General features: G+C 38.1%; 3 protein-coding genes across 9 annotated transcripts in view; 1 reads left to right on the forward strand and 2 right to left on the reverse strand.

Annotated features, from left to right (window-relative positions):
* Window positions 1-3427: 3427 nt before the first annotated feature.
* On the reverse strand, window positions 3428-21007 carry mphosph8 (M-phase phosphoprotein 8). 2 transcript variants are annotated; one of them, XM_079821748.1, is made up of 14 exons: window positions 20785-21007; window positions 12604-12753; window positions 11432-12469; window positions 10742-10832; window positions 10178-10648; window positions 9172-9294; window positions 8950-9038; window positions 8478-8618; window positions 8206-8292; window positions 6415-6569; window positions 6108-6265; window positions 5894-6018; window positions 5707-5790; window positions 3428-4712 (listed from the first exon to the last, which is right to left on the reverse strand). In XM_079821748.1, exons 1-14 carry the CDS (start codon window positions 20881-20883, stop codon window positions 4671-4673), a joined length of 2853 nt encoding a protein of 950 aa, XP_079677874.1. In that variant the 5' UTR covers window positions 20884-21007; the 3' UTR covers window positions 3428-4670. The 2 variants fall into 2 exon arrangements, with proteins under 2 accessions (XP_079677874.1, XP_079677873.1); XM_079821747.1 differs by having other exon boundaries at window positions 11432-12472.
* Window positions 21008-21944: 937 nt separating this feature from the next.
* aff3 (AF4/FMR2 family, member 3) lies at window positions 21945-47190 on the reverse strand. The gene is made up of 18 exons (XM_079821508.1): window positions 47012-47190; window positions 38368-38445; window positions 37835-37868; window positions 36212-36269; window positions 35603-35654; window positions 34374-34411; window positions 33820-34012; window positions 29886-31946; window positions 29636-29751; window positions 29150-29309; window positions 28580-28713; window positions 28398-28461; window positions 26317-26453; window positions 23724-23795; window positions 23543-23636; window positions 23403-23449; window positions 23104-23297; window positions 21945-22916 (listed from the first exon to the last, which is right to left on the reverse strand). Exons 1-18 carry the CDS (start codon window positions 47078-47080, stop codon window positions 22795-22797), a joined length of 3723 nt encoding a protein of 1240 aa, XP_079677634.1. The 5' UTR covers window positions 47081-47190; the 3' UTR covers window positions 21945-22794.
* A 3489-nt stretch (window positions 47191-50679) lies between these two features.
* The window catches only part of arhgef7a (Rho guanine nucleotide exchange factor (GEF) 7a), a 38837-nt gene continuing 17427 nt past the window's right edge, over window positions 50680-72089 (forward strand). For 2 of the 6 annotated variants that reach the window (XR_013816932.1, XM_079822388.1), the window contains exons 1-7: window positions 50797-51202; window positions 58845-58928; window positions 67431-67515; window positions 68359-68492; window positions 69951-70152; window positions 70252-70340; window positions 70510-70604. Coding sequence is in view for 4 of the 6 variants with exons in the window: in XM_079822388.1 (XP_079678514.1) it covers window positions 51038-51202; window positions 58845-58928; window positions 67431-67515; window positions 68359-68492; window positions 69951-70152; window positions 70252-70340; window positions 70510-70604 (854 nt within the window). In the remaining 2 variants the exon portion in view is untranslated. Of the gene's footprint in view, window positions 51203-58725; window positions 58929-67430; window positions 67516-68358; window positions 68508-69950; window positions 70153-70251; window positions 70341-70509; window positions 70605-72089 lie in introns of those variants that run through there. The other 4 variants (XM_079822390.1, XM_079822387.1, XR_013816931.1 and 1 more) reach the window with 3 other exon arrangements.

Below are 72089 nucleotides of genomic sequence, written 5' to 3' on the forward strand. Positions count from 1 at the left end.
GAATGAGGAAGCGAATCGAGTGACCCAGTTTGTCGTTGTAAAACAATTACTGTCTGTGACTACACACTCAGTACTATTGGTCAAAATGTAAAACATATAGAGTTACCTATGTGCTTTACAGCCGGCATTATACTAGGGCTAGGGTACAGACATTTATCTTGACAAAGTACAGAGAGGCCCAATCTTTTACATATATTGTCTGTAAGGGGTGATAGGCAGCAGTTAAACATTATCATACATATTTGTTTAACAGGTACAAACAAGCACACAAATGTAGTTTTTTTTATGTTTTTAAATATATTTGAGCAGCTAGATGAATCCTTCAGTGCTGCTTAAAGCTTCAAAAACTTTTGATTTGGTCAGCAGTCACTGATGTTCTCTGTTTTGGCTTTTTAAAAACCCACTTTAAAGTCACTTCTAGGCCACTGAAAATATACCCACGTGGCCACAGCAAAAATAAGGTTATGGTGTTCATATTATTGTGCATGTGACAAAGAAAGATAGTACACCAATGCATGTATACAAAATTATGTTTAAACAGAATAACCCTGCTCATCTTAGTCAGAGGTGTAGTGGTAAAAAAAGAGGTGGGTAAACTATAAATTCTGGGTGACCGCATCGTGGTCACGGTAAGGTGGGCCACTGCCTACCGGTGTATAACGTATCCTGATGATAGCTATTGTTCTCAGAGAGAACAAAAATATTTAAGAGAGATAGAGAGGGGAGGCTTATATCCAGGGGTTCCAATGCAATGCACTTGTACATAATGATTAGATTTGGGATTATTTTCATAGTCGATTAATCTGTTGAATATTTTCTCAAGTAATCGATTAGTTGTTTGGTCTATAATATGTCCGAAAAAATGTGGATCAGTGTTTCCCAAAAGCCCAGGATGACTCGTTTTGTCCACAACTCAGTTTACTGTCACATATGAGAGAACACACTAGAACATATTCACATTAAACAAGCTGGAATCAAAGAATTTTACTTTTGTCTTAAAAAAATACTCAAGCCGACAAATCGATTATCAAAATAGTTGTCGATTACAGTTTTTGCCCATTGCTAATGAGGCAGGTGCAGATTAACGACAGAAGGATGAATTTGGTGAAGAAGAGCGAGAGCTTTGTGTTGATGATGACAGGGTGCAGACAGCGATCGCTTGCGATTGCATTTAGAATGTAAACTTTTGATGAATTTATGAGAAATCTACAGACGCAAACAGGAAGTAAAACTCCCATTGATTTTTCTCCATAAGGATTTAGATTATCAGCCATAATGTCTAAAACATCTGAGGTAGACTGACCACGAGTTGTGAAACGAAAGTTTCTGCTTCTGTAGCTAGAGGTCTGTAAGAAAAACTACACTACCCACAGCCCTAGCTTAACAGCGACGCCTCTGATTGGTCCAACTCGCTGTTATTACCATAGAAACGTTTACTGTACCCGCTAACGGCTGTAGCGATTACAATAACTAGCTAGCTGACTAGCAAAGGGAGCTTGTTGTCACAAACTATCAGTGACACTTTCAGTTCCAGAGAATGCATATAATTACATCCAGTTATTTATCTGATAATAATGTATCCTGAATTTTACTTGTAGGCCTACATTGGTTAATGGGAAAAGGAAGAGGTGACTTGTTGAGTCAGTGGCATGAATCTAACCGTGAACCAAATTAACCCCAAAAACATAAAGTTTAGTACTGTTTTCCCGAGCTCACTCACTTTGGGCTTGTAGCCGAGCCCGTTTGCTGGCATTAGGAGGAGGGCTGCTGTCTTGACGGCGCTAAAAAAATTGCCGGATATCTATGTTTGAATCTTGGTTGCGTGTCGTTCATGAATGATTCGTTCATTTTGAACGAATCTTTAATATGACTCGGGACTACCGAGTTGTCTCAGAGAGTGATTCGTTATTTTGTGTTGACCGCGTGTGCGCATTACGCAACATATGGGTTTTGATCATAGACCGTAAAAAAATAAAATTCTGATTCTGAATCGACAGGTGAGATCCGAGTCTTTTGTTCTTCATGTCCGTCCCATAGACGGAAAGAGAAAAGATTAGTTCATTTTGCTGAACGAGACTCAAAGATCCGAGTCAGTAAAATGATCCGAACTTCCCACTACTCACACTGACAGTTGCAGCGCAATATGAAAGACTTCGTCTAATTGTACAACAAACAACCAATGAAAATGAACAATATGAAACTAAAACGACATAAGCTTAATTTAAAATGGCTTAGGAACTGTAGGCTATTTAGAGGTGGATAAACTCAATTTAGAGGTGGATAAACGCACTTTGGAGGTGGGTAAACGCTATTTCCGAATTTTGAGAGGTGCGTAAACGGCGTTTACGTGCGTTTAGCCTCCACTACATCCCTGATCTTAGTGTTATAACGAGCTGTTTTTTTATATTTCCCATATAACTGTCATTCATGGAATGAACTGGGGACTATACCATGAAGTAGTGGTCGAACAATGTATTATCAAGGTTGATATATCGGCCAATATTTGGCATTTTTTAAATATCTGCATGGGCCAATACGTTTTTCTGTTTGGCCGATGTGTCGGAATTGGGCCTTATTCTAATTTTGACAGCGAAATTTTAATATTTAATATGAACCATTTGATTTCAATAAATATATACAGATAAGATTTATAATCAATAGATAAAGCTTAATAAAAATAACTACATGTGCGTTTACATGTTCAAGTCTCTCTATACCTATATAAACTAACTTCACATCTTTCAATAATATAGCTAGATGTTTTCTCTTAGTTGTCCTTTTTCATGGACAATTATTTTCTTCTTGCTGTGTAAATGTTTAAATCCTTCATATTTTTCCATCTCTTAATCTTCAGCAGAAGAGAAATCGCAGTTTCTATAGGCGTGTTTGACTTAAAGCGGCACAGCGCAGCCCGATCGGTGTACGGCATCAAAGTACCGTAAGAGCAATTCAAAAGCATACATAGCCATCAGCTCTCACGGTACTTCATGTCATACACTGATCGGTCTGAGCAGCGCCGCTTCAAGTTGAACACACCCAATATGTTTCAAGGCATGTGATTGGATGTTAGCTAGTGATGTAACATTTTTATGCACACACGCGCCATAGTTATTTGACAGATAAGGTTTAAGGTACCTACAAAGCCTTATTGGATTTGTTTGGTTTTGTCAACTTCAAACTGACCCTGTAACCCTTTTTCAACTACCATCATGGTACAGACCTCTGAACATATTCCCATGTTTTTTTTGCTGCCCTTGTAGAATATATAGTGTAGACATTTCGATCACTACCAATCTCTAGTGTGTATGTTGGCTAAGGACCATCTTTCCCATCTGAACACATTCTAACATGCATTTGTTCAGAAATACAGTCTTCCTTGTTAGAATGAATGTGTAAATTAAATTAAACTACAGGGATGAAAATCTCTAATGCTGCACCAGTTAAGAGAACCAATGTTTATTCCTTTTGAACTATATTGAAGAGGAGTGAAGATAAAATATTGATTGTTATGGAAATATATGTACAGTTTATTTACTGTAGTCAAAAGAGAAAGTGAATCAATGAGCAGTCTTTCACTTACTAATAGTACAATGACGGGACAAAGAGAGGTAGGCCATGAACAACAGAATAAAATAACTCTTCACTGCACTTCTAAAACTCGTTCAGGATGAGCCCATCTGCAAATTCACAATCTGACTCTTAGTTCAGTCATAAACGATTTTATGTATGATCAGTATAAGATGATGACCTGAACTCATGTGCTGCCATTTTAACAGTTATATAACTAAAGTCAAATGCAAAATCTAATAAGAAATTAAACTTAGCTGATGTACATCCTGCCTGACGACACATAGGTACACATAAAAAAGGTCACGTTCCCTACTAATCAGCATTAAAAAGAACCTGTTCTACTGATCACTCCTACTTGGATGACTTCAACCTGTGTGGATCCTCCTCTCAATGCAAACACAAATTAGCCCTTAAAATACCTCACTAACCAAACGTATACATTCATACATTTCTTCAACTATAAATGGCATCCGTTTGTCCAATTTAGGATTCACGCCATTAGTTCATGCATTTTAAAAAGCATCACATTCTCAGGAAACAAAAAGCACCCACTCTGGTGTTCAAAGTCACACTTGGGTCCAGTCTTGTCTCAGTCCCACGAGCACAAAGCAACAGGGAGACAAGAACTGCTCGTTCATTCCGTCATTCACTCTACAGAAGCAATGCAGACAGAAACGCATTAGACTAGTGTGTAGTCGGGTTAAACACACAGAACATAAAACAGGGGGTGAATCTGAAGTGATAAATTATTCTATTTAAAAGGAAAAAAAATAAAAGGAACACTTTACAAACAAGATTTACAAATGACAAAATATAAGCCCAATGTGTCACACTTCATGCTGCCCTCATGTGTGATGCAGTTGCTATTCAAAAACCAGATCTCTGGAAACTTGTTACAACACTTAACCAAGCATGAAGTCACACTGAGATTTGTGACTGTTGTTTTTGACCTGTTAGTACTTCAGTCTCTCCCCGAAATAAAACAAAACCATTTATAAACTGTCTCCTGCGCAGCACGTGTCATGTGTAGGAAAAGTCTCAGTTCTTGGAGAGGCCGAGCTCCTGCAGTGTCCTTTGCCCTGGAAGAGAGGACTGCGGCATCACTGTAGCTGTACTCTGTATGCACAAATGAGGAGTTTAACCTGTGGAAAGAGAGAAACACATATTCCCTGATTAATACATTTAAATTATCATAAAGCTTGCTTAGCCCAGAATTTTTCCATGATAAGGATTTTTAAAAATCAAATGAAAGAAATCATTCAGACTGTGATTTGTGAATTGATTCAAATTAATTACAATCAATAAAACAAAATCTGCACAGAAGTATTCTATGAAAAACCAGAAGCTATTTTTATTAAATATTTTGGTCACACTTTAGTTTAGGGTCAAATTCTCACTATTAACTACGACTTTTGCCTAATAAACTTTTTTGATGAAGATTTAAATATTTTCTGTAAAAAATAGTACTGGAAATGTTTTAATAGTTTTGCTTAATTCTTATTTTATGCTCTCAAAAAAATATGCTCACACACTCGCATAAAAATGCTCCTCTTCACATTATTTAATAAGCCTAGATGTTAGTAATTAATATGAGAATACTGTCAGCAGCAAGTCAGTATGAGTGTAATCAATCAGAATGTAGAATGCTGTGGAGCACATGCATGTCTCAGCTTGAGTATTTTTAACATAATCTGCCAGGTATAAATGCATGTGTATTTTTCTGGTCATGGAGTTGCTCTGCTGTGTCTGAAGTGACTTCCGGCTGACCACTAATGAACCTTTTTACTGAAAAGATTAACTTGGGAGTGGTGTCTTAATGCTGAGCAGATAAGGAAGCACTAAAGTATCTAGCACACACATTGGAAGTGGTAATGCAGTGATAGAACTTCTTGGATGGGGCAATTCAAATTGTTGTTTTTTTTAAATATGCACAGATGATTCGTTTACAATAATTTTAATACTATGCATTAAAAAAACGACTTTAACATTCCCTGATCTTTCCAAAGAACCATGGGAACCAAGTTTGATAATTTTACAGATGCCGTATCCCAAGTATTTCTTTGGTGCATGTTCAGAAACTTATACAGTAGCATCTAAACTCTCATATAAATATTAATGTGTAACAGTCCCAATTACCTTAGCTGTGGGGGACTCTGCCAGACGAATGAACAATTTGTTGGGTCCTTGAACAGGACTGAAAGAGTATATGAAATGGCTGTCCTGCAGGGGGAGTAGCATGTAGATTGTGAGAGACTGCAGACATTCAACAGAATAAAGAGATTATACAGTTGAATAAGGATCAATCGTGACATCAGCGTCTTACCAAGAAGATGGGCAGCTGAAACTTGTCATTCAGGACGACAGCATGGACACTACAGGGTCCGCAAAGTCTAGCTGTGATCTCATTAAGGAAGTTTGCATGGAAGATGAAAAGCAGGATGCCAGATCCTGAGACAGAAAACACAATAATGACACACTAATTTGGTAAATAAAATGGCAGTTACTGAGAACAGAAGAATTTGAAGCAAGTATCTCACCTTCTCCGGGGGTGTGTTGAGGGGGTTTGTAGTGGAACTCCAGTGAAAAGTCTGGTCCCTCGCACAATCTGTGGCAAGCAAGAGGAAATACAGGTTCCAGCAGGGCCAGCCGCGTTTCAAAATAAGCTCTGATTGTCTCCTCCGCCACTGTTGATAACCTGTGAGATAAGATAAAATATACACATATGTATTTATACATTCATTCATTCATATATATATATATATAAATACACACACACACATACACACACACACACACACACACACACACACACACACGTGTATAATGCAGCGATAAAACACTCACGTCTGTATGTGGTCTTTGATTAGATCATATACAATCACATTGTTGCTAACTTTGGCACAGTGCAAGGCATTGTTCTTGTGTTTAGACAGTATGTTGCAGTCAGCCCCATATTCCAGTAGGAGGCGAACCACATCTGCATTGCCCCTCTTACAAGCCTTAGAAAGAAAAATACAACAATCCGGACTTAGAATATAAAAGTTATTACTTAAAAGGGGAAAATGTCTAACAGTTAAAGCACAAATTAAATAATACAATTTTAAAACAAACAACAGTACAAAGTATATATTTTTATTTTTAAGAAATTAATTCTTATTAAGGATAGGATATATTAAATTGATCAAAAGTCAGTAATGGCATTTACATTGCTACAAAATTAAAAAAAAAAAAAATCCTGTTCTGTTGAACTTTCTATTCATTAAAAAATAAACATCTAAATATTTATTAAATAAATTATATGACTGTAGTATTATGACTGAGCACCAGGACTCTCACACACAGACACACACAATCACTGCGCGCGAAACCACCCAAATGATACCTTTGGAGGGCACTGAAGGGTTTATCATAAATCAACATTTATTAATTAAAAATCTCTCTATAAAGAAGATCTAAATGACATTTATTTTTGAGCCCTACAAAAAACTCTAAAGAGTAAAGATTAAAAGAATAGGACAATCATTTCTGAATGGAACACATCCCCTCTCTCTCCTCAGAATTGTCTCTCATCCCTCACAGTCACAAGTACAGAGCATACATCCATTTTATTCTAAATAACTTAGCGATACAGTCTTTGTTAGCTGTGGCTTGAATGGTTTCTATGCCGATTTAAACAGTGGCGTAGGATATAAAAAAATGATATATATATATAAAATAAATAAATATATAAACACGCAGATTCTCTACCGAAAAATATTTTGGTATGCTGTTTGAAAGTCTCCTCATATCCTGATAGCAATCACTATGTTAAGCGGTCGAAATGTATTTTTATAAATGTATGTTGTCTATGGAAAGCGTAGGACCATAAAATGATAACGTGTTCCCAGTCAGTCAATGTGTGTTTGCATACCACTGCAGCTTGTTCACACAGACATCATACATCATCGGCATGTTTCGTTTTCAAACTTTCGTTATTGTAGTACTGTTACTCACTGAACTGTAAAGTTCATGTAATCCAAAAAAGTTGTCTCTGATCGTCTCACTTCTGGTCTGTGTGTGTTCATGTGTTTTGGTTGTCTGGCTATCACCAGACCAAGCTCAATTTAAGATTGAACATTGGTTTGGGGAGTCTGCTATGTATTTTCTACTGCACAAGAGGCGTGATAAACGAGCATAATTCAAATGATTCTGTACGCAATTGGATAGTCCTTCAACCAATCAGACCACAAGAGGCATGATCAACGGGCAACGACCCATCGCTTCTCTATCCGTCATCGTGTTAAACCCGCCAATAGCGCGCCAGGTGGATAAGCCAGTCTGTGATTGGTTCCTGCAAAAGTGTAACAGAAGCAGTAGAAACGAATGTACAGGTTTCCAGACTGAGTTGCAGGGTGAAATCAAATCGCCGGCAGATCAGGCTGGGTTTACCCAGTCTAGTGTTTTGGAGGAGGCGTGGCTTTGGACAGCGATTTGGACGGTGGGATTGTATGCTAGCAGGCTAAAGTTAGCATTTCCCAGATGACCTATTGCACCTTTAATCTAATGGGAATGGTGAGGGTGGGGGCTGTGTTGGTTTAACAGAGGGGATGCTTTTTGTCCTTTTTTTTCGAGCCCTGAATATAACAACCTTCTTACCTTCATGAGAGCCGTTTCTACACCCTGAGTTTGGGCATTTACAGATGCTCCTGCCTCCAGAAGAATGGCCACTGTCGTCAAGAAGTTCTGCACCAAACAAGATGACTTATAAAACAGACAGTTGAGGGCACTCACCAACAAAATCAAGTAGAAAATGTATGCTTAACTATACTAAGACAAACATAACAATACTAGACAAAATATGCTAATATGCTCTTGTATTTAGTGGTTGAAGTGTAAGGGTTCCTGAATAGAGCAGTGTTGTTCTGCACCTTTTCAGCAGCATGCATCAGGGCAGTGGTGCCATTCTTCTGTCTGGCGTTGACCTTTACTCCTTTCTTAATAAGCAGCCGGAGGACATCATCCTGACCACCTGCAGCAGCCAGCAGCGTTAAGGACATTCCGCTAGAGTCCTGCAGGTGGCAGCACAAACAAAAAATTAAAAAAATGTTTGCACGATATCATCTCAAATAAAGTTTACTTTTCAGGACCCAAAAAGCATCTTTCTTTGCTGATTCAATTCCAATTAAATTCATAATATTACAATATAGTAGATGCTCTAACAGATGAGCGGGAATGTTTGCACAACTCTCTGCAGGTATTATAGACATGCATGTTAATTTGAGTGTAACGCCTGTTTCTGCTCAGTGAGTGATGGTCAGCCCAGGGACTGAATGATGAACTGTAACATGACAGAGATAGAAAAATAAGAGAGGAAGAGAGAAAGAGAAACAAGTAGCATACCTCCTGATCCAGATTGTAGTCTTCTTTGGAACTAAGTGCACGTTTTACTGCCAGGTAATTCCCATTTTTCACTGCTTCTCGCAGCTCAGCTGAGTTAGATGGAAAATAAAGAGCAAGGGAGAAAAGGAGAGGAAAAACGTGTGAAGAAAAACATGAGACTTAAAACTGAATGTTACAATAAATAAAAGATGGTCCTATTGTTTTTCTGTGTATATCACTCACTGGGAGTTAAGGCTAGTGGAGAGAGATTCTCATCCTCTCCATTCAAGTGTTTCTGAAAGTCATCCAGTGTCATCCAGTCCAGCTTGAGCTCAAGCCCAAGATTAAGAGATGGCAGTCCTCTGTCTGTCACACAGAGAGACATGGTTACTGTTGTCCAGGGGTGACCTGGGACTCAAAAACTGCTTGGGTTTCCCACTATATTAGCAATCACATGAAAAGCCTATAATACATAGAAAATAGGCAAATGCCTATGGATCACACAATGGGCTGGTCAGCTCAAAAACAGCGAAGTGAAGTCCATATTAGGGCTGCACGATTAAAAAAATAAATTAAAAAAAATTTGTATTGCATTTTATCTGAAAAAAGCTTGATTGTGATTTTTAAAAAGCACCTGGTTTAATGTAATTCTTTACAGATTTGAACAATTTGTTCAAAAAAATCATTATACATCAATATCACTAAAATACAAACAATAATTATTATTATTATTTGAATTATGATGATTATTAATCCTAAAAAATATTATACAAAACAAGAAATAGTACTATTGGAATATTTTATTTGTAAAATAAAAAAGTATTTAATAAAAAATACAAAATGTATTTACAGTACAAGTTTAAGATTACAATAATAAAAGCTTTTTCTTTTCATGGTTTCATTTTCAAACAAACCATAAAGCTTTTATTTTGAAACATGTTGCTTTTTCAAATGCATGTTATAAGCAACCCAAACTCAACAGATGCAGAGATGAGTTTGTGTGGATCATTAACTGCGAACCAAGCCGCTCTGAGACACTGAAAAACACCGGATTATGAGCTGCACTCATGTAAAAGAACACATTGGCGCATCTCACTCGATTTGATAATCACACATATTGTAATTTCAATTACATATTGCGATTACATATAGCGATTTCGGTTTCATTTCGATTAATCATGCAGCCCTAGTGCAAATGAACAGCATCTCAAGACATGTTTTTAAAAGTTGAACCTCTTCAAGTACAAACCAGGAGTTTTGTCTGAGCGCTCCATGGTCTCCTGAGAGTCCTGATTGTCATCGCAGGTGGTGAAGACCCTCGATTCACTTCTCCTCCTTTTGTCTTTCCATCTGGAGTCTTCTGTAGAGTCTGGGGACGCTATTGGCTCCGTCATGGACTTCCTTTCCAGCCTCTCTTGCCGGGCTTCTTCTGCCAGTCTCTGTGCCTCCTCCATGCGTGCTTTTCTCTCCCGTTGGGCTTCCTCGATTCTTTCTTTCTTCTTTCTCTCCTCTTCTTCAATCCTTTCTTTCCTCCTCCTCTCCTCTTCTTCCATCTTTTCTTTCCTCTTCCTTTGCTCTTCCTCTCTTTGCTCCCTTTGTAATTCCTCCTTGGACTTTGGGGCTGGCTCATCTGATTTATCACTTTTCTCCATCTCGGATGCTCCCTTCTCCTGTTTCTCGTCTATCTCCATGGAGACAGGACTCTGACCTGATCGTGACACTGTTAGGAGAAGAATGTATTTGTTAATATCAGGTGATCAAACAAAAAGCACAAAACCATTTAAAATTAAAGTCCGCTACAAATGTATTTTACCATCTTTTGCCTTCTCTGTCTTATCTGAATCAGGTTTCCGCGCAGGAGACTGCTTTGACAATTTTGTTTTCTTGTCATTTTTCCCTGTACCCTGTAGAATAAGTTTTTTTAAAAAACAGTTAAATCACAAACATAAGACAAGATTTTGTACATTTTCTGAAAACATTTCCAAGCATTCTTGGTGGTTGCCAGTAGGTAAAATAAAATAAAAAAAATAACTAATACTTACACTACCCCTGAAAAGTTTGTAGTCAGGAACTTGTTTTTTTTAAAGAAATTAATTCTTCTATTCAGCCACAATGTATTAAATTGATCAAAAGTGAAAGTAAAAACCATTACATAGTTACAAAGGATTTCTATTTCAGAAATAAATGCTGTTCTTTTGAATTTTTTAATAACGGTTTCCGTAGTACAAAAATATTAAACAGGACAACTTCTTCAACTTGTTCAATATTGAAAATGTTAAGAAATGTTTATTGTGCACAAAATCAGCATATTAGAACTATTTCTGAAGAATCCTCTTTTACTGTATTTTTTATTTAAAAATACAGTAAAAGTACAGAGAGAGAGAGAGAGAGAGGGAGAGAGAGAGAGAGAGAGAGAGAGAGAGAGAATTTTTGCCTTGTGACAAAAATGCCAAAATAAGGAAAGGAAGAAAATGGGTTCCATCAGAGCTTTATAGACCTGTACCTTTGGAGTTGCATTCTTGTTCTGGTCCGCTTGTCTCCTAGGTACACGATCTTTTGCCTCACAGTTCAGCAGGAACTTCTCAAACAGGTTAGAGGCACCACCCTTCTCACCACCTTCTTCTTTCGGCTCTTCCTCTTTGGGCTTGATTGGGGCTGTTGATGCTGTGGAGGATGAGGAGGAGGATGATGCAGATGAGAGCCGCTGAGAAGTAAGGGCTGCTTCTTGCCCTTTGCTTTTAACCTTTGACTTAGGTGCGGGCGTGGCTGCCCCCGTGTCACTGGAATCGGGCTCCTCCTCACTGCGAGAAGACTTGCTAGTGCTCTTGCTACTAGTAAGGTTCTTGAGCTTGTTTGAACCACTTTCTTTGAGCACAGCCGTTGAAACCTCTACTTTTTTAGGCTTCTTCTCTTGAATCAGGTCTTTGAAACCTTGCAGTTTCAGGTCAGACTTGGCCTTCTTCTGCTTGGCCTGCTTGAGGTCGCCTCCACTCTCATTTCTCACAGATTTGTCTGTGGATTTTGCTGTCGTAGTTTTGTTGGATTCATTTATTTCTGTGTTTGTCGTATCATCTGTTTGGGTCTCAGACGGCACGTCGCTCTTATCATCCTCTTCGTCAGAGGAATCAATCTCTCTTTTTGACTTGATTTTCTTTTTCTTGCGGTCTTCTCCACTCTCTTTCTTCTGTTTTCCACCATCTTTAGGCTTGTCAAGCCTCTTTTGTTTCTTAGGAGTAACTGGGGCTTCATCATCATCTGATTCAATGAGCCTCTTCTTCGTCTCTTTTTTAGGTGTGGGGGAAGGATCCCTGCTCTCCTCCTCCTCCTCCTCATCCTCATCAGACTCAGGCGCAGGCAGAGGCTTGTCCTCCCGCCACTTATCCTTCTTTTTCTTCTTTTTTTCCTTCACAGGCATCTCATCATCTGATTCCTCCACTTTCTTCTTTTTCTTCTTCTTCTTCTTTATAGGTGATTCTTTGGGTTTCTCTTTATCGCTTTCACTCTCCGAGTCGGCATCGAACAGATCACTCTTCATGGGCAGCTTCTAGGCACAACGGAACACAAATCAGTATTCATAAAGACTTTAGAAAGTAAACCAGATATAGATTGCATTGTAGACTTTCTAAGAAATTGTACGGACATTACAATCATGTAAACACATCTTAAGAGTCTCACCATGCCAGTTTCTTTCTTTGGCTTCATCTCGGCCAGGGCCTTCTTGTAGGCCAGCAGCACCTCCCTGCAGTCGTCCAGATGCGCCTCGGGCTCCCAGGTGTCTTCCTCCGAGGAATAGTTCTTCCATCGCACCCGATACAGCACCACTCCCTACAAAAACGTTAGACCATTAGGTTATCTACAATCTCCAAACAGTAATAATGAAAACATACAGGTTTAAACTAGGGATGGGTCGCAATTTTCAAATATTTGATTAGTTGATTTAATTATAGAATATCTAATAGTTTGTGCGATTATCGTCCAAAAAAAATCCCCATGTTTTCAGTGCTGATGTGGTGGTGACGCATTCATGTAACCAGAGGGAGGCGCTGCCAATAACGCACCTAAAAGCTGTCAGTCAGCTCTCAGGGTGTTTTATACTGGGCACGTTTGCTGCGGTCCGAGCGTGATTCTTCCCTGCGCCTCCGCAGCGTTGGTCTGGTTTCACTCTCAACTTGAACCCTGGTGCGTTTGCGTTCATCTTACGTCATCACAAACGTGCACGGGCATGATAGAAAACAGAACGCAGGTCAACTATATTGTTTTTTTTATATTATTATTAATTTGGTGCTATTATGTGCAGCTGAGTAAACGACAATTGGGTTTACCATATGTGTGTCGCTTGAAGGCGGCTTTGCTGCTTGCAAACAGACTCTTTTGAGGAGACTGTGAATTGCCATTAATTTGCTGCCCTGATTGCACTCGCTATGCGCGAATACACTGCAGGCTCCGTCTCGCGATCGTATCTACGGTAAATCATCAACACTATCATCACTTACATGCAGGGGTGATTCTAGTATTTTCATTTTAGGGGGGCTCAGCCCCCAGTGAGGAGAAGACTTTGGTAGGGTCCAATTCTCACTATTTACTAGTAGCTTATTAGTATGCATATTAGGATATTGATTGTTTATTATTTCGTTTCGGGGGCATGGTCCCTCAAGAACATTTTTATTTCTATTATATGTGCATTTTAAGATGTTCTGAACGCGAAAAAATTTGATAACAATAGCTTGAAAACCATGTCAGTGGGCAGATACGACTGATAAAGTTTTTCCATTTTTGTCACTGAAGAAAGTAAACATATGTTAAACTGATATTTATATGTTTTATGAATCATTTCGAAGGCGAACAGGAAAGCTGGGTAACTAAATGTATTAAATTAATTCACAACTGAGAGCTACAAATGGAATTATTAATTTACAATATGCACACATTCATTACAATTAATCTTATGCCTTATCTGAAGAAAACGGCTTTGTTGATATTTCTTGTTTGTTAATTATAGTATAAATGACATTACATAGGCCTATTTCAAATCAAAATGGTGAAATTAGACAAAAGTTTATTAATTTGGCTGAATATTTTCTTTTTTTTTTTTTACATTTCTGACTTAAAGAAGCAGCTGTCAAATATGAAACGTTTAGTTTAGCTACATATCTCGCACTTGACGTCGAGTCATGCTGCTAAAATACTCAGCAGCTTCTGTGCGTACATAAAGCCCGCCTACTCTGATTTGATTGGTTTTCTCAAATATTTTGACATTGACGAGCGGTGACAGACCAATGAGGCTAAGATCAACGCACACACCTCTGCTTCTTATGTGCGCTCTATTCGCCGCCACAGCGGATTGAAGAACACGCTGATTAACGCAGCCGAAGCCTCCCGCCAGTTTCATATGTTTGAAAGGTTAATCACACATTTTTAGTGGGGCTGGACAGAAGTTTAGGGGGGGCTGAAGCCCCCCTAAAAATGGCCAAGTGCTTACATGTATGTTATTGAACTAATGACATTGTAATCGGCTAAAACGCATGCGCTGGTTACTTTTCTTCCTGAACAAGTGCGCACCCGAGTGTTTTTTCACATTCACATGAATCGTGGCACAGTTCGAGTCCAACTGAACTTCGGTTGTATGTTCCTGGGTACGGTGCACCTCAGTGCACACCAAGCTCTGTACGAAAGCTTTGACATTAGCAATTTTTCATGGGAACCGTGCCCCATTTCGAACTAAACTGCCTGAGTAAAAACGCCCTGTGACAACAGAAGAAGAACAGCAGTTTCAGCATATTACAATAATTTAATGGCTTGAGTTTATATAGCCTATTCCCTAATGAATTAAACAGTTTGTTATCATACAGAGAGCGTGAATGGTCTCTCTCCCTGTCTCTCTCTATTTATGTGTGTAGCCTTTACATGCATGCTTGCAGGGGAGGAGTTGCGATTTTCGAATAAAAATCGAATAATTTCCAGCGATCATCGAATATTATTTTTGCTTGAAATGCCCATCCCTAGTTTATACACCCATTTAAGGTTCATGAACCCCCAACTATTTCAGCACCAGTTAATTCTCACCAAAGTTTTGAAATTACAGAAGTGGAGGGGGAGACAGATCCCATCAGTTTAATTTCACTCTTTGAAGGGAAAAAGTTGAAGCATCAAAGGTTGCCACAAATGCACACTAAGGCATTAAATGAACAAAAATATTTCACATGGTTTTGTAAGCTCACAGTAAACAAATACACATATTGTGGGTACTCTGAAGATGAAACACCCAGAAGACGAAAAACAGCACAAATTTAACCAGTTTTCACAACAATGAAAATGAACCGATACTAATATTGTATCCTATGATGTGCAACCCAAACACCTGTTAAAATCTCAGAGTTGGGTGTTCAATGACCCTTAGGCAGCGACGTTGGACAGCTGCCAGTTTTAAGAATGAGAATGTTCCCTGTATTGAAGTACTAAAATTACTAAGACTAAAATAAAAAATAAGGTAAATAATTAAAATGACAAAAACATAACAAATAGACTGAAAATATAAAAATAAAAGCTAATTCAAACATTTTAAGTACATAAATAAGTTAACTTTATAAAAAACAGTGAACTTTTGTTTTTAGGCTTTGAAAACAATGCTTAGGTTGTAATGTCAGACTGCCATCTACCTTACATTATCACTACTAGGGCTGCTCGATTATGGAAAAAATCATAATCACGATTATTTTGGTCAATATTGAAATCACGATTATGTAACACGATTATTTCACATGACTTTGGGAATGTGTTGTATTTATTAAAAATACACCTTTCAACAATTCAATTGAAATTGTAACATTTGTTGTACTTTTTGAACTATTAAAATAAATAAGATAAACAATATGGTTCGGCTAGATATGCTTTTCAGGTACGTCTAACATTAGTTTTCAGGTACAGAAATGTCTCAAGTGTAAAATAACATTGCATATTTGAGTGCATAAATTAAAGATGAATCCTTACTCTGAATCCTGAATCCTAAAAGAAACTTACAAAAGCTATTCAATCCGGATCGGATATGCGTCGTCTTTTTCGACTGTATAAAGTTCACTTAAGGCATATACAGACTATGTCTGCTAGGATACTCATCAAGATGGACATGTTGACATACGTTTTGTGTGAGTTTGTCCGTTCAAGAGCAAGACTTGAAAGAGAACTCAATATTTGCGCGCTGAGAGACGTGTGCGCGCTCTCGGATGATACATTATCAGATACAGATACATTTCCTCACAGCGCGTGGCTTCTCATTCGCGTCTTCTGGCACTAAACCCGGGTGATGACGGTGAAAACGACTGGTCATATTCTAACATACGGCAGCACTCGCATGCATTGAACAAAGTTTACAAAGAGAGAATTATTTGAAAAATATGAGGGGAAAAAAGGACGTTTACACGGCACCCCTGCTCTCGTCAGTTTTTGTTTCTTTATTAGATTGTCATAGGTCACTCTGTTTAATTTTCAAGTGGTTAAACAAATTCGCGGTGTTCCCTTGCGTTGCAGCCACTATATGCAGCAAATCTTGCATGTAACATGTTTTTGCTCGTCGTCTGATTCCTCGAAGCCAAACTGTTCCCAGACAACGGAGTTGGTTTTGCCTTTTTTGCTCACCAAACGCTGCTGTAACTGCCCTCCTTCTGCCATCTTTACTCGCGCCGAGTTTTTAAATTCCAGCGGATGATATGCACACGAGACTCACGAACTGGGTGAGAGAGATTGTGGCTTAATTCGGGAGGGGCGGATGAGCGCTTCATTCAGAACGCAAGGCAAAATAATCGTTTTTTCTCGATTGTACTATTTTGGTGATCGTTGGGAGGCAAAATCGAAATCGAAATCGAAATTCGATTAATTGCACAGCCCTACTATTCACTAGTGCCATGTGCTACATGAGAGAATGATGAGAAGGGTGATGTTTATAGGAGGCATCAAGGCAGTAATTAGCAGGCACATCCCAAGCGTCACAGGTTAGTTTCAAAGGGAAGTTCATTATCCGCTGTGTTGCTAAGTAACAAACACAGCTGATTCCCAGCTCCTCTTATTTCCTTTGACTCTAGCTGTAGCATTAATAATAGTTGAAGATCAAAGCCGAATAATATCTTTCCTCTTCTCCATCAACTGGTTTCACAAAACTGGCAAGCAACTCGATACACTTTTGTGGCTGTTGTATGTAAAGCCACATCTATCTGTCTTTTAAAGCACAAGACACTACTATAGTAGGTTCACATATATTCAAGAGCCTTGTCTTGAGATTATACTGCTAGTTTCCTGTACAACTGCCTCTGTGCAGGAACAAGCAGCAATGAGAAGCGGTTAATCACTGTATTTATGTAAACAAGCAAGTTAAAGACATAATTGTCTGTGTGTGTGTCTGCCAAAGCGCAGTAGTCTACGAAGCACAGGCTGTCAGTTGATCTGAGAGTGGTTCTTACTGGCTTAAGGCCATCACTGACTGACTCATGTTGCAGTCGGTATGAATGCATATTATAAAATTGCTACGAACGCTGAGACCGACACAGAGAGAGACAGAAATATTCATTATTATTACTACATAGCTTTCTTGCAGAGTAAGAAATGGACCCACTTTATATTAGGTGGCCTTAACTACTATGTACTAACATTTTAATTAATCATTTGATACAATGCACTTATTGTGTACATACATGTTTTTACATTGTACTTACATTTAAAAAAAATACCTGCATGTAATTACATCTCTAATTCATTTCTGTAGTTACATTTGTAATTACACAGTTGACCCTTCCCTTACACCTAACCCTACCCTTAAACTTACCCAGACCACCACACCTGTCCCTAACCCTACCCGTATCCCACTTCAATATCAGCAAAGGTGTTTTGCAATACAATATAAACACAGTAAGTACATTGTACTTACTTTTTGATGTAAGTACATAGTAGTTAAGGCCACCTAATTCGTATGGTTTTATTGACGCCATTGTTTCTAATACTACCCAAAGCACAGTCTACTGGTAAAGGTAAGGGGCGTGACGTTTCCGACAAACGTGCACTAGGCGGTTAGCGAATCACAACACACTGGGCCAGCTAACCAATCTGAGCCCATTGCGTATTTTTGAGGGACTGGCTTCATACAACCCGGAAACCATCAGACCGTTTTTACAAAGAGGGGCAGAGCAGTGTAGAATAAAGGTAAAATATATGAAAAATAATGCAATTTTTTAAAAACGAAGCATGAACACATGTTACAGTGCACCCCACAAACACAATCAAGCCTTCGAAAGATTGTGTTTTACCACCCCTTTAATGCCTCTGCAGTCAAGATAGTGACAGATATTGGTATTTATTGACTTTTGTTAAATGTATTCTACTGTTCAAAAGTTTGAAAGGTAAATTTTGAAAAAAATTAGCTCCTTTTTCCAGCTTATTAATGGTCAAATACACTCAAAAATGTCTCAAGGCCCATCTTGGTGAGTTTTAACGTAAACATAGTCGTAACCAGCTCACAGGAACAGTGTTTGGGATCCATGTGTGCGTCAGGCCTTAAAGGGACAGAAGTTATTTATTATTCAAACTACAAAAAGACAAACGATCACTTACGAGCACACATATTCTGAATGCCTTCGGCAGAATTTAATGAGCCATTTTAATCTAGATTACAGTGAGAATAATCTAGATTACAGTGAGATTAATCTAGATTTAAAAAATGTATCTATGCCCACCACTAATATTAATACAATTTAAAATAACCATTTTCTATTTTAATATATTTTGAAAATGTGATTTCTTCCTGTGATTCTTCAGCATCATTACTCCAGTCTTCAGTGTCACACTGATATGCTGATTTGAGGCTAAAGAAACATTTCTTATAACAAAAATGCTGTGTTGCTCAATATTTTGATGGAAACAGTGATACATTCTTTTTAAGTCTTCTTTGATAAATAGATAGGCTATATTTTGAATCATTACAAATGTCTAAAAGAAAAAAAACCCTACTTATCCCAAACTTTTGAACAGTATTGTTGTCTATTTAATATGTCCGTTGCTTTAATATAACATTGATAAACCAGTTATTTAAAATGTAGTCAAGGATAGCCTTTATTGATTTATGACATTTAAATGTTAATAAGATTTTATGCACAAGTCATCACTGTTAAAAATTGCATGTCATTTATTTTAACTGCAGTATGAGACATAAATGGATGCCATGTGTATAGTTAGAAAAATGCCCTCATTAGAAATAAAAAATAGCTGGCTATGGTCAAAAGTGAAATAAAAAAGCAGCTGAGAAAGCAGTGAAATGGGACAATAATCTGACCGAGACAGGTGTGAGTTCTTAGTTCCTTGATCAAAAAATATAGGTGCACAAATAAGCTTAAAATATCATATTAGGTTCCATGTATCTAAATGGCTTTTAAAAGCAAAATTACCCACATTTAGACACAGTGAAGGAGGAAGACCCTCTCACGTACACTATACTTCACACATTACAGATACATTAGCGACTGCAGTAGAACGGACTCCAGTTCAAAGGGCACCGAGCGGTACAAAATTGGATTTTACATGCTGTGTGTTATCTGTTCTCTAATCACTGACCCCCTCAACACACTTTACCAAGGATTTATTGATTTTAACCAACAGGCTTTCATCTGCAACAGTTGTTGTAATGTTATTTTATCACTATACCTTTTCAAGTGCACTTTTTCTGCTCACTCCATTGCATTATCTGTCGTCTTTTTGTCTTTAAGCTATTTAAAAACAAACCTCCCATTGTCACATAACCCTTGTCCTTAGAATACTAATGATACACAGTTCCACAAACACACATGCCCTTGAGATATTTCTAGATTAGGCACTGCTGAATGTAGCCTCACCAAAATAAACTGAGGCAGTCTGGCATGCAGTGATCAGTTATCTCGCATTTTTTACACAGCCGGAACATCACAGTAAAACAGTCTCCAGATTGGAAAGTGCTGAATCATTGTTATGCATTCCCCTAAGATCATGCATGAAGGTCTACCATGGAAAGCGAATAATCTTTCACGCATTAGGCCTAAGTGTAAGATTTATTTGTTATTTATGCGTTTGGACGGTGTTAGTGGTCATGCTTCGTTTATTTTGTCTGATCAGACGGATGTGCACAATATTTTTAATCCCTATATTTTCTATGCATTCGTGCAAAGTGACTAATAATGTGCCATTTTAGATATAATAGCGTTAACAACCGGAGAATAATAAACCCTTGAATTACTGTCACTGCTGTCAACATTGTTTTCAACAACATTTTTTTCCCTCCACATGAAACACCACTGTTCGTGTTCTTGTTTATTTTGGGCGTAAGTATGTTTAGTCCGGGGTTTAAAGTAGTAATTTAGCTAGCGTTTAAGCAGTTGTGATTTAAACAACAAGAGCACAACGCCTTTGGAACTCAATTCGTCTGGCGCCTCTGCTGCTCATGGCTCAAAGCGGGCGGCGATCTGAGCTAACCGAGTGCTAACGTTACAGCCTTTCTGCGCTGCGGGAAGTTTGTGTTTTAAGGCAAACATGCCGTGAAATGCCCCTTTCACATATTTCGTTGGATTTATCCAACTAAGTATACACGTATGTGCAGTATTTACTAAGGACAGTAATAGCTACACGCTAAGTCGCTAGCAATATGGCACCCAAAGTGGTGCAACACACTCTTCGCTGCAGGAAGTTTTGTGTTTTAAGGTGAACAGGCCGTGAAATGTCCCTTTCAACTATTACTTTGGCTTTATCCTACCTATTATTCCCGTATGTGTAGCATTTACTAAGAACAGTAATAGCTACATGCTAAGTCGCTAGCAATATGGCATCCGAAGCGCTGGCACACTCTCTCACCTCCTCCACTCGCACGTCAATAATCCTCTCCACTTCGTATACATCTTCTTCATCCTGTTCACTGTCTCCAGGCTCGGCTTTCTCGGGTCCGGAGGCCATTTATGCTTTAATAAAACAAAATATTGACGCTACGTGTCGTATGTGTGATAAACGCCGCACGGCAGCCGAACTAGTGCATATACAGCAGCAGCGCACTATCGCCGATAGTCCTAGTTGTTGCCAGATCGCGCAAAAATAATGCGCAAATATGTCCTGTAAAAAACACACCATCCAGGTCGCGTATATTACGCGGACATGGCAACACGGGTAGTCCTACAACAGAAGGAGGATCCGTGTGTGTGTGTGTAAACGGTGACAGATGATATGACTGAGAGGTTATCTTTTCCCATTGCTAAATATACAACAGGCGACAAATAGAAAAATGAGTGACATTTTTGCTATGCCTTTTCAATAAGATTGAAATAAGAATTAAACTATTTTTATTTAATTATAATTATATTTCAATATTATGAAATTACACATTTATAAATAAAATAGCTAATTTTCTGCATCGCTTTCAGTAGCATTAAAGATGAAAGATAAAGCATAAAAAAATGTGTTAACACAATAGTTATCTTGAACTAACAACTTGAGCTGTACTTTTACAACATTAACAAATTTGACTTTTAATGTTAAAATATATTTACATAATTAGTTACTATATCCATTAAAAGATACATATGGATCCACACGTATGGCTGTAAATAGTAACACTGAAACAGAAATGTTTTTGCATAGATAAAATTGGCTTTGTACTGTAGTAACAGTAATTGTAGTTTAGTATTTTGAAGAAGGGCAGCTCTTTCAAAGGTAAAGTTACTATGTGAGGACAGTCCTGCTTTTTATTTTCTTAGCTAGGTGTTCATAAAATAGTACCTATCTTAGAGATTAGAATGTGTGAAGTCTCTGATTATTTGTAGGTGTGTTATTTCAAAATATAATCTTGATTTTCATTAGAGATCTTATGCTAAGGTCTGCTAAATGACAATATCACTAATGTATTGTATGTGGTTTGAAATTCATTATCATCATCATCATCATCATCATCATCATCATCATCATCATCATCATCATCATCATCACCACCATCATTATTAACAAATGACCAACACTACTACAATCTACTGTAAAACACTTTAATTACAAAAGTCCTGATTATGTTTTTTCCTTCTTACAGTTTAAACTTTACAAGAACTTCACAATGCCATAAATAGTCTTGCATAGACCAACATGACTTTATGCTGGCTATTGAAAAACAGCACCAAAACATTTACATGACACATATGTAAAAAGTCTGACTTATTGCACAAAGAATTTCATAAAAAAAACATAAATCACATCCACAGATCTTAAAGACTTTGCGCATGCATTGATTTTGAAGAAGTTATGGAAGGCTCATGTAAAAAACAAACAAACAAACAAACAAACAAAAAAATGAACGTTGGATAGGATGTACCCGGTCATAAAAATCATTTGAATCCAGTAAAAGTTATCATAATTACATCCAGAAAATAAAAAATATTTTGTATTATTTCTGATATAAAAATGTGGCACATTTTTGGAAAAGCAGCATTTGATGAATTAGCTGACAATGGTTCCTTTTCAAAACTTTCAGTAAGATTAGCATTTTTAAAGAAGTGCTAAAAATTGAATGACCAAAGTTCTTTCAATTTGACCTGCAAGTCTCGATTGCATAAAAGAAAACATGATTATATCTGACACGGTCTCCTCAGATATTATGACATTTAATGCTCAGTATGATGAAGTAACATTGGTATGTCTGCTTCTAAATACCATATGATAACATGATGCCACATGACTTGTCATAAACAGCACTGTCTGGGCTTAACAATAGTCCTGGCCCAAAATCAGACACCTTGGTCACAGAGTGCAGGAACTGTAAAATCTTTTGCTGATTTGGCTTCAGAACATTGTTTCCACAAGTGATTTTCAGAATGTCTGTTCGTGGTATTATGATAGATTAGCACTGATCCGGATCCACTGCAGCCCTTGCCTGGTGTACTGGACGATATGGGCCATACTGCTATGCAGAGTCAAGGGTCCAGTCAGAGTGTTCAGATAGTTGAAAAATTCTGGTGTGTGCGTGAGAGAGAATAATTGAATTGCCATTGGTTGAATTATCACTGAAACTCTTATTTATCCAAAATAAACAAACACAAATTTAAAATATCATCAAATAAATGTTTTTTTATTTTTTCTAAGCTATTAAAATGGGAAGAGAACAGTTTATTTCTAAAGAGAACTGCACCAAAAACTCACCCTTATTTTCCTTGGCCAGGGTATCAGCCACCTCCCAGTACTCATAACTATACAGGACACTGTTGGTGATGTTGAGGTGATTTGCTGCCATCTGGTGGATACGATGGGGAATGTTGATGACACTGCTCGGTGAGCTGCCTGGGTGAGAGCCCATTATATTGACAGAACAAATAGAGGCAGGAGGTACAGTTCCCCTGTTGAAGCACAAATACAGTTGTACTGACACTCAAACACAACATAAAGGTTTCTCACAGCGGCTGAGTATTTGAATTACAGGCCCAGCTATAATTAACCCTTACTTTCCAGCATCGTTCCAAGGGGGTTTGTGAGGTCCTTTTGGTGAACTCTAATAAAAGCATAAACAGTATGGGTTAATCTGTCAACAGCACAAGTTAGTTGTTTTAACGAACTGTATGTATGATAACTGTTAACAGCCTACCTTGAAGTAGTCCAGCAGGACTTTAGAGTATTTCAGAGCGTGGTCCTTTTTAAGTCTGAACATTTGCCAATAAAGTAGAGCAAGACAGCGGAAACTACAACCCAGACACAAAATTTGTGTTTTGTACAAATAGCGTGATCAATACAGATACAGTTGCAGATCTTTGTAGTGTTGTATTTACCACAGTACAGCTAGCTGTTTGTCTTCCTGGCTGGCTCCAGGGCCTGCATGACTCTTAAGTCTCATAGCGTATCTAATCAGAACAGAGAACATGTCAAATCAATACAGAGCTTCTCACAAACATAGGGCCTTTTATGGCCCTTTCTATTTTGCCATCTGTCAAAAATGGAGGGCAGGGTCTAATCTACAGTATATTGACATTAAAGGGTTAGTTCACCCAAAAGTGAAAATTCTGTCATTAAAGGGGTGATGAATTGAGAAATAAACTTTCCCTTTAGCCTTTGATATATCAAAGTTCATCGTGATATAAGAAGTTTCAGAGCTGAAAACTTCCTTGTTAGTCAAAGAAAAGCTTTTATTGACACCAGGCCCAGAAAACGAGAGATCTCATAATGTGTCAACCACTGATGTCATAGAATGCTGTGGATCTAAACAGGTAGCGCTACCGAGCAATAAACATGCCGGTTCCAGCTCACGTGCGTAAGACATTGCGCGTTTGTTCGCTTCATTTCACCGCAGAATCGATTGTAAAACAAGACACAGGTCGAGACTGGATTTGCAGACATATTGAGATTAGAACACAATGCTGTGCCTTCTATATTGGATCCGACAGGAATGGTGCAACACACTTATGTGAGTAAAACATGTTTTTTTTTATATGTGTTAGTATTGCATTGTTACAGATCGTTTGATATCTATTGATATCACGCTGTCACAGGCTGGAGAAGGTGTTATCGGTTAATTCGTGATCAGACTCGGACTTGTAGCCAGTGCTCGCAAAGCCCAACGTCCCGGGGCTATGTGTGTTTCAGACGGGCTATAGTGCGCGTGTGTGTGTGTACGGTTCGCAGTTATATTCACTGATGATCGGGCCTTGCCAAGCAGGGGCGTCGCACCCGTGGGGGATGTGGGTGTTTTAACACCCACACTTTTCCCGGTGAGAGGGTTCAACACCCACACTTTTTCTGTAGTTTTCCCACAGTTTTGCACAAACGCTTTAGGGATGCCACAATTCTCATTATAATATTAAACCGTTCGGTATGGCATTCACGGTTCAATAAGCGCTTGAATTGCGTTGTTTTTGTTGTTTTGTTTTTGCAGTGTGCCTGTGAGTCTACGCGCTGATATGAGCAAATATCCAATCACTATACACAGTGCTAGACACGCTTGCAATGCTGGTGTCAGAGAGTTATACTCACGGAACTATAGTTATTCACAATCACGAAAGTTTATTATTTGCATGCGTTTTAAAGCCTTGCCGGTAATTCGCGTGCTTATGCACCGTTTTAACTCGCAGAGCGCGCACTAAAAGCCTGTCAAACACTTGATTACTGGACTAAGTAATCTTACTGTGCTAATAGTGTCAAATACACACAAGGTTAACATAAACACATTCGGTTATGTGTAAAGTGAAAGTAAATTTGCATGTGTCATATATTAGATGCACGTCTTAAATTGACAGGAGCGCAGCCCTTAAAGGGACAGTTAGCCTCTAAAATTATGTAATTATTTACTCATCTAATGTTGTTCCAAACCTGTATTAATTTCTTCTGTTGAACACAGACGGTTGATGGTAGCCATTGACTTCCATATTATTTCCTAATATGGGGACTTTAATGTTAATAAAACTACAAAAGACATAGAAAAGCACTCTCTGTTCTTGACTGAAAAACATTAATACAGTAGCTTTAATAAGAATCAGTGTATATTTTATAGTGAAGTTTATGTAGTGTTTTATTTTTACATCTATTCATTAAATTTCATACTCAAATGCTGCTGTTCAGCTCTGAGCTGCCAGTGTAAAAACGTCATTAGTTGACCTCAGACAACAGTATAAAATTTTTTTAAAAAGCCAGTTCATGACCCCTTTAATTAGTCACCCTCATGTCATTCCAAACCCTTAAGACCTGGTTCATCTTCGGAACACAAACGCAGACAAACTACGCAGTTTACGTTATAAATAGTGCAGTGCTTTAGTGTTCTACGGAAGCCGATGCTGTTTACATGAGCATGATGCGGGAGCTGCACTGTTTTTACAATGTAAACAGCAGAGAAGGGTACTGGCACAGGCTAGAATGAAATTGTTGAATAAAGTTATTTTTGCGCACAAAAAGTATTCTCGTCGCTTCATAAAATTAAGGTTGAACCACTGGAGTCACAAGGACTATTTTAACAATGTTTTTACTAACTTTCTGGGACTTGAAAGTGTCTTCAGAAATTGCTGTCTATGGAGGGGTCAGAGAGCTCTCGGATTTCATCAAAAGTATCTTAATTTGTGTTCTGAAGATGATTGAAGGTCTTACGGGTTTGAAACGACATGACGGTGAGTAATTAATGACAAAATTTTCATTTTTGCGTGAACTAACCCTTTAACAAATATGTTTGCATTTTTTGTGGCTTGTTGATATGTCAGCACTAAATCTCAGCCACATCTGATGTAGGTAAAATAGTCATAGCATGTCACAAGGAGCTACCCCTGTTTTTCAGTTATAGATTATTAAAGTCTTTTGATATCTGGCGTAGTCAAAATGCTTTCCATGCTGAAATAATGCAGAAGAAGAAAAACAACAATAGTGAGGGTGAAGGAGAAACACCTTATGAGCTCCACAGTTTCAGCATACATGGTGTAGGGGGACTTGGACTCAAGCGGTCCCTCTTCCATGGCTTTACCACACTCCATGAAGGACAAAGCGGCATCCACATAATTCACAGCTTTTCCTAACTTATCCACCTGTAAACAGAGATAGAGAGGCAAAAGCATAAATGCAGTGGATGAATCAGATAGATAGGATACACACATGAGCCAGGAATTCTCAACCTTGTTTTGGTGTGAGACCAATTTTATGTTCTATAATCCCTGAGACCTCTACACACAGCTATTTAGAAAAACACTTCCTAGACCCTGGGTTAACGGTCATATTTGCGGTCTCTGTGTCATTCATAATATTCTGACACTGCATCATTGCACACACGTTTAGCACCGAAATGCAGGGTTAACACTGCAAAAACGCTGCTAATCCCGCTTCTAAATTACAAGTGTGAAAAGTTCCTTTACTCAGGGTTAAAAGTGGGGTTTAGAACGGCGATTACCATACTGTAAAAAAATACTGTAAACATTTTTTTTTGTGAAAAATTGTGAAAATTGATCATTACATACTGGCCCAATAAATGACTTCCAAATAATTATCCCCATGCAAAAAGATGTATTGTACTAATCAAAGCTTAAGGTCTTCACTCAAAATTTAAATTGTATATTCACAGAACATATTTAATTGTGCTCAGTCAATCTATGAAGTCGAAGTGAAAAATCCATGTTGGATGAACAAGTCCTACGTCCGAAAAACTGTATACGCATGCGCAAAATGCGCTCGAGGTTAACCGTTCGTGTGGAGATTTCAAATGCGGAGCGCGGGAGCGCGAGCGGAGCCAAACCAGCAGGTGCTGAAGACCGAAACAGACATTCCCAAGAGAATAGAGATATTCATCGTCACAAGACGTTGGTGAGTATTCAGCACTGAAATTATTCTCCAGAGTTTTGCTTCATGACCCGGTATGAAGTTTAAAAGACATTTTGTAGAATCACGAGTTCATGCATTCATTGGTTTCATGAGTGTGTTCTCGTTTACCACATAATTATCTAATGGTAACCAATAGTTTTATTTTCCTCATGTCTTATATGTCTAAAACAATAGGTAGCCTAATAAGTAAATTAAGTCATTTGTGTGATATATGCGCCATGCGACCGTTGAACAGGTGCCTGCCGTTAGATTGCATTTGGCGTCGGCCACTTTCAGGGCTGAAGTTATTGCCAAACACGTCAAGTTTGTGATTTTCTTATTCGTCCATTCATTCGTTTCATCCTTATTATATAATGAAGTAACTTCTGTTCTGTCATTTGCCAGATGTGATGCAGGGGAACTTTGTCATTAATGTTAGTTTTTATTTTTATTCGCCGGTTTTTAGCTTGCAGTGTGGTGTTTTCTTCACCACATTAAGACATCCTGTTATGCAGAAGACTTCTTGACTGTATTTAGAGTTTTTCCTTATTGAAAATAAGGTATTTTCACCAAATATCCTGTGCTTGTTAATAAAGTAATGTGATAAAATGTCAACCCTGTTGTCTGTGTTCATTTTGCTTAATATAGCCTAGGCTATTTATTACATTTTTGTATTTTGGGACAGTGAAAAATAAACAATTGTTACTACAATTTTAAATATTTAATTGGACCAACCTCACAGTTTCACTGTAAAACATTTCTCCAATTTAAAATTTCAGGCCTCTCCAAATAACAAAATTTCTAAACAAAATTTTTCAGTTGGCCACATTGAATTTCTTTGAATTGATACAATTGAATTCACAGAAATTCAATTTGGCCAACTAAAAAATTTAGATGTGACCAGTCACTAGAAAATTGGAGAGGCCTGAATTTTTTTTACAGTATTGGTAAATTACATTTTTCCATTGGCTCAACATATTATTTCTAATTGAGCCCATGTTAACAGACTGTTGCCACAATGGTTAAAATTAAATTCACAGAAATACAATTTAGCCAATTGAAAAATTTAGATGTGATCAGTCACTACAAAATTTTGAATTGGAGAGGCCTTAAATTTTTTACAGTGCAGGGGTTATGCACAATGTGAAAAGCCCATAATTTTCACAATGCTGTCATACCATTGCGTCTGCTCGATGTTTCAACCTCTTGGCCTCATGCATGTAGTACTCAGCATGATGAGAGCTAACATAAGGGGGGAAAAAACATTAGGTGAGAACTACGGGAAGCTTTTCGGCATTATACGCTGCAGCATTGTTAAATGAAAGCATTATCATCCACCGCATAACAGACATGTACTCACACATCACTGATAGGTACGGTTCCTCTGTAGTGAAGAGGAAGGTTTGGAGGAGGAACCCGAGATCCAGAGAGAGGCTGTAGGTGTCCCGACACACCGACACACTCCACCTCTACCTTGGGCTGCGTCTTCTGGACCTGTTGAGACAAAGGTCCTGTTCCATTAGTGTATAATACATTAGAACAATCTAAATTCCAGTAAAGAACCCTCTTCTTTTATTATTATTGGTCTATATAAGGTTCTTGATATGCCAAATGGTTCTTGAAGATTAAAAAGGTTCTTTATGCATTATAGATTCTCCAGATTAGAGTATTTGATTCTGAGTTATACTAAAGAATGAAAAGTTCTTAGTTTGTCGAACTTTAAAATGTTCTACTTTAAAATCAAGCTGTGAAATTCTTTTTGGACCTTACATTTTTAAGATGGAAGGATGTTGATAATGTAAGTGTTAAAATTATTGTAAAGCAGTTGTAAAAACTAAGAAATCCCTTATAAACAAGGCTTTGACTGCAATGAAAGAAATAAAGAAAGAAAGAAAGCTTTTGTGTGCTGCGTGAGTGTTATTTTAAGAACCTGTGTTTTCTGTGCTGTTGAATCATTGTCTTTTTCTGGAGGTGTGTGGTACTTCTCTGCATGCTGAGCTTTCACAGGGGGCTTTGAGAGCTCTAGTATGTCAGATGGAGGAGACAATGGGGACACTGGCCTCTTGGAGTAAAAGTAATCGTCCTGACATCTGCATACATGGCAATAAAGAGGACGTCATCAAAAAAGTATGAGCCATACAGTGTACATCAGATTTCGCCAACATGTCCCAGTTGCCAAGAATAACAGCAATTAATTGACCTTTTCCATGTTTGTATTTTGTTATAGGGGCTTTCCATGATGTCCTTCAATGTGTAATTGCTTGAAAATATCCCATTATACTATCAATATGCAATAGCACATATGTTCTAAATTTCTGAATCAACAAAACAACACTGGGGAAAAAAAACTTAAATTTGACTTAAACTGTATCTGCAATGACAAAAGTTAAAATAAAGTAATTTGTTCTAAATATACCCGTTTTGTTTGTTGTCAGCGAAGGTTTCCTCAGTCTCTTTATGGACCGATGGTGGGAGTTTATCTGCACGAGAGTGATTTCTCTTATTTTCTCTTTGAGCATCTCCATTCTCAGCCTACGGCATACGGCAAAACATGCAAAAACTTACAAGTATGTGAGAAGACACCTCTCATATTCAACAGAACATAAATTCAAAATAGCTGAATTGTTTGCATTAATTGAATGTAAAGATGTTTTTTTCTTCCTCACTTTTCTTTTACTTCTGCCATCCCCAGGAAGCTGGTCAGAGTGGTGCAGTTGCTTCATCGATGTCTTTTCTTTTGCCTTTCCCGATGACAAAGATGAAGACGAGGACTGTCTCTCTGTAATCTCATCTGCACTAGGGACTCTACCCAGAAGCGAGAGGTCTATCCTCACAACAAGTTTTCTTAGGCCTCGATGTGCGACAGTGGGGGACTTCTCAGATCGGCCAAAAGGAACCAGTGTGTAGAGTTTGTGCCTGCCCCGGACTTGTTTATCTGTCTCAGGGGTGCTTAAGCTTGAGCCGTGGGAGTGAGCACCAGTGCCTAATCCCTGTTTGTCGTCCCTCCTCTTTGGAACAGTTTTTTGGTTTGATGTTGAATCTGCAGGGACTTTGGCAATGTTCCGGGGTGGACTGGACTCAGAGTCTGATTCAGAGGAAGAAGATGAGGACGATGAGGACGATGAGGACGAGGAAGACGATGGACGAGTGGGCTTGATGACAGGAGTAGGCGAAGGTGGAGAGAGTGGAGGAGAAGGGCTAGAGTCTATCACATGAGGATGTGAGGAAATGTCCTCATTGCTCCACCTTTTCTTCTTCCTCCTCTGCTCCTCAAGGTTGAGTCCGTTGCTTTCTTGTTGAGCGTGATGCTGGCTGTTGGTGTGAGGTCTTTGCTTGGGCTGCACCGCCTTCCATTCAGCTTCCTGCTCCCTCCTCCTTCTCCGCTTCCTCTCTCTTTCCCCTTCCTCAGTTCTCCTATCTTCCTCGTCTACCTCTTCCTCAGAACTCCGAACCCAGCGGCGCCTTATTACCTGCTCTTCCGCCAGTATTCTTTGTCTCTGCTCCTTGCCAGTCGGCACCAGGGTCACTCCCTGTGCCTTCCCTCGGCTGTCCACCTCCCGCTCTCTCTCTCTGGGTTTTGGCTCCTTTTGGGAGTGCCCAGTTCTAGGCACTGGGTTGTCCCCTAGTTTGACCCTGGGCTTTGGGCTGGAATGTGGTTGGGAAGTCTGTTTAGAGCTGGATTGCTTGGTATCTGGGAAAGATTTAGACTTAGAGCTGTGACTAGAATGACTGTTGACTTCTCTTTGGGACGAGTCCCTGGATTTTGACGAAGGACCACGGTCTGAGCTCTTTAAAGTATTGAAATGAGATGAATGCCCCAATTTGGAGGTTGAACTTTGGTTTGAAGCTCCTGTAGGGTCATTGCTTCTGTGATTATGTTCAATACTATGGTCAGTTGTAGATGAGTGCCTGGCTTGTGGTTTTGGGCTAACACGTGGTCTTTGCTTCAACGAATGCTTTATAATTTGGTTCGAAGGCGAGTTAAACCTTTGCTTGCTTGTAGATTCAGAGTTTTTGGATTCAGGCTTGTGTGTGTGATCTTTGTGTGACTTTTCTGTTAAGCTGTGTTTAGAATGATGGGGTTGTTGGGGAGGACCAGATCTGGAGTCTTTGGATCGAGAGTCTCTGGATCTCTGAGTCAAAGAGTCTTTGGGTCTAAATTCCTTTCTCTGATTGGAGCTATGGTCCGGAGGCACCCATGGCCTGACCTTGGGACGATGTGCTGGATTGGAGGCAACTGTTGGATGTGCAATATGCCTGGGACTTTCCCGTTGAGGTGACTGTATCTGAGGATATGTTTCTTGGATAGGTACTGTGGTGGATGAGAAATTTGGACTGGGGCTTCTTGGAGGATGTGTAAATAAAGGGCTTGGACTTCGACTACCTCTGAGGCTGTCTCCTGGACTTGGGCACACACTTGGCACTGGGCTTGGCACAAGGCTAATTCCTGGACTGGGGCATGGACTGTATTCCGGGCTGGGATGAAGACCGTTTCTGGGGCTGTAGTCAAATTTTGGACTTGGGACCGGACTTTCACAAGGACTATAATCCCGCCTTGACTCAGAGTCTCTTCCCCAGTATCTACCAGGTGATGGTCCTCGGCCACAGTCTGATTTGGCACTCCGTCGCTGTCCTCCTCCTGGGTCGTGGTCAGTTGACTGATGCTTTTTAGGGACTTTCTCAAGCCACCTGTCCAGTTGCCACTGTGTGGATGGTGGACTCTCTGTCTGGATAGAGAAAGGACAAGTTCAAGACAGAAGATAACAATGATAAAAATGTTAAAAAATAGTTTGTATTGTAAATATTACTCTAAATATGAATTTGATCAAATAATGTAACAAGAATGACCTAGATTACAACACATGCCTGATAAGATTATGATTATCAGTGAATCCACTCTTTACCATAAACTCTTGAGCTCTTGAACAGTATAAACGTAAATATATTGCAGAACATCTTTAACAAAGACAATTGATGTATGTGGCTGGCAATTATAACAGTGAATATAACATTCATAATAATAGTGGTGATGCACAGTCAATCTTAGCAACTATAGACTAATATATTACAACACTTCTAGCTAATGAACATCTCTACTGTGGAAAGTAAACATGGTATGTATGCAGAAGATTGCATAAACCCATATCTGAAACCCATTCCTATTTACACAATGTGAAAATGTCAATTAGAAATTGTTAATCCTTCCTATTGTTAGAATAAATGAATAAGAAACGTGAGTATTTATGTAAACAAGCCGGTGTGTCAGTGGGAGAGAGAGGAAAAGAAAAACAGCGGGTGAGAGGGTGAGCAAGAGAGAGAGAGAGAGAGAGAGAGAGAGAGTGCAGAAACACTGTGGAGATTCCTTAAACCCTCACAAACCCTTTCTTTCAATTTCACACCATTTTCACCATAACAATGCCTCTTCAGTTCACTGCTTCAAATTATTACGATCCAGAAAGCTAAAGAAAAATTCTGCTTTAAAAAGATAAATACTGTATGACAACAGAATCACACTATATAGAGTAATAAAGTGAGCTACACCAACTATTGACTTTACAAAACATTTGAATTAATGCCACAAAACGAAGCAAATACTCACTTGATAGCACACTTGAGCTCCAGGGCATACTGTGCTTTCCCTGCTTGCCTCCAGTAGCTGACCAGAGTTAATTTAAACTTTTACTCCTCCACTCAAACATTCCCCCTTCCCCTCTCTCTCTCTTTCCAGCAAAGACACTGCATCTCTTGTGCCCTTTTCCCACTGCCCCTCCCCTCAACCCCCCTCTACCTGGAACCGCATGGCGTTTCCAAGCCGTCCTCCTAAGAGACACTACATGACTACACGTAGATGAAAAACACATGGTGTTCCCTCCTCCCTTCTCCACAGGTTCCAAATAGATGGCATGTTCAGTAATAGAGCCAGCTGTGTCACACAGACACCTTCATTCATATGGTGGTGTAGCCCTATGCTACTGGAGCTTTCTGATTAACAAAATTAAGAACCGCTATAGCCAAACGTCACATAAAAACAATACCAGAGAATAACATTTTTCAATTGTAGCTGTTATAAGCTCAGTTTTTTAAAGGGATAGTTTACCCCAAAATAAATATTCTGACATTAATTACTCACCCTCATGTTGTTCCAAACATGTATGACTTACTTTCTTCTGTGGAACAGAAAAGAAGATATTTAAATAGTTTTTTGTTTTTTTGTTTTTTTCCACACAATGAAAGTCAGTGGGGTTCAGTTCAGGTTTGGAACAACATGAGGGTGAGTAAATGATGACAGCATTTTCTTTTTTTCTTTTAGGGGTATGGTGGGGCGGGGGGGGGGGGGGGGGGGGGGACGGGGCTGTTAATCCCTTTAAGTTCTGCTTTATGTGATGAAATCAAGGCTGACATGTACTACTTCATATCTAGTTAGTCATCAGGGGCGCCACATGTTGACATGACACCCAGATTCTAAAGTCTCAGTGGCCGCCCTTCCACATTCCTCTCTCCACCCCCCACCATCCCTTTTTTCTTCATCCGCTAAAAACAACTACTAGAGAGCGAGGCAATGAAAAATAGTAAACTGCATGGAAAAAATGTTTTGTGTACCTCTGTGCTGCAGTTTAGGGTCCGCTGTTGGGTCGGTGTCCTGCACCGAGGGTGAGATCCTGGGCTCGGGCTGCGTGATCGCTGGCTGCTGCTTTCCCACTCGCTGGAGGGGTCTGATCCTGAAGACCCTGAGCTAGAATGTCTCACCCTTCCAACATGTGTGTGTGTATGGTGCTGCTGCTGGCCTGACAAGCTGTCAGTCAATACATGCACACAATGGATGGGGATTGAGAAGTGCACACGCAGTTCTTAGGCCACACACTCAATGTATATACTTGACAATCAAGTTTAGAGAAATTCCAAAATCCTAACAAGTATGCAGACTAAACCCTGACAAAATGCTTGGCCTAAAAGTGATGTGTGTGTTTGGAGGTTGAACATGTTGAAAGGCCAAAAGAAACAGAGGCTGGTCTATCATCCAGCTGTCACATTCCACATATTCTGACCTCTTCAATATGTAATACACACATACAGAGACAAACACTGGCCCATAATGAGACTTGGTACAGCTACAAACATATAAAGCAGACAAAACATTAAAAGCGCACACTTACCGGTCATTATTGGCCCAGGAAGTTGTTTGCCCACTTCCCTGTTTAACAGTTAAGAATAAATAAGAGAGCTTTTTAGCTTGGAATCTTCAACTTCACGGTCACTACTAGCATCTTGACCAAAGAAAAAGCCACAGTCCTGCAGTAATGCCAGAAAGGTCACCAGTCTGGTGTATTTTATGACTCAGACTGTTATGACTCATAAACCTGTGGTCCTGGGTAGAGATAGAGAATGAGATACACTCACATAAAAGGAGCTGGTGTTGTAGGTTAAATGACAAAATATCGAACTCGCTACATTCTCAATTTCAGCGAACCATGTCAAGTTCAGCAGCACAGAAATGGGAGTGTGGCATTTTTCTCAAAGAGACAAGGCGGCAGTACCTCCTAAAAATTTCTGTAACATGAGGTCATAATTTGTTTTAATAGAACTCCTATCTATGGGGGCCATGCGCAACAAACTTCCGTATTCTGTAAAACAGGTTGCATCTCTTCTGGTTCAGGCCCTTTGTATGTGCTCAGGTAAATATATTTTTCAATCAATTTTAATTGAATAAAATGCCACCAATAAAAATAACTAGCTAGGTTATAGCTGATTTTTCTTTAAAAGTCCATAGATATTGCCATCAGTGCATACTGCTGTTAACACTTTCTCTGACAAGCGGATGCGATGAGACCTGTTTTCCTGTTCATGTGACATTCAACATAAAGCCAATTGGAGTAAATGTGAGGGAGGAGCAGCTAGATAGTGTAGCACAACTGCATTTAATATTGTTAATAAGAAATGTTTCTTGAGCATAAAATCAGCAGATTATCGTGATTTCTGAAGGATCACTGAGGACTGGAGTAATAATGCAGACAATTCAGCATAAAATATATTCAAATAGAAAAGAGTTATTTTAAATTGTAAAAATATTTCACAATATTACCTTTTTTTTTAATTAAACAAATGATTATTTCAAGGTCATTAAGAAAACATTACCAACCCCACATTTTTATAATAAATTGTAGTATGTTAAAACAAATATAAAGAAGTATTATAGTATTAATCATATACTTTTAACCCGGAGACATCACAGAGGACATTGCCTCCACAGATGGAGTGAATGGTGACTGTGTGTGAATGCATTTAATAATGAATGAACAAATGAGCTAGACTGTGTTCAAATCTAATAATAGATGATATCTGCTTTTTAAGCCGATTCCTTGAACAATCTTAACAGGCACCCTACCTCGTCCTTGTCATCTTCATCACTGCTGAGCTTCAGGTCATCAGCGAGCATGCTGGGACGGCAAAGGGAGAGTTGAACATGAGAGAATGTCACACTCACTTGACAGAGAGACTTATTCGTTCTGCCAATCTGTAGAACATCTGTGTGTGTGTACTAAATGTGTACGTTTGCCTTGAACAGTTTAACCATATGAGATTGTATCACATTACAAGTTTCAAAGAAAGTAGACATAAACACTGCACTCTAATGTTGAACAGTGATGTTATTTGACGGTAGTTTGCTTCAGGGCTCTCCCCGACTGCTGTAATTAGATACTAACTCATTAAAGTTTATGAGGTCAGTGAAGTTGGTATGGTGGTTAGAGACAGCAGAGATATAACATTGGCCTAACACTCCACATGAAGCTGGTTTTAAACAGCAGTTGGTCCAAAGTAGTTAAATTCCAGGAAGCCCAAATTTTTTTTACACGCTAATATGTACATACATTCAACACTGAATTTGGTAAAGTCAATGGTTTATGACGTAATAAAGTTCAAAGACAGAAGCAGTTTAGGCACAACCTGGTGCTTGGTTACAGAGGCCAAATCGGGTGTTGTGCGCTGCACTTACGATTTATGAGGGGCCACGAGTGGACGTGAGGGCATCCTCATAGAGACACCATCCCTCACTGAGAGCGCCACAGGGAGAGAAATACATCAGCGTTATGGAGCAGAATGTAAAAACACTACTATATTAGTGAACGTACAGCTGTGAACCATGTATATTTTAATGTTAATGATAAGCAAACTTCTTATTGCAAACATACACATTAGGAATGCACAAAATGGTTTGGTATTAATCGTTATTGAATAAATATTTGTCAATATTGGACATTTAACTGTGCATTACTATTCAAAAGTAGTTGAAAAGAATACTTTTATTCAGTAAGGGCACATTAAATTGATCAAAATTGACATTTATAATGTTACATATGATTTGTATTTCAAATAAATGCTGTTCTTTTGAATAATTTTCTATTCATCAAAGAATCCTGAAAAAATATATCATGGTTTCAAAAACACAATAATACTGTTTTACAGTTTAACATTAAAAAAACATTAAACATTAAAACATTTTTATGCTCATAAAAAGTTAACACTAACAATTTAACACTGTTAAGTATAAATCTCAAAATTAAAGTCCCAATATGTAATTCTCGCTGCTAGATGTTGCTCATTCAAAACAAAGGTGTGGCTTGATGACACAGTGAATGAGTGTGGAATCATGGGAGTTGTCATTTTCACCTCCACAACCGATGGAAAGCAATCCAACGGACTCGGGTAGAAATCATGTTTATGGATGAGCTAATGTATTAGGGTGGGCCGAGAGCTGCGGGAGTCCAGCGGAGCTTTTATTATGCTTATGCTGCAGTTGCAAACGCAGTGCTGTTTACATGATTAAAACAATCATACTAATTACATTTGAGTGTGTTGAAAGTTATGTTATAACATTATTCTGTGCGTTCACTCAGTGGCTGGTATAAGAGACTTGTTGAACTTTGCAGTAATCTAGATCAATATTAAAATGTCATATTAATAAAGAACTGGATGACTTGCAATTAATTAAAAAATATATTGTATGACGGAGAAAGCTCTCTCTGAGTATGTTAGCCACTTGACACAATAGTGTTGTCTCTGAGGCATGGTAGATCACGGTAAATCAAGAAAACAAGTGATTCAAACAATAAGACTAACTGCATTGAGCTATATAACAATGATTCGTTTTCTGTAGATAAATTTATCCTCACCTGTCTAATAAAACACATAATATATTACATTGGTGTTTCCATGGTTTATATGGAAATCAAGGGTGAACGCTGATTTGATGTCATTGACAGGTGACGCACACGGACATGGTCTGTGGACATGGATAAAATAGCTGATTTCTCTGGATTTAAACATTGTTGGAAATGCAAGTCAACAAAATATTGTTCTAGTGGTTTTTGGATATTTTAATCTAAAAATCTTACATATTGTGACTTTAGTCAGTCAGTTAGGATTTTTATTTATTTATTTGTTATACAAAATAGTCAATTTTAGTACTTTCATTTAACAGTTATCGGCCATAACATGAAAACAGCTGATTGGTATCAATCCAAATTTTAACACCGGTGCATCCCTAATCCCAAAAAAAGACACATATCTAAGATAGAGCTCCAAAAATAAGTTTTGCACATCAGTGTGGCGTGTTTACCATGTCTGTGTCGTGAACCGGGCTGTTTTCCCTCCTGGGACAGATAAACAGAAAAAAAAACTAATCAGTCAAATCAACACAGGACAAACAGCATCAGGACAAAAGACAGAGGGGTGAATTCACAAAACAATTACTAAACTCAAACATTCTTTAACAGTCACCAAACCCTGTACCTTATTCAATATTCAAATTCCAGTTTAACCAGGTGTTGTAATGTTCAGGTGCACTTTTGGCATTTTAAACAAGTTGACTCTGGGTTGTAGTGTTGAAGAGAAGCTGTACAGTCCCTAGAACTGGCCTGCATTGTGCTTGGAGCATTGCTAGCTGATTTGCATAATTTCTTTAGTGACTCTGGTACTAAAACAACACAGATTTATGAGTGTGTGCAAATAAACAACGCAAGTGTAATACCCTGCAGGGAAAGGAGGAGAGAAAAAGAGATAAACCTACAGAGACAGTCAGAGCAGAGGTTGTGCCATACATTGGTGAATTTATCACACTTGCCTGCAGTCTGTAATAAACCCTGTGCATACCTTTGAGTGCGAGTACAGAAAATGCTGAGTGCTCCCTTCCCCTGCGGGCTGCTGGTAAGGCCAGGACTGGGTCATGTCCTACGGAGAGATGAGAGGACAGAGGCTAAAAGTTAAAATGACTTGCAGGTTTTGAAAATGAGCATTTAGAGTAACTGACTCAAATGTCCTCAGATATAAGGTGCATCTTTTTTGGCCTCCTGAAATGTGCCTATATCCACTGACTAATACGTTTTGGGGATTTCCAGTGGTTGTGATGGTGCTGATGTGTTTAGCATCTTTAGGAATCTTAAAAATTCAGCCACTTACTACAAATACTTCTAAATAGCTATGACTTTCTTTCTACTGTGGAACACAAACGATATTTTGTGTTTTTGTACATACAATGAAAGTCAACGGTCACCAAAACTGATGTAAATGATTAACTCATTTCCATTTTTAGGTGAAATAAAAGTAGTTATCTTAAATAACCTTCTCATTTTTTTTTCCAGAATGCATTAAATAATCAAAATAAAATAAAAACATGCATTAAAAACACACCAAATATATTAACATACATTAAATTCATAAAATAAAATATAATCTAACTAAAAAAAGAAACTAATCTAACCATCCCTCACCACAATCAGCTCAAATATGCTTAAATATTTATTTTTAGCTGATGTTTTTCATCTAAAACAATTACATGGCATTAAGTGACTAAAAGGGTAATTTTCTGTATGTTACTCAAAATAGCAGCAAGTTTTTCCAGATATAAGGTTTCATTTCAATGCTTCATTACTAAAGAGCCATTGATTCAGAATGACCTGACACTGGAGTGTTCATGACTTTCTGATGAAAAACTTACAGGATTTGAGGGTGTTTCTCACATTTCTCATAATACGTGTGTTTAAATGAATTACTCAGTAAAACGTTTATTGTGTAATCTGTGCCTGTGGTTGTTTTGTTTAGAGTGTGTGTGTGTGTGTGTGTGTGTGTGTGTGTGTGTGTGTGTGTGTGTGTGTGTGTGTGTGTGTGTGTGTGTGTGTGTGTGTGTGTGTGTGTGTGTGTGTGTGTGTGTGTGTGTGTGTGTGGTACAGAACAGAACAGGAAGCAGTCTGTGAAAAAAAGCCATGTGTTTTTCTACGTCTGATTGATTACAAGCTAAAATGAAATACTCATGGATTGATGTTCATTTATTTGAGTGCAAAACATTCAGTCAGAACTATGTTATTAAAGTTGCACAATTTGTTTTATTTTTCTGTTGTGAATTAACTATACATGGGTGACTGTTAATAGAACATTTCTACAATGGTACAAATGATTGTTTTTGCATGGTTCTGCATTAGAAATGCAATGATTGGATGAACATTTTTCAGCCCTGAGACTTAAACAGATATTTCAGTTTCGAGGACTTTTAGTTTGTTTTTCATCAGTTACCTGTTCCTTTGTTCTAGTTTCCTGCCACTGTCAGTTGTCATGGGTACTCATTTAAAAAGCAAAGCTGTTTGTAATTAAGTTCTTCATCTTGTGTTTTCAAGTTTCTCTGTTTCTCATGGTCATGGTCCCGTTTTTGCATATCACACTGTTTTGTTTATGTTTATTGTTATTGCATTGCCTGAGTTATGCCTTTATGTTATGAGTTATGAGTCTTTATGTCAATAAATCAAGTTACAGTCAAACCAAAAACTATTCAGACACCAGATATATTTTTTTTACTAGTGGGTGCAGGAAACTATAGTTCCTTCTCAAAATCTTCATACAGTGGACTACCATGCAATTGGATACTAAATTTTCAACTAAATATCCAAATAAATCTAATTAGTAAACTAAATTAACTATATAAACAAAATTTTCATCTAAAGACATCACCGTTTTCGAGCGGCTGTACGGCCGAATAAAATTCTGTTGCATTATAACACTTTGAAGCTGCTTTGAAACAATCGGCAATGTAAAAAGTGCTATATAAATAAAGTTGACTTGACTTGACTTAACTTGACTACCAGTAAAATGTAAAAAAATGTTGACCAAAATTATTCAGACACTTTGACCTGACCATATTTTGCTTAAGTATTTTTCTTTAATTGCTAATGCGACCTTTTTCACCACAGACTGAACAAAATTAAGCATTGCTTGGTTATTGGTTGACCTACATTGGTATTATTGTGTACTTAAATTTGACAGCTAACAGCTGATTGGTTGATTGTAATCCATTACATACCTTTCTATCAAAGTTATCTGACATTATCAAGATGAATTTGTTCTGACACTCTTAGTTCTTGTCATATTTTATTACAAGTTTAATATAATATAATATATATATATATATAAATATTTTCACTTTCTGTGCGCAAAAACACTCTAGCCTGTGTCATTCTCATTGTCCCTTTAAGCCAAATTACGATGCAATTTTTGTGGGCAAAAGGCACAGTGTCTACTGTTAATAGTGTAACGACGAATGAAGCAAAGCTTGCACAGAATTCACTTTTGATTGGTTTTAAAACAATGCAGCGAATCTGCGTGACCAGAGAACCCACTTAAAACTGTTGCAAAATCTGCTTGTGTAGACTCCTATTAAAAATGAACAATTCATCGAACAATGGTAAATGTGACTACACCTTTATACTGTCTCTTTCGGTGCATATTAAGCTGAGAAAAAAAAGAAAGTATGTCACATTTACATTACAGTTATACATGTGGCAGGCAGATGCTTTTGAGCTACAGTTACACCTTTAGGCTAACACAGTTATAGAGCTACTGTAATTACAGGCAAAACACAAAGTACATTCTACACACATAAACTGTACTGGTTAATATAATATCCATTGACTTCATATGTTTGCTGACATTACCAGACTTTGTAATCTTTAAAGTGCACCTATTATGCCCTTTTTTACAAGTTTTAAAATAAGTCTCTGATGTCCCCAGAGTGTGAAGTTTTAGCTCAAAATACGGCACAGATAATTTTTTACAGCATGTTTAAATTGGGGGTGAGCAAAAATGTGCTGTTTTTGTGTGTATTCCTTTAAATGCAAATGAGCTGGTGCCTCCGGCCCCCTTTCAAGAAGAGGGCGGAGCTTCAAGAGCTTGTGTCCGGTGTCAGGACAATCTTATCTCTTGGAATGAAAATGTCAGAACCGAAACTCTGAGTAGCGGTGTTCAGTTCAAACCAGAGTCAGACAATAATGCCTACAAAGCTAGAGGATGAATGCTGCATGGAGATTATAATTGTTCAATTATAACTTATTTGTCATCTTGCTTTTATCCACTATTAGTACAAGCCTGTTGTAGAGGACCGCATCCAAATGATGGCCAAAACTTTACTGATGAGTTTTATGAAGTTTATTGTACACAAAAGATAAAGCATCCGTTTTACTCCACAAAATCACTTTAAGAACTGAATAAAACACAGTACAAGAAGTGTGCATTAAAGTCCATAAACTCTCTCTCTCCCTTGCATTATCATCAACATACACAGCGAATTACACAAAAACACTTGTATAACTAACAGTAAACAAATATATACGGACCTTTTCAGGGGGTTATTAATAAACTGGTCAACTTTATATTCGTAAAACAACTCTGATGAACTGTAATAAAGTGTGTGCTCTCCCTTTCATTTCTGCTGTGACCAGTATTGCTCCGGAGACTGTAAGCTGGATCACGAACAGTTGGTACTCATCCATCCTTGAGTAACAACTTTTTTAGCAAAGCCTGCCTTGTATTGCCCCTCATTCACAAAGCAGTCTGGAGTGAAATGATTTGCGCAGACATAAACAAACCTACACCTGCTCCAGCACTGAAACAATGGCGGACTGTGTACATCTAATTCAGGGCTATGCTGAAACGGCAGTGTCCGTCAACAGTCGTGGGAGGGGCCTGTGTAAAGTGACATCACTTTGCCCAGAATCTGTGAACAGCTTGTTCTGAGACACTGCTTATGATTTATGGGGATTGGTAAAAATGCACTGGGTGGATTTTTATCATTATAGGGGGATTGTGCACACACACTGCCAACACACATTCATGTTCAAAAGCATGTAAAAGTGAACTTTGCATAATAGGTGGCCTTTAAAACAGAATTAAAGGAATAGATAGTTCACCAAAAAAATGAAAATTGTCATCATTTACCCTATAACCTGTATGAATTTCTTTCTTCTGATGAACACAAAAGAAGATATTTTGAAGAATATGGGTAACCAGCACAGGCCCGCCCACTATGATGACTAGGCCCCCCCAGTTTATTATACAAATATAATAATATTTGTTAAATAACAGTTGTTTGAATTATTTTTTTTAACGTAATTACAAAATTATTATAACATCTCAAATACTAAAATAAAGTAAATGTGTTTTCTTTATAGTCTATGGTTTTTGCATAATGCTTGATGAGTTTGATTGACAGCTGTGTCTCATGTATGTCGCGCGGCACGTGCCTGTGAGTTCATGAAGTGCGTTTACCTATTCACTTAGCCTATAATTTGCAGTTGTGTGATAGATAAACTATAAAATTCTATAAAAAGGACTTTTAAAAACTTGCATTAACACGGGAGAGAACCCATCCATCAGGCTGCAAGTAACAGTAAGACTTTTCAATTCCAAGCGCGAGTTCATTCTGTAAAGCCAGGAACACGCCATCAGTATCCATCAGTTGTGATAGGGTAGGGGTATGGTGCATGACACTAAGTTTTGATGCAATTTGACCTGAGGTTCAAATCCGCCTTTTGCCAAACTCGCTGTACTTCCTTTTCCCATCACATATCAGATCGGAAAGGCGTTTATTTTCAATTAAAAGTTAAGAAAATATTCGAAAAGTGGAAATAAAGTGTCTAACATTTGTTGTAACCGCTGCTCGTGTTTTGTAAGTGGACAGGTTGTAGCTAGAGTTTTGGTTTATGTTGACAGTGACAGTGACTTTTGCCCATGGCCCGACCAAAAATAAAATTCTGCCTACGCCACTGCTATGGAAGTCAATGGGGCCAATCATCTGTTTGGTTACTGAACATTCTTCAAAATATCTTCTTTTGTGTTCAGCAAAGGAAAGGGATTCATACAGGTTTAAAACAACATGAGGGCGAGTAAATGATGACAACATTTTCATTTTTGGGTGAACTATCCCTTTAAGAGTTAATAAATGGGTCAATTGCAGCACAACGAACAACAGTGGTCTTTCACTTTCAAACTATTAGGATAAACTCTGCCATGTCTTCAACATAGACTGCTAAACTACTTAAAGCAAAACTGTAGAATATCATCAACAGTATGATATTTTTAGAAAACATACATTATACACATCAATAATTCTTCCTAGCCTGTAGCAATATTTCAAAAACACTCCTCCCTCCAGAGCATAACTCTTCCCCCTTTCCACTCGTTCACCTGCTTCATTATCTCTCTCGCCACCTTCAGTCACTAAGGACTCATCTCTCTCTTCCAACAACAAGGCTTCCCAGGTGAACCAGAAACTGCTTCTCTCCCTCTCTCCACTCATGTCCCTCTCACTCTTCTCTGTCTATTTAGATGCTTTAAAAACAGCCAGAACCAGTCTACAACACATTGTAATAAAACAACTCACACTTTTCACACAGACTTTTTTCATTCATTCAAAAAATTATGCATAAATAAATAGCACTTTTTAGAGAAAATAAAATTAATTTGATTCAAGTTTGATTAGACATCCGCAACTTAATAATAGCTGTTTTATTTAACATGGAGCTGTGATCCCTCATGGCAACCACATTAAAGATTATTTAAATTTTTCAGGAACTCCCGTGTTATTGGCAATTTTCTGCTGTGCAATATTTAATCACAGCAGTAAGACGAAAGGCACATACACACATACACTGTCATGCTTGCAAAGACACCTGTTGTGCTTTTTCTAAAAATAACTATGACCACAACACCAGCCCAGGGAAGACTTGCACATCTATATACACAGGCTCGTTCCCCTACACAGAAATCAGACTAATGGTAAGAGATGGATATGAGTAATACAGCACTGCATTGTATACTGTACTGAGATAATCCCACATGTACAATTCAACACATGTACAAGGCTACTGCTTATCAAAACTCTGATGCTTAAGACCTCATTTACATTTACTAAAATATCAATGATGCAAAACTGGGGCAAAGGGTGACACACTATAGCAATAGACTTAACAATTGATCATGAAACAAGACATCAATAAGAAAACATGTAAAGCATGTAGTACATCTGCCCTTGGAAATGTCAAAACTGTACTCTTTCTCTCAATGAAATCCTGGTAAACAAATATAAATACATAAGGTATATAAGGCACATAAGATACTTGAATATAATTACATTTTATCTTGATCTTAATATAAGGAACTGTATTTGACATAACAATCAGATGTCTGTGGACTTGAAACACAGATATGAATCTGCATGATCTGCATAAGTATTTTCCCTCCAAAAAAAATTAACAACTACTGCTGCATTTTAGATCTGCCTTTTTAGGGTAAGTCGTCTGTACTCGTACCTAGAAATGTTCTAGTAGGCTAATTCAGTAGTATAATGCTCTTCCACACTAATTCAGTAAATGATCAAGCAGTGTCATTTATATGCCAACCAGAAGAGCTAAACTGCAAAATCTTCTGTAGACATACAATTCAGCAGAATTACACTCAACTTCAATGCTTGCCAAGAGAAATGCTAAATGCCACCAACCCTTTTTTGTAGAGATGACCATATGATCCTCCCATGCTAATGTACAGAGAAGAGAAACTATGGTGCTTTTAACCAATACTTAAGTGCAGTTATGCACTGTCTGGAAGAGAGATGCTGTGATTATTTAATTTGAATATTCCATTAGCATTTAAAGGGTGTATTTTGAATGGGAGTCACACAGGCATTTGCAGCAGAACCGATGTGTTGGCAAGAACAACCAGTCCCTCAAAAAACAAAATAATGTGAGAGCTGGTGTATCTGCAGGGTTTTACCCTGGAGGGGTTTATTTTGTGGTCATGACTGTATATTATCATACGTATTACATGATATATTGATTCAATATTATTTCATTATGCTGTTACACACATTATCGTTATTATATACACAAAACATTCTAATAAAGATTGTTGTGCCTGACCAGTCAGAATCAAGCATTCCAGAAAGATGTGTAATAATGAATTATGTAGTGTACGCTTTATGACTTTATACTGTATATTTATAGAAAGATCATGTCACAGATATCTATAAGAAAAACAAATCTGTGATCAATTCGTATACATTGCAGCTGAATTAATGCTGCACAGCTGACATCTGCATATATCTGCAGGTGTTTTGGGTGCCATTGTGGTCGTCTGCACACATGCACTTGTCTGAACTGAAGTGTCCTCAAAAGCTCTCAGTGTAGGGGCTGACTAACACACAGCTGTATGAAACTGTTATGTTTTTTTTTGTTGATAATCCCTTACATTTTGTTTTACATTTTATAAGCCTTCTCCACAGCACAGTTTCATTACTCTCAGAATGACTGAGAATGAGTCATCTGTGAAACCTGTGTGTTTGATTGAGTGCAGCAGTGAATGTGTGTGTGTGTTTGAGAGAGAGAGAGAGAGAGAGAGAGAGAGAGAGAGAGAGAGAGAGAGAGAGAGAGAGAGAGAGAGAAATTCAGAAAGTTTCTTAACTGAGTGTATTTAACCTTACTCACTTAGTAGGCTACTGGTCCTCTTTGCGTTCTCGGATGCTCAGACTGATCTTCAACTCTCTCCTCCCAGGTTGTTTGTTTTTTAATTACTATTATTCTCACATATGCGTCAATAAATATTAGTACAAGCGAGCCCTAGTCAGGCAGCAGGCAAAATTCCCTTGATGCCACCGGGTCTCTGTGGAGAAGTCCAAACTGAGATACTAAGGCGAAGAGATAAACATGATGTAACAACAGGAGAGGTAGGTGATGGTTTCCTTGATAGAGTGAAGAAGCTCTCCGGAGTGTCAGAAGAGGAAGTAGTTTTTTAAATTTTTGAATTTGAATGTTTCGTCTCACCTAATCAACGTTGAGCTCGCCACACAGCAAAACCGAGAACACCAAGTTGCGCTCAAAGGTATTCACACCGGAAAACAGTTCAACTGACAAAACCATAAAGCATCACATCTCAGAAGTTCATGACAGCGCATGATTCTTCTAGCAGCAGCTTTTTCAAACGTTTTCATTGTTCCTTGATGAGCACTACACTTCATATATTAAAACATTTGGACGACCACAAAAGTTAGTCAGGGCGCCTATTTTTACCTAACGTTAAAAAGACGCTCGCGATTAGAAATCGTGTCCGTCTGAGGAGGTAACCATAGTAACAGTACGCGGCTCGTGTACTTTTGGGGAGCAACATTGACAAACATAGACACAGCCATTATTCACCACTTAACTAGGCTATATATTTACATATCGCAGATACAACACAAAAAGGTTTGTGTTTTGTTAAAAAAAAAAAAAAAGTTTAAAGATAGTTGACGTTCGGCTAAATAGCTACGGGGCGCAAGAAAAAAAGGTTGCGCGAGACTACATAATATGTTCTATAGATTAATAATAATAATAAACCACATTAAATATATAAGATAACACCACCAAATTATTCATCAAACTGGCTAGTTGTGTTTTTGTAGAAGCCTGAAAAACAAAGGAAGTAAAAATATTTTGACACTAACCTGGGATGCGTGTTGAAGCATGAAACAAACACTTGCAAGTTTTCCCCTACTTCCATAAATGGTAGGCATGTTGAGGTCGATTGTTTAGTTGTCCATTTTGGCAGCTACAGAAGCGCAGCACTGCGCACCGCACGAGAACGAGCGTCAACAGGTCACGCATCAGAGGCACGGTCGGTTCTGTGGAAGCACGCGATGGGCGGAGGCTGATGTGCAGACGGCTCGGCGGTGTCACCTAAACATCGCGTCAGAGCGCTATGACGGAGATCAACGAAGATGCTCGTATAGAGACACTCCTGCGTAAGCAAGACGGGAGGAGGGAAACAGTCACCAGAAGCTGAAGCACGAAATTCCACTGGGAATACAAATAAAAAACCAGATCTAGTTGTACATCTCCCCCACATTGCTTCATACGCTTCCATGAAATGAAAGGATAAAAAAATCCAAACACAGCCTGACAGAATGACATATAAATGCACCAGGAGACAATTTATGGGGATGCTTAGGGAGACGCACTTTCCATGTATGTGAACTGATTTTTCATTCACTCATAGTCAAGCCAAAAGAGAAGGATCTGTGCAGTGTGGCATTTGTTCATGTCTGTGAGACTTGATATAACTATTCCTCACATCGGACTCAGAAAACTCTGTCCAAAGTAACATTATAGACTAAGAGTCCCTTTCCATCTAGGCATCTTGATTTGTGGCTTTCCATGCACTGGGTGTGTTTGAGGTTTGTTGATCATAGGTTGTCTCCTTGTCATGTTTATAGGAAACCCAAACATTTTAATTTTTATTTAACATATGCACACAAAGATCTAAAACATTTGGATAAATTCAGATATATTTTTCCTATTTTTTTGTTAGACATCTCAAAACAATACATGGCCTCCATAATTAAACTTACTCAATAAAAAATATTTTCATATGAAAATGCGAGTGGTGCTTGTGTGCAAAACTCACCGCCACAATGCCATGAGGTTGCAGGTGGTGATTTCTGTCTTACTGCAATCTAGTGTGGCTTTGAGATAAGCTTCATTTTAAGTTTGTGGAATATTTTTCATCCAATTTATCATCCATTAGATAAAAATATGTCTGATTGCTAAGAAAAAAGATATCAGACATAAAAAAAAAAAAAATTATCAATCAAGCTGCATGATTTGAGGTGGTTTGCAACTTTTCTTGCACAAAACATTGTTTATCTTCGTCTTGTGACAGGAATGCCCCAGATGTGCTGCTGATCGATCTTTCTCACAGTCGTGGTTTCATTACTCAAACAGAGCGCTCTTCTTATGACCTCTCAGTCATTACTCACCCTCATGAAGAGAGAGCCACACCTGGAGGAAAAAAATAATAAAAAATAGATTGAAACTGAGAAAAAGCAAGCGGTGTGAGAGAGAGAGGCGGTGTAAGAGAAAGAAACCAATAAAACTGAGTATTATAGTATGCCGTATTAAAAAACACAAATCACAGAACAGGAGAAATTGAACTAAAATGAATCCGTGAAGCTTTTTTGAATCTAAGCACTTCAGAAATGTATCTTACCATATTTTTGAGTTAGTTATTATCACTCCCACACAAAAGGGAGCAGTCGAATGAGACACAATGTCTCGAAACCGTAAAACTGACACAAAATCATAAAATGGTTATGTATAGCAATAAAAATGCACAGCCTTCTCTGTCTCTTTATACACTTAATCTAGATGTACATTAAATGCAGTCCCATTTAGATGGGCAATAACATATAGGCAGCTCTCATTAGATTATTATTTTACAAGACTATTAACGCAGATGGTGTAAAAAGGTGACTAGGTGGTATTTTACTAACATACCTGATTTTATTTGACTTTAAATAAGCAAAGGCAAATTAAAAGAACAATCAGAGAGGGAAACTGTTTAAAGAAATTAAACAGGGGAGAGGGTCCACCTAGAGAGTGCTCTGGGAGGAAATCATAGCAGGGGCATCCTTGGTTACTGCTACTTGAGATGGTGGGTCTGGGGGATTGTGGGCAGTCCCATGGCAGGCCTGTTAAGACATGATGTTTTGCCCTCCCAGCCACAGAGGGGTTGCTTCTCTTCTCCTCCAACTCTTGAGATGAACACTAAACCTCTACTTGTATCCATGGTGACCCACTGGGAACTCAGATTCCTCTAGGTAGCTATAGCCAGATGATTCAGGAGGGAGCAAGAGTGGTAAACTGGAAAAGAAAAAGTGATGGTTTATGCTGTCAAGCCAATATAACTAGTGAACTTTTTGCTGAGATGTGATGTTTCGGCTCCACCACACACATTCATGCTGATCTAGATTATACTGTGTTACTCTGACATAATTAAATATCTATATTTTTGTTTTATAAAACAAGTATGGAAATGTGTGGTAATGCAAATATTTTTCTGAACATGCCAATATTATGAGATGTATGTGCAATATATTACAGTATTGAAGTGCTTTTCATTACAATACTTACAGTTGTCAAGTATTATGCGCAATGTCTATGTTGGGCCACAGGAGGATGGCCTTTGGACTGGAAGCTATCACAGTTTTTAGTGGAGGAGAGGTGATGGGTGAGTCATTTATGAGGCTTGGCAGCTTGTGGGAAATTCCCATTTTAGAGTCATTACAGTCACACATGGAAGTAAGCTACACTGCTGTTTCAAAAAATGGGGTCAGACATTAAAATAAAAAAATATTGCATTAATATATTCATGCATTGATCAAAGTAACTTTGTCAATTGTAAATCGATCAAAAGTAACACTAAAAAGACCCTATAATGCTACAAAAGAGATCAAATAAACGCTGAAACTTTATATTCATTAAAGAATTCTGAAAGCAATGTAGCATGATTTCCAAAAACAACATTGATAATTATAAGAAATTATTCCTGAGCACCAAATCAGCATATTAGAATGATTTCTGAATGATCATGTGACACTGAAGACTGAAGTAATGATGCTGAAAATTCAGCTTTGCCATCAGAGGAATAAATTAAACTTTTAAAATATATTCAAATAAAAAAAAACTTTTTTTATTGTAATAATATTTCACAATATTACTGTTTTAATATTTTAACCAAATAAATGCAGCCTCTGTGAGCATAAGATACTTTTTTTCAAAAACATTAAAAAAAACATTATTCTAGAAAATGAAGGAAAAAGAGGTAACCGAATAATGATAAACAAAACAATTCAAACTTCTTGCCTAAACCCTGCTTGAAAAAATACTGGTCTCCTAGTCTAATCTGTTGCTGTTTAAATAAGTTTTGGACACTTTTCAGCTGGTTAACCTGGGAGAACAGATAGGTCCGTCTAAACAGCTAGATTATAAACCAACCAGGCTGTTTTATGATGTTTTTCAGCAGGCCAAAGAAACCAGTTTCAAATGTTCAAAGGACGCCACCCTGAGGATCACACAAGAAATGCACTCGTCTGATAAAACAACAGTAGCATATTTAACCTGTCTAATAAAGGGATGATTGCATATTTAACATCTATTAGGCTATATATAGGCTAGGTTACATAAGCTATCCATGCTTTTACACTCCCACAGTGAATTTAACTTTTTTTTTTTTTTTTTTACAATAGGCCTACCCTTATTAAGGTCGTTAACCAAACGTCCCCTCTCTCTAATCTCTCATAGGTCTCCTAACAAATGCACCCCAGATCTTTCTGCTATGACACATTTGTCATGCAAAGAGCAGGTGAATCTATGCAGTCCACATGCAAAGCAGGATGCGAAGCCGACTGGTCACAAACGGCTGTCTATGCTGTGATGTCATCTGCCGGAAGATGCAGGTTTAGTGCGCTGACTGTATTCCAGTGAAAGGCGTTTGACAGCTTGTCGTAATAAAGGAAATGGGAGCGAAGCGATAGCATTACTCATCTCCATGGAGCGCCATACAATGCGCCATCCCAAAAATAACACGTTTTAGAGAAAATGGTTCCCAGTTCAACGACTGGTTGATAACAGACAGCCTATTTTCCCCCCATTACAATCACGATACCGAGAGCATCGACCTTGCTGGTGTGGCCATGAATCCGGCGGAACAAACGGTTACTTGGCTCATTACGCTCGGGGTTTTGGAATCACCAAAAAAGACCATTTCGGACCCCGATGGATTTCTGCAGTCTTCGCTAAAGGATGGGGTTGTCCTGTGCAAGCTGCTGGAGCGGCTGCGTCCAGGCACTACTGATAAAGTAAGCGCGCATCCTCCCTTTGGCGCACCGTGTTTCAGTGTTCATTTTTCTGTAATCTTCACACCACACACGCGTTGATATGTATTATTACACAGGTGGCAAATATAGTGTATATTTTGTTGGTCACAACAGATGTTCAACCCTCCAGTAGCCTACATGTATTTAAACGCAGCCCATGCAGTAGCAGGTCGGTTGAGGCGTTCAGCGCGCGCTAGGGCTGCTGTTGCTCCAGGCAACAACATTGGCAGTCGTCGATTTTATTGTGCGATTAATATTAACGAAATATTTGTTTTTGACTGTCATATTTCACAGAAAACCGGTAAACCATAGATATTAACCGACTATAAGATGTAAATGATAACCTAGTTTGTATACGTTATGGAAACCTGAGCATATAAGCCCTAGCAAATCGCATTACATGGCTGTGTATGAATAGCATTAATCTATTAGGTATTATCAAGGTAAGCTATGAATCCCTGTTTATAGAGCTTGTTACATGGGAAATGAGCTGGCATAGACAGCAAATAGACAAAAAGCAGTAGATTCAGAAACAGTGTTTTTTTTTTTATTCCCACAAGCCCCATGCTTCATTCCAATGCAATGCAATTCGGAAAATCATATAAATGACATTCAACTGTAGTTCAACACACGTTTTTTTCTTAACTCAACTAAATTGCACATACGCAATCATAATGAAATAACATTAAATCACACAATAAATTAAAGTAAAAACAGTTTACTTAGTGAAAACAATATATTCCACTAAGCAAAATGCCTGAGGGCAAATGCAAATCTATGAAAGGCATAGCGATGTAATATGCCTGCAGGGCCTCTCAGAAGGTAGCCTACAGAATTCAAATATATTCTTTTTTATAATTAAAGGCAGCACACAAGCACTCAAGTATAATGATATCCAGCGTATTTTCTAAAGCAGTTCATGTTATCCATAAATAATGCATGGAGTCTGTCCTTCTTGGTGTGGTGTATACGGAGGGGGTGGGTTTTAAGAAATCAGTCATATTCAGGGTCAACTCTAACAATGACTTACAGTCTATGACAGCAATAACCTCTTTTGAGGCTCCATCTGGTTTGCTTACCAAATTTCACACTGAGCATAACAATAGGATGTTTAGTTGTGTATAGGTGTATATCCCGTCAAGAGGGCTATATGAGGAAATTAAAAAGAAAAAAAATCTAAAGTTTGCATATTTAAAGTGGAAAAAGAAATATTAGTGCACTTGACCTTTTTTTAGATGGTGTGGGCAGCAGCATGTTTCTTTTGGGACTGTTCATGTCGCCAGTCAGAGTGCAACAGAACTTACCTGCAACAAAATGCAACAATTAACATGTAAAAACTTTTTTTAATTTTTTTTTTATATATATTACTTGTGTGATTCATGTCACTGCCATTAATTTCATCAGTACATAATGACCCAAATAATATTGCAAAATATGAAACTGATCAATAATTGAACAAAATTATCTTCGACACTTGGTTCTTCTGGTCAATTCTCTGTGCAATAAAGATAACGAGTATGTTTAACTTTTAGGGCAGATCTGATTCAAAATCAGACTCATACTGCAATAGTCAATTTCTTGACTCGTTACCCCATTTTGTATCTCTAAATGAACAGAAACCATTTAAAAAAAAAAAAACATGAAGGTGTTCAAACATAAGGTGTCCTGACAATTCACTACAAAATGTAAATATAATAGCTTCAGCCGTTAAGCCGGCTGACCTAAAAGGAAGTATCCATTTCCTATAGTACCGTCTTAGGTATCTTTTGCAGCTCTTAATAGGATGACACTGCAAAGAAGGAAGGCTTTATTGACATTGCAATTTGATTTCCTGATACTTTCATTCTTGAACATCATTCAGCAAATCATCTTGCAATCTAGCTGTTTGCTAGAACAAGAACTTAAAGCCCTATGTTGCTCCATGCCATCTAAGGCCCTTTTTACACCTGGTTTTAAGATGCGATTTGGTACGAGGGAGACACATACCCGCTTACACCTGGTGTTTTAACCTGGTCTCTTTTGTCCACTTTCAACCACTTCTGTCCTGATTTCTTCGAGCGAAGGGTCTATTGGCAGATAAATGTATGGATTTTTTTCACAAAAACTTGACACGTGCCAATGGATTGCATCATGTGCTACTGTTGTGGAACATGTCACCGTATGTTGTGTCACCTCCAGTAGTGACTGACAGATGAGTTCAAAATCCTAAATAGCCTACTTTAGTATTAAATGTAATATAGTAGTATATAGTATATAGTAATATATTAAATGTATTTACAAATCAGTAATATTTTTCAAACATGTAGTCAGTTTGTGGCACATCTGTATTTGAGTGGCACAAAACGTGGCGCTGTATGTTATGCAATACCCCAGTGCTACTGTATGTTGTTGATCACGCAAACTGCCCATTCTAGGAAACGCACAAAATAAATCTATCATGGGTCACTACGAATACTGCATTAACAGTCGCATCTTTTACTGTAAACCTTTATTTGTGCATTATGCTATATGCACGCCAGTAGGTGTCAGCAGGGCTCTACGCTAACATTTTTCTTGAGGAGCACAGTCAAAAATTTAGGAGCACTTTCTGATCAATAACACGCATTCCAATTATAACTTTCCCATTACAGGACTATCTTTGTCCCTTTAAATTAATGTCCTGGGGCATTTTTACCATTATAAGAGCAATTTTTTCTAATCTTATTAAATACATGGATCATCTTATCAATTTCTTCAATTAAAATAAAAAAGTTGTTTTTAAAATGTTAATTTAAAAAATAAATTCAGTTAGAGCAATAAGACACAATCAGACTGTTACCAATCTAATTAAATCAGCATCAAAAGATCCATCTTTGCAGTGTAAAAGTGGCACAGCAGCTCTATCTGAAGTGGTGTTTAGACTGTTTAAGAAGACGCAGCTCATGGGTAAATAATGTTGTATGAATGTTTTAAATATAAGTTTTTGAATTTAGAAATGGGTTATGTTACTTATGTACAAGTTCAACTTTAAAAGTTTGATATTTTAAATAAAAAGTTAATGCAAAGTATAAATATGAAAATAAAACCGTCAATAGGGGGCGTGTCAAGTCTATGCGTGAATCATTGATTCAATCGTTCAAACGCAGATTCATTCGAATCGAACAGCTTGAAGATGCGCAACAGTTCTGGTGTAGTTTTGATTTTCACGAAATAAACAGTATTGTGGCTAAAACGTTGTTACTTAACATCAGCTTGTCTATTGGACTTTTGTACAAGGTCAGTATAACATTTGCATAAACTTTAGGCGCTCTGGCGCTTTAGTAAACATAACTGCACGCGTCTTGCGGAAGAACATTGCAGCCGGAGCTACTTCTCTCTGTGTGTGTCTATGGTGAGTCACACAGGGACTGTGCTCCTCCGCAGCGCTGCGAACCAAACTGGAATAAAATAGTCAGAATATAAACACGTATTATATGTGTACCGTAGTGATTCAGGGTAAGATAAAAACACGGTTTGGAAAATGGATTCATGATGTACTCATTCATATATACATCTAGTATTTTTAAACATGAGAAAAGTTGTGGACTGAAGCTGATAGCCTAAAGGCCTGTTCACACCGGGACGATTTTCGCACGCGTTTATCGCCGACGTTTAATGCCTCGGGACTAAACAATGGGCGCCAATGTGAGTGTTCACACCGACGCGCAAAACGGCAGGCGTAAAAGCGTCATTTTTAAAAAAACGCCTCGGGTTCGTTTTTTTATTTTGACGCGGCGCGTAAAAAACTGTCCGACCAATGAGATCGGCGCTTTTGTTCACGTGCCTGGAGCTGCTGAAGTGACAGTAAAGGCCTGTACACACCGGGACGAATATCGTACGCGCTTATCGCCAGCGTTTTTCGTGCCGTTTTTCGGCGCGTCTTGAGTGTTCACACCCAAGCGATTTCCACTGGCGATGCGCCGAGTGAACGTGCACATTCAGTAGATGCGCTCCCGGTACACAAGGTGGTGCTGCGGCACTTACGCTTCTGACACTCGCTTGTCACACAGAAGAAGAGGAGAGACAGTATTTACGTGCTTGCCAAAACCACAGATATATTATGTCTTTGGCAAAACCATTCACCAACTTTTTGCTAACTGGCAAGCGGCATTAGCAGCCCATCTTCTTCTTTGTCTACTTACTACTTCTTCGTCGTATCAGTGTGTGCTCGGCAAGACCGATTTTGTGCTTGAGCGCCACCAAGTCGTGTTTTACTGTCACTTCAGCAGCTCCAGGCACGTGAACAAAAGCGCTGATCTCATTGGTCGGACAGTTTTTAACGCGCCGCGTCAAAATAAAAAAACGAACCCGAGGCGTTTTTTTTAAAATGACGCTTTTACGCCTGCCGTTTTACGCGTCGGTGTGAACACTCACATTGGCGCCCATTGTTTAGTCACGAGGCGTTAAACGTCGGCGATAAACGCGCGCGAAAATCGCCCCGGTGTGAACAGGCCTTAAAACACGACTTGGTGGCGCTCAAGCACAAAACAGTCTTGACGAGCACACATTGATACGACGAAGAAGTAGTAAGTAGACAAAGAAGAAGATGAACTGCTAATGCTGCTTGCCAGTTAGCAAAAAGTGTGTGAATGGTTTTGTCCATATACATAATATGTCTATGGTTTTGGCAAGCACGTAAATACTGTCTCTCTTCTCCTTCTGTGTGACAAGCGAGTGTCATAAAGTGCCGCAGCACCATCTTGTGTACCGGGAGCGCATCTACTGAATGTGCACGTTCACTCGGCGCAGCGCCAGTGAAAATCGCTTGGGTGTGAACACTCAAGACGCGCCGAAAAACGGCACGAAAAACGCTGGCGATAAGTGCGCGCGATATTCGTCCCGGTGTGTACAGGCCTTAAAGATTAAATCAAGAACTGATACAGGGGATTTTTTAAATAATTATTTAGCAATTCATTTTTGCCCCAAGCCCCCGATAATTTCCGACCTTGTTTATGATAATCCAAATGTGGTATTTCTAGTTAATTTGGATTTGGCTGCAAATAAACATCAGCGCGAGGCGTCTGGTAAGTGTGCATTGCCGCGTCACACCCGTTTCACCTGGTAAACTATGAAGTTTAGTCCTTCGCACACGTTTTTTGCACATACTCTGCTGACAGAAGGCATGACAAGCAGTCGATCGCAGAACGAAACGCAACTGTTGCTCAGTCAGTGTTGATGCACTTTGGCAGTTGTAGTTTTTATTCCGATTGTATTATAGGCTACATTTATTCATGAGAATTGATCGGGTCACTCGCACCAGTGCGCCTAAATATTTTTTCACAGTCGCACGCAGTAATTTTCAGGCGCAAATGCGCCCAAAATGGTCGCTATGTAGAGCCCTGCGTGTCAGTACAAGTGAGTGTAACATTGGCCACACAAGATAAACCAAAACTTACTGTTGAAGAAGATCCACGGGTGGTGAATTTGTGATTTAGATGCAGCAAAAACAAAAACAAGTAATCAGAGTCTGACACTGATCTAAATATATATACATAAGCCTATAATTCAATAATGCTTAGTCTCATCTATCTAAATATCTTTCATAATTCCAAATGACACTGCTGAACTGTCAATCATATGCAAACAGAAAAAAATGTGTTGAGTTATCAAAATTGTTGTTATCACCTGTGTACTAACAATATGTATTTAAATTCATTGTACAAATTATAAAAAAAATAAACGTATAATAGTAAATATGAATATAACAGCCAACGAGGCAGATATTAAACATATGGTTGTTGAAAAAAATTAAAGCAGACAGTTTGAAAGCAGACAGCGGCATGTGTCACAACATACGGTGATATGTTCCGCAACAATATCAGTGGCACATGACACAATCCATCGGCACGTCATACATTTTGGTGGCAAATGCCACTATCCACTGGCACATGCCAACGACAACCGGATATGCCAACGGCTTCTCTGCGTAAGATGCCATGCCACCTTTATTGGCCTACATGTAGAATTACATTTTGCAGTTTTAGGTTAAATATTTTGTGTCAAAAGCCAAACCATATGACTTTCCTCCATCTTTAGAATGCAAATAAAGATATTTTAATGAAACCTAAGGCTTCTGTCACTCCATTGAAAGTCCAAGCAACAAAAACTTTGAGGCTTCAAAGTGGATTGTGTTTTCTCAGCAGACTTGGATTAAACCACTTGATTTATATGGATTCTATTTCCATCTTTATGAACTTTTTGAAGCGTTTTGGGGTGAATGGACTTTCACTTGAGGGACAGAAATATGCTTGGTTTCATAACAATATCTTCAATTATGCTTTGAAGATGAATAAAAGTAGTACAGGTTTAGAATGACATGAGGGTGAATAAATGAAGGAATTTTCATTTTTGGGTGAGCTATGTATTTTCAAATGATTTGATGAAACGTGTTTAACTGCTAGTCTAACTGTAGAAACACATGTAAATATATTATATATATATATATATAAAACAGAATAAATGTGTTAAAAATAAATAAATACATATACATATATATATATATATATATATATATATATATATATATATATATATATATATATATATATATACATACATACATACACACACAGTATATATGTTATTTGCATCCTATTTGATTTAGGGAAACAAAATAAAACAGAAAGAATGGGCCCTAAAAGAAGGTTGAGACACTACAAGCTTAAACTAAAGCTATTGCACTGAATTCTTTTGTAAATACTGTTATTATTTCACATAAGTGTGGGTGGATTGGCAGACACTTCTGATTAAAATGAATTCTGATAATTCTGCACTGAAAAAAATGAAAAGAAACAGATTGCCACACTTGTGAAACCCTCTGGAGAACCTCTAGGCATAAGGTCTCCAGGGAACTTACAAAATGGAGCCCACTGCAGTTCCTGAAAGAATCAGTAACCCCATTAAGGGAGAAATGTTTTGGGGAGGTACACAATAAGATACTCAAGCTATTTTCAAAAGGGTACCTAGCGGTTCTCAAAAAGGTTTCAAAATAGTGCCGATCTGTGCAAAATGGTAGTTCTTGTATTTTATGTATTTGTACAGTTACAGAATATATTGACTTCATTCCTTCTGGTTCCACCCCAGGGCCCAGACACATTTCTGTGGCAATCCACCACGTGTTTTCTTTTTTGTAGCTTATGCTGGTCTAGTGAGCTCACAACACTTAACATGTGCCTTCTTGCTGCAGTAGCCAAATAACAAATCCCATGACTCACATTAACGAAGAGCATTTTTTTTTTTTTTTTTTTTACAGCGAATACACTGCCAGAACTCAAAATTTGACGTTTGAAGTTTACTAATGTTTTGGTTTACATTTTACCTCTCAAAATACTTGATCTGAATGACGGGTCCGTTTTGATTTCCCCCGCCAGAGCAGGGGTGTGTCGTTCACGTCCCCTTCGTCCCATTGTGTTCGGCGTCCATCTGGAAACGTCACTTCCTCCTCCTGCTGTCCACTTCCACGGTGCTGTTTAACTCACGATGTGTGTGTGGATGTGGTTATAGACATTCAGTCAGTCAGCCCGTGGACTCTCGTGCAGGATACTTGAGCCAGTCCTTCACCCCCAAAGCTTACACACTTTCCAACTGCTCTTCCCGTTTTCCTCAGATCTTTCAAGATCCCAAGAACGAGAACGAGTGCTTGAGCAACATCACGGAGTTCCTGAAGGGCTGCGCGGTGTTTCGCGTCGAGGTAAGTTGGTGTATTTATGGTATCTGGACTGTACTGTAAGTTGCTGCATTGGCGCCACAATGAAAACAATCAACAAAAGAGACGTGCTGTAGACAGAGGGGACGCAACTCTGGATCATGCCCTCCAGATCGATTCATTGCCATAGTCTGACGAGACAAAAGCTTTGTAGTGTTCTGGAAATGCTTCTAGGGTTTATTTGGGGGTTGTTGTACGTATCGTCAACAAAATATCTAGATTTTAGTGGCGATTTGTGCAGTACAGCATCGATATTGTGCGCTGTGTCACATATGAATGGCGTTGCTTTGTCCATTCATGTACAGTTTGTCTGTGTCACTTGAGTCTGCATGAATTTGAGTTATTGGTAAGGATTCTTTATAGAAGCTTTGTTTTCTGCTTGGTTTAGTTCAACAGGAGTGACTTTAATAATGTGTTTTAAACTTTTTTTAACGCCCAACATGATGAAGACAAATATTAATGTACAGACATTTTTAGGCCTGTGCTGTATATTCAGTTGAATTAAATGATCTGGTTTTATTTGCTGTTATATAATGCTATATTGTATTAGAGCAAAAATGCTACAATATTATATAATGCTTTTGCAGTCTAAAACTAATTATTTAATTACTATTTATTTAGTATTCATTTTAATATAATGTAAATAAAAATCTGTTTTCTAAAACATTCTGTCCACTATTAAACAATTTATGGCTTGATTAGTTAAAATGGTTATTAACGTGTCAGTTTGGACACAAAAATGCACAGAAAGACATACAAAGGGCTAGTAGGATTTTGATCTATGCGCATTTATTAAGGAACAGATGGTTCAGGGCAATGCTAATGTATTGTCAAGTGTATCTAGATGTGGTGAGGTGGAGGCCCACGTCACATATGGAGATCATGGGACCCGCATAATGTCAAAAGTGTTATCTAAACATGTACTGACAATATCTTGTACCCTTTTCTCAAGTTCAGTGTGTATCATTGCTCCGTGCGTGTAAATCTAAGATTGCTTCTGCACCATGATCTAGGTTTGTAAATGTCTAGAGATGTAAATGTTCTGCCAGTGACTGTGTTAATGAATTCATCTCAGGGTTTGTTTGCATACATATACACTTTCAGTTCTGGCGTCGCTATACACTCTTAACAATAATAGTTCTTTTTTGGCATCCATTGTTCCGTGAAGAACCTTTAACATCCATGGAATATTTCTATTGCACAAAAGGTTCTCTGTAGAGGAAAAAGGTTCTTTATATTATTAAAAATGTTATTCATACTTAAAATGGGTCAGAGTTAAGCTCCACATTATAAAAAACTCACCTGTCTGTAGCTTTCTAGTAATTCTGAAGACATAATGTACATTGTACATTTTGAATCACCTCGTGCTTAATTGAGTTTTCTCATATTGAGTGTTCTTGCTTTGGTGTTTGCTGTTACACCTCTGTCAAAGTAATTTGCTTCTCTCTGACCTGTTAAAAGGTGTCCGGTTGACCTTGCAATGCCCAAGGCTCCATTTGGGATCAACCCTGTCACCACTAGCAAGACCACAGTGTGCTAAATTTTGGAATAGCAATGAGCTGTTAGTAAACACTTATTTTTAGGCTTGTGTATGAAACATTACAGCTGTGAGTGCTTGTCACAGAAATTGCAAGGGCGTTTTATTGTCGTTATGTCTCAGGAGTGTCTGCAAACTCAGCCTATGGTTTGTGTGCACATTTCCCTCTTCCCAATGATTTACATCACATAGGTTATTTGATACAACTATATGCCTGATTGAAATAAGGCTTTTTTTAATCTTCTGAGAGCTTGATTTGCACTTTTTTGTATTAAAGTAGGACTTTTTGACCTCAAGGGATGAAAGCTTATACCCTTGGTCTAAATTTGTTGTTTACAGGATTTTCGCTAATCTGCTCAGTGTCCAGTTTACTCATGAACATCCTCTTCTGAAGCTCCTTCACCATGAAGCACTGAGGCCATTCAGCTGTGATGATGTGATCTCAAGCTTAACTACATGATGACATTTTCAGATCTGCAGAGTCTGGCTATAAATTTTCCTCAGACTCCATCACGCAATTCCCATTGTTTTTAATATTTGATTTCTCTCTAAATGGGATCACACCACAGTAGGGCAAAAAACAAAAACAAATACATAATTCTGTAATCTAGTGACTTAAGTACTTTAAATATGAAAGATTTTAATTTATTTATTTGTATTTGTTTGTTTTGGAACGTGATGGAAGCAAACCAAAAGATATGATAACGTGTGACAATCGAACATTTATAATTGTTACTGTTATTTTATCGTACAGTCTGGCAGTAGCACATCACGAAACAGTAATATACACTGAACAAAATTATAAACGCAACACTTTTGTTTTTGCCCCCATTTTTCATGAGCTGAACTCAAAGATCTAAGATCTTTGTACAAAAAAGGCCCATTTCTCTCAAATATTGTTCACAAATCTGTCTAAATCGGTGTTAGTGAGCACTTCTCCTTTGCCGAGATAATCCATCCACCTCACAGGTGTGGCATATCAAGATGCTGATTAGACAGCCATTTGCCTCACGCAGTGGAACACATCTCCGTTCGCATAGAGTTGATCAGGTTGTTGATTGTGACCTGTGGAAAGTTGGTCCACTCTTCAATGGCTGTGCGAAGTTGCTGAATATTGGCAGGAACTGGAACACGTTGTCGTATACGCCGATCGTGGATGAATGACACAACAATGGGCCTCAGGATCTCATCACGGTATCTTTGTGCATTCAAAATGCCATCATTAAAATGCACCTGTGTTCATTGTCCATTACATACGCCTGCCCATAACCACACCGCCACCATGGACCACTCAATCCACAACGTTGACATCCGCAAACCGCTCACCCACACGACGCCATACACGCTGTCTGCCATCTTCCCTGTACAGTGAAAACCGGGATTCATCTGTGAAGAGAACACCTCTCCAAAGTGCCAGATGCCATCGAATGTGAGCATTTACCCACTCAAGTCGGTTACAACGACGAACTGCAGTCAGGTCGAGACCCAGATGAGGACAACAAGCATGCAGATGAGCTTCTCTGAGACGATTTCTGACAATTTGTGTAGAAATTCTTTGGTTATGCAAAACGATTGTTGCAGCAGCTGTCCGGGTGGCTGGTCTCAGACAATCTTGGAGGTGAATTATGCTGGTCTGCAGTTGTGAGGCCGATTGGGTGTACTGCCAAATTCTCTGAAACGCCTTTAGAGATGGCTTATAGTAGAGAAATGAACATTCAATTCACAGGCAACAGCTCTGGTGGACATTCCTGCAGTCAGCATGCCAATTGCATGCTCCCTCAAAACTTGCAACATCTGTGGCATTGTGCTGTGTGATAAAACTGCACATTTTAGAGTGGCCTTTTATTGTGGCCAGCCTAAGGCACACCTGTGCAATAATCATGCTGTCTAATCAGCATCCTGACATGCCACACCTGTGAGGTGGATGGATAATCTCGGCGAAGGAGAAGTGCTCACTAACACAGATTTAGACAGATTTGTGAACAATATTTGAGAGAAATAGGTCTTTTGTGTACATAGAAAAGTCTTAGATCTTTGAATTCAGCTCATGAAAAATGGGGGCAAAAACAAGTGTTTCATTTTTATAATTTTGTTCAATGTAAATATGATCATAGTAAATAATGTTTTAAAAACAGTGGCTCTTATTGTGTCACTATACTGTTTACGGTCGTATGTTTTTTTTTATGTCTTTGAAAGTCTTATGCTCACCAAGGCTGCAAATATTTTCTAATTTAATATGTTATTTATTCCTGTGATGGTAAAACTGAAGTTTTTTTCTGCATCCTAACTCCAATCTTCAGTGTCACATGATCCTTCAGAAATCGTTCTATGCTGATTTGGTGCTCAATAAACATTTATTTTGATTATATTGACAAAAAGGATGTGCTGCTTAATATTTTTGTCGAACATGTGATGCATTTATTTTAGGATTTCAAAAGAACAAAAGAATATTTTGTAACATTATAAATGCCACTTTTGATCAATTTAATGCATCCTTGCTGAATAAAATTATTAGTTTCTCTTTTTTCCCTTTCAATCTTGCTGTCCCCGAACTAGCATAGTAAACTTGTTTCTGAAACTGCTTTTTAAGTGTGGTTCAGGTGTTTGATTTGATTTTTAATTAAATTCTGAAATGCGTGTTTTTCATGGAATTATGGTGGTAGGAGAATATAAAAGAATTTCCATAAAACCGATGATGGATATTCTTGTATTTTAGCTGTGGAAGTAGGGCATTATTTTTCAAACATATACATCCCTTACAGTTATGTAGTAAATCATTGAAGGAGCAGCATTACTTTGAAAGGCAACGCGCTCAAGATGATGCATTGTCCACTTATACACATCCACACACACACACACACACACACACACACACTTGTTTTTGCTTCTCTCAGGGCATAAACTGTAATCAGAGCGGAAAGTAAAGTTGAAGATGATATTTTACTCCCACTGAAGTTCACATGCACAGAGCCACTGTCCATTCACAGAAGTACACATAACTGTCAATCAAACAGTTCTATCACTGCAAAAGAGCAGCACAGGACAGACCATCTAGAGCTGAACAAATCAGATTTCTCACTTCATAAGCAAAGAGACATCAGTGACCCCTAGCTAACCACACCACCTGCTCAGAGGCCCAACAGCACGCATAACAAATGTCTGATGATTGTCTGCATAGATGCTGAATGTGGACTGTTTGAATGTACGTACTTGGTCTGGATGGCCTATGGAATAGTCACCATATATTCACAAAGATTTTGCGGGCAAGCAATATTGTGAATATCACAATGGATATGTTTTGTTTAGTGCATTTTGTTTTTTAAAATATATCATTAGATTAGATTTGTGATCCTTCCTTGTCTCACAAGCATTTTTCATGATTAAAAAAAACAAATATATGGTATAGCTGTTTACAACATTTTTGCTATATTGGTGCACACAAATGAAAATAATTAAATATAATTCAATAAATGCTTATTTGGAATGACATGATGAAGTGTAAATGGTGACAGAATTTTTGGGTGAATTAACCCTTTTAAGCTTAATGTGCTTGAAATATGCTATAGTTTATATAGGTGTGTGCGATTATTGATAAAAAAATTAGATTTTTTTTCCCCAGATATTTTCTGGGATTTTATTGATAACGATAATTAGATGACATTTTGCTGAGTGTGTTTGTGGTGGTACCTTGGCAGGTTTAGGACTGCCGTGGACAGCTGACTCCTAAAGTTTTTGATATTCTTCATATTCTGTGTGGTGGTCAGTTCGCAGCAGTGACATAAATTATCTTTTCCAATAATTTTTAATTGATTCTTATCTTTTATGGGCATTTTTACCTTCATAAAGCCCTTTTTTAAACCCAAATATGCGTCATATTTTGTGACAAATTCTGAGTGTGTTGCTCAGAGATGCAAAAGGCTCGACATTAAGCCTGTTCACACGCTTGTCCTTCGGACAAGTAAATCTGTCATCCACTTGTCCGAGTAAAACATTTGCTTGTCCGGATTTTTTTTGTAAATATTATCTATTCTGAAGCAATATTCTCACCAGTGTTCAATCAGCTTTGACATGTTTACATATGCATATTTGTGATATTTTTACCTTTTTATAAAGGGCATTTTTCCACAATCTTATGAAATATAGGCTATGCTTCAGCTTTCCTTTTATATTCTTAAATTTGATCTATAAATTAAATTAGAATAAGACACTATAGGCTGTTACCAATCAAATGAAATCATTTACACTGAAAAATTACAACTGCATTAAATAATGTTATGAGATTATTTTAAATATTTTTGAATATCAAATAAAAAATGTTGGAAAGATGAAACTAAACCACCAGTAGGTGGCAGCATGTGACCGTCTTAATGAGCGAGTCATTGAGTCGATTCAGTGAAACGGCTGATTCATTCAAGAATTAAGCGGTCGTTTACGAATAGGTCATTAAATCTTGATTCAACCGATTCATTCAAACGATTCATTTATTATCAAACTCTGAATCATTCATTAACACACTGTTGCTGTGAGATGCGTTACGGTTCTGCTGTGTTATTTGTTTGGAACTATTTTCGCTGCTGAAATAGAGCAAAAACAGTCCATATTGCATCTAAAATGTAAGTGACTTGATGTTAATTAATTGCTTATTATGAAATCAGCGTCATTTTCAGTCGTGATGGTATTCAGGAAAACAACACTCTTGTTAGTGTGATGTTGCTTAACTGTATCATATGTTATAAATATAAAAACTACACCATTTTACCCGTGTATGTTAACTGAGTTTCTTTGTATGAGCGGCGCTCCTTTGTTTTCGATTTTCTCCTCGAGAGGCTTTGCGAGCCTCAACAGGACAACCTTGTTAACGTCAGTTCGTTTTATATTATTATCCACTATCGATCTCCACTTTGGTGATTCCCTAGTTATTTTTTGTTTTGACGTTTTACTCATGATACTTGTCCGTCGGGCAAGTAAAATTCTTGTTCACTTGCCCCTTCAAAAAATCCACTTTGTCCCGGACAAGCGTTAATGCCGAGCCCTGCTGTGGTTTTGTTTGGATCTATTTTTGCTGGCGAAATAGGGCAAAAACAGGCAATATTGCATCTAAAATGTCACTTAATAGTAACTTGTTGTTTTATTGAACTGTTGTATAAAATCAACATGATATTTGGAGAAAAAATGGCACTCTTCGTGTGATATTGATTGTATTAAATTATATAAATATAAGACATATAGAGGTATTTTTACCCCTTTAGCTTGAATATTGGGGGCACTCAATGCATTTTAATAGACTAAATCACACAGTGAAAGCGTGCACTCTAAAAGCGTGCACTAGACTAACTAGACTACATTACGTAGTTTATGCGTGCCATGCACTCTCCTGGTGTGTTTTTGAATTGAAAAATAAGTGAAATACTTGATAATGTCAGATTGATCACTATATTATCGTAGGCCATATATACAGTGGCATGAAAAAGTATGTGAACCCCTTGCAGAATCTGTGAAAATGGGAATAATTTTAACTAAATGAGAGGGATCATACAAAAAAAAACTTTTGAACAGGATGAAGATGTCCAAATTTTTCTTATTTTGTTTAAATATATATATTTTTTCATTTAGTACTGCCCTTCAGAAGTAACAGAAGATACTTGCATGTTTCCCGGAAGACAAATTAAGTACAATTTACCTTGATTTTCAAATTCAATAGGTTTTCACCCCCCGGCTCTTAATGCATTGTGTTTCCTTCTGGAGCATCAGTGAATGTTTGAACCTTTTTTAGTAGTTGTGTTTGAGTCCCTCAATTGACCGGTAAGCCCCTCCCCTCGAACGCAGATGAGCCAATAGCAGTTGGAAAATCCGAAGCTCTCATCGGTTTGATGGTGTTTATGCTACAAAAATGGCAAAACGATGCCTGAGGTACTGTAACACTGATTCCAGGGATCCTGAGAGGATTTTCTGTTTGTCATACTCTCGTTAAGTTACGATTAAAGTCCCTGCTAACATACAAACCGAAATAACTAACTGTTCTCTCGTCATGTAACACTGTAGGTCAAAAACACGAAGGTCTACATTTCAGTGCCTCTCCATATTAAACTGGTTATATGTAAATTAATTTAATTTTAGATATGTTTAAGGTCTACATTATCTGTCCTCTTAAGGAGGACTCCTATTTTGATGGGTATTATAGTCTACGGGTAGTGAAAGGGAGAGCTCGAACTCGCAGTTTATCGGAGTTGTTTTGCAGATACAAAGTTGACCAGTTATTAACTGCACCCTCGAAAAGGTCCAAAAACATCTTGGGATAAGGTTTGCACACTGACAGCTGTCATTGATATAGATATAAGATATAGCAACTCCGTTTGTTTGTCCGAGTTAGCAACAGTAACTAAGGGGGGCGGGGCTTACCGATAGGTCAATTGTCCTCAGTGTGAAAAGATGGATCTTAAAATCATACAGTCATTGCTGGAGAGGGTTGAAATATGAAAAAGAGGCTGGAAAACTGAAGAATGTGCAGGACCTGGAGGATTTTTTTTAACTGCTCAGGACAAACAAGGGACTCATGAACAACCATCATCACAAAACAAAAAAAACAGCCGTGGATCATCCAGGGAGCGACACACAGCACTGAGAATCAATGGTTCATAAACTTTTTATCAGGGTTATTTTAATAAATTCAGCTATTTTTTTGTCTTGTGGACTATATGTAAAAAAATTTTATGTAGAATATCTTATTCAGGACAGTACTAATAAAAAATAACATGCATTTTGTATGATCCCCCTTATTTAGTTAAAATTATTCCCATTTTCACAGATTCTGCAAGCGGTTCACATACTTTTTCATGCCACTGTAGTATCACACACCCCTAGTCCTATATGGTTAACATGACTAGTATGGGTAACTGACATGCATGTAGTCTAGATTAATGATGTTATATAATGTTTTTCTTTCTCTATAGCCATTTGAGGCAGGTGACCTGCTTCAGGGCCACAACTTCAGCAGAGTCCTCACTACACTGGTTGCCCTCAATAAAGTGACTGCAGGTAAGTCTATCTAGAATTATCCCGTTTAGATTTTCACAATATGAATTGGCACAAAAACATAGCTTTTTTTAAAGGTACACTATCTAGCGGTTAAAAAAACGTGTTGTGCTTTGGCTCTGCGTGGCTTTGTGGATGAATATGGTTATCCTACTACTCATAAAACATTCACTACTAGGCTTAAGAGATATAACCAGTTTTGATGGAAAGGATCTCAAGCTGACTAGCTGAAGACACTACTCTAGCTATACTCGTATATAGACACAGTACTTCCTTGAAAATAAATTCCAGCACAGCGCTACAACCCATAATTAAATGACCCTTCACAACAGATAATGCTTTACAATTAACTTGTTAGAGAGCTACATATGGCAATTTATCTGTTCGATAAAATACACTTTTACAATATTTAAAATCCCTCAGTTCTCGGCATCTCTGAGAAGCCAAGCCAATGTTGATTTCTCAATGGGTGATTCCCCAGAGGTTCGAGATTTAGTGTGCTCCATGTCAACCTTTCTCGCTTTTTGTGACAACTAAGCTATGCCGGAGCAACTTTTCTGTATTTACGGATATGACGAGACATGCAGGGGCGAGTGAATGTACACAATTTCCCATGAAACCATCCCGAAAAAAGGCTTACCATAGTGAATCGGGGTAAGACAAAAACATGTTTTGGAAGAAGGGTTGATGTAAAATTTCAAACAAAAAGAATGTTATTTAGTGTACCTTTTAAAAAAGCATTTTAAATTTAAATGAATTAATGCATGCTATTCTAATAGTGTGTGACACTGTTACAGATGTACCCATTGATTGTTATCCTCTTCTGTGTTCTCTCTGTTGGTGTAGATATAGGCATAGGCAGTGACTCTGTATGTTCGCGTCACTCTTCCGCCCACCGGATCAAATCCTTCGAATCGCTGGCCTCCCAGTCCTCACTGGGACGATCTTCTAAATTGCTCCATAACCAGTTCCGCAGCCTTGTGAGTAACTTTGGGGTGAGACCTCTGAACCAACCTCACCAGATCACAATGAAAATATATGTACATGTGCATAACATCTATACTACAAGTTCCAGAGTTTGGGGTCATGATATTTTTTTGGCCCCAAGACATACAAATTCATTTTGAAGGATTCAGTGACTGTTCCATCGGTGCTGCTTTAAAGGATTAGTTCACTTTAAAATGAAAATTACCCCATGATTTACTCACCCTTAAGCCATCCTAGGTGTATATGACTTTCTTCTTTATGATGAAAACAGACCGAGTTATATTAATAAATATCCTGGCTCTTCTAAGCTTTATAATGGCAGTGAATGGGGCCCACGTGTTTAAAGGTCAAAAAAGTGCATCCATCCATCATAAACATGCTCCACACGGCTCCGGGGGGTTAGTAAAGGCCTTCTAAAGCAAATTGATGGGTTTTTGTAAGAAAAATATCCTTATTTAAAACTTAATAAAGTAAAATGTCTAGCTTCCACCAGACCTCTGTCAAAACACTTGCGTCATACGTCGGGCCAGTTAAGCTTTTTTCGTAAGTTGAATACGGAAGGCAAATCATGGGATCATTTTCATTTTAAAATGAACTAATCCTTTAAAGTCTCAATTTTAATTTCAGGAGGTCTTCAATCTGGGGACGGAAAAACCGGAATCACAATATTGCTTAAATGTGATAATTAATATTAAAGGGCTATGATTTAATTAATTAAATGCCAGCACTGCATGTTTCAAAGTAAAGATGTTTGCAATCACCAAATAGCCCACATTTATGGCAAGTGATTTTGATCTACTGCTGATGAATAATAAATTGGTATAATTGGCAATTGATGGCATTTTCTTTTCATATTACCTCTGTACAATGCCTATAATAATGTAGTGCATTGTTTCCCAACCACTGTGCCGCAGCATATGTAAAAAATAATTTCTACAAATAAGAACATATCATCGCTGTCGGGCCAAAACCTTGTTTTATAAAAATGAATGCTATTGGTCATCCTTTTACGTCTGTATGTGGGTTTTACAAACATTTAACCAATAAAAAGCATTTAAAAAAGGTTGTTAGTGTTACTAAACCTCGTAAATCCATTGCCTCCTCAAACTGACAGTCAAATATCATAACTCAACCCCGCCTCCATTTAGAATAAGCGGTGCACAGTTTGGAGATCTGCTTCTTTGCATGCAAGGTTAAATAAAGAACTGATGTTTGAGCACAGCGTTATCTTTACTCAAGAAACACTATGTCCATTAAGGTTAAAAAAATTGTATTTGAAGAGAATATTCTTAGTCTGCTATTTGCTGTCTAGTTTGAAGCAAGTTTTAATGATAAAAGCAATGTCCTGAAACTATATCTTGTGTAAACATATTACTTGATATAAATGGGTCAGTTTTGATTTTTGACTCATGAAGCTGTATGTAAACATAAGTGCTCTCTCTCTCTTATAGGACATGACGGAGAACAGTAACACTCAGTTAGTGGTTAAAGCTCGCTTCAATTTCCAGCAGACCAATGAGGATGAGCTTTCTTTCAACAAGGGTGACATCATCAATGTTACTCGCACAGAAGAAGGGGGCTGGTGGGAAGGATCCCTCAACGGCAGGACAGGCTGGTTTCCAAGCAATTACGTCAGAGAGGTAAAAGGGTCAGGTATGTGTCAGTTTGCTCTAGACCATTATAAATATATAAACACTGTCTTCTCTTGATCCACAGTGCACATTTATTAAAACAATCTATGTGGCCTTACAGACAAACCAGTGTCCCCTAAATCTGGAACTCTTAAAAGCCCCCCCAAAGGTTTTGATACCACATCCATCAGTAAAACCTATTACAACCTGGTAAGCATTTAAATATCCTTTTGAAGTGTCACCAGGTTGCTTTGATTAATTTTGGAAGTTTTGTTTATAAACCGTAATCAGTTCATTTGTGAATGAGCGCAGCTGATAAGTAATCATTGTGTTAAAAAAATATATTGTCTAAAAATAGCTGCTTTTTGTTTGTCTTCAGGTGCTACAGAACATTTTAGAAACTGAAACCGAGTATTCAAAGGAGCTCCAGAACCTTTTGACCAACTACCTGAGACCTCTACAGATGACAGAAAAGTAAAAATCCTTGCTATCCTCTAAAAAAACACACAAACGGACTAGAATGAAATACACAATTTAGTTTTAAAATTAACAGTCAATCTACATTCTCTGATTAGGGCTGACAATTTTAGGCCTGGTTTCACAGACAGGGCTTAGATTAAAGTGCCCCTATTATGCTATTTTAAAGTGTCCCAATTTAGTTTTGGAGGTCTCCAACAACAGGTTTACATGCATCAAAGGTCATTCTCAAACGACTCGATGGATGAATCCGTCTCTCTAAATCCCTCCTTTCCGTGAGCCTACTCTGCTCTGATTGGTCTACTGCGTACAGCCCGTCTTTCGGAAAAAAAACCCCCATTACCATAACTGAACTCCAGCTCTGTCCGGTGTCTGGAGGCTTCCTGAAGCTCAGCGATTGTCAGAGGTGTCAAGTAACGAAGTAAAAATACTTTATTACCTTATTTAAGTAGAAATTTTGGGTATCTATACTTAACTGGAGTAATTCTTTTTCAGGCGACTTTTTACTTCTATTCCTTACATTTAAAAAATAGCCTCATTACTCCTATTTCGTTTTGGCTTGTTGAGTAGTATAAACATAAACCATTCCGTCACCCTATTGGTTTGTACGCGATTTTGCATCAAACTCCTTAATCAACCATTCCGTCACCCTATTGGTTTGTACGCGATTTTGCATCAAACTCCTTAATCAACCATTCCGTCACCCTATTGGTTTGTACGCGATTTTGCATCAAACTCCTTAATCAAACACACTTGATTCAAATGATCATCTTATTATCAGAGACTCCAAGACCTGAAATGGGCGTGTCGAATAAAGGAGACACGCAAAATGTGCAGTGTTGGTGTGCCTCCAGGATTGTGGTTGGGAAACACTGCTTTAAAGGGTTAGTTCACCCAAAAATGAAAATTCTGTCAGTAATTACTCACCCTCATGTTGTTCCAACCATGTAAAACCTTCGTTCATCTTCGGAACATAATTTTGTATATTTTTGATGAAATCTGAGAGCTGTCTCACTCCTCCATAGGCTTTCAGAGGGACTGAAACTTGATGGCCCAGAATAGTAAGTAAAAACGTCATTTAAGGAGTCCAAATGACTACAGTGGCTCTGTATTAAGTCTATCATGCGACGAAAATACTTTTTGAGTGGAAAAACAACAAAAATAACGACTTTATCACACTATTATTGTTGTTCAATTTGAGCCTCTGACGAGAGTTCGCGGGAGTGCCCCGACGCATGTGCGAGAACTGAGATTACGGCGTTCTTCTTCTACTACTACTTGACTGGCTGCTCACTCTTTCGGAGTAGGGTTAATCTCAGTTCTCGCGCATGCGTCGTGGCACTCCCGCGAACTCTCGTCAGAGGCTCAAATTGAACAACAATAATAGTGTGATAAAGTCGTTATTTTTGTTGTTTTTCCGCTCAAAAAGTATTTTCGTCGCATGATAGACTTAATACAGAGCCACTGTAGTCATTTGGACTC

This window comes from Gobio gobio (genome assembly GCF_949357685.1).
Source record: "Gobio gobio genome assembly, chromosome: 7".
NCBI classification, from domain to species: domain Eukaryota; kingdom Metazoa; phylum Chordata; class Actinopteri; order Cypriniformes; family Gobionidae; genus Gobio; species Gobio gobio.

Coding starts and splice junctions, on each gene's coding strand:
- mphosph8 (XM_079821747.1), bottom strand. CDS start 20,883: ATGGCCTCCGGACCCGAGAAAGCCGAGCCTGGAGACAGTGAACAGGAT. Junction 12,473..12,603: donor CAAAGAAAGAAACTGGCATG/GTGAGACTCTTA, acceptor CGTTGTGCCTAG/AAGCTGCCCATGAAGAGTGA. Junction 6,019..6,107: donor TCAACACACCCCCGGAGAAG/GTGAGATACTTG, acceptor TTTCTGTCTCAG/GATCTGGCATCCTGCTTTTC.
- aff3 (XM_079821508.1), bottom strand. CDS start 47,080: ATGCCTACCATTTATGGAAGTAGGGGAAAACTTGCAAGTGTTTGTTTC. Junction 35,655..36,211: donor CTCGTGGCCCCTCATAAATC/GTAAGTGCAGCG, acceptor TTGCCGTCCCAG/CATGCTCGCTGATGACCTGA. Junction 34,412..35,602: donor ATGAAGATGACAAGGACGAG/GTAGGGTGCCTG, acceptor ACTGTTAAACAG/GGAAGTGGGCAAACAACTTC.